This window comes from Protobothrops mucrosquamatus, unplaced genomic scaffold, assembly GCF_001527695.2.
Source record: "Protobothrops mucrosquamatus isolate PMUCROS unplaced genomic scaffold, P.Mucros_1.0 scaffold183, whole genome shotgun sequence".
NCBI classification, from domain to species: domain Eukaryota; kingdom Metazoa; phylum Chordata; class Lepidosauria; order Squamata; family Viperidae; genus Protobothrops; species Protobothrops mucrosquamatus.
The window spans coordinates 733280-801177 of NW_015386542.1; the positions used below are offsets into that span (position 1 = coordinate 733280).

Below are 67898 nucleotides of genomic sequence, written 5' to 3' on the forward strand. Positions count from 1 at the left end.
ATAGGGAGATTAACACTGAAAGCTGATGGGATATTTACAGCTTATTAAGCTTTCTTTTTCCATGTTGCAGTTCTAACTAACAAGTACACTATACCCATAGTTAATTGGTATTAATCAGTATATAAGGCACTTCCACACAGGCTAACAAAACAGCTCTAGTTCTATGTGCCATTGTGCTGGTTGTCTATATTTTGCCGCTAAACGTAATTTATTTCTGACACAATTGGAGGGTATTTTCGATTGCACAAAAGATATCCTTCCATTTGCAGCCTTGACGATTTGTAGCAGTTCTTCCTCATCCTATCACCTCATTCTTGTCTTTTCTTTTCATTTCTAATAAACCACCAAACCACTAAGTAGTGTCTGTACGATTTCCTCCCGAGGTCAGAAAAGGATAAGTTTACTTCCCAATATGCTTAGTGATCTTATTTTATACTTTCAAAAATGGGAAAATATTAAAGGGGCTGAAAATCCTGATTATTGCATCAATAACCCTCCCCACAATAATAATAATAATAATAATAATAATAATAATAATAATAATAATAATAATGACAAACTATTTAATAATTATCCTTGATTATAAAACAATTGTCCACACATGTTACAAAACAAATCTGAGGATTCAGAAATACATTATTAGAAAGCTTTTTTTGGCAAGCGCATTTTTCTTCAACTTTACATATTTCTGCAGCCCCAGCATAATAAAGTTTCTTTTGCTGCTCGAAACTACCTATAAAAATGATATTGAGTATTGGAAAGTTGCCAACTGTACCTCCACTGAGTAGGACATATTGTCATTTGTGGTGTCATTGATTCGAGAGAAGAGATCCTCGCACAGCTTCATAGCATGAGAAAGACAAAAAAAAGTTACAATTCTGTAACAACAGTACTATTTTACATCATTTAAGTTTTCAAATTGTTTGTAAAAATAAATATTTTCCATAAATAATATTTGGGGAAAGGCTCTTAATTAATTGAAAAAAAGTGATCTGGATAAAAATGTAAATTCCAACCAAATCGTGAATTTTTCTTTTTAATAGGGATATACGATATTGCAGAAGGAACTATTCCCAGTGACAACATCTTGCAACTCAAAATTTTCTATTGTTTTATAAGCTACACTTCTGTACAAGCATACAAGTTGTTGAATTCATATGCCAACAGTGACCAACTCAGTGATTTACTCAGAGGTCTCCTTCTATGACAGAACGTTTAGTTGAGACTAAGTAAACCAATTCTATTCGTTCTACTGCTTCCCTTTCTTGAATTTTTAATAATCAGGGATAAATCCTTCTTTTGTTTCCATCTACCATTGTTCAATTCTATTCATGCCACATCTTTCTATTTTCTGAAGATGTCACGGGATTTTATATTTCCACCCCTTTCTTGATTGTCACTTGTTAACAGAACTGCTTCATACGCTTCCTGTCCCAAACATTATTTTCTTGGATCTGTTTCTTACTTTGAGCTATTTCCCATTGTCATAATTACCTGGGGAATTATGCCTTGCTGGTCTTTCTCTTGTTTACCCATCATTGTATATGACTTGCCAGCCCCAGTCTGGCCATAGGCAAAAATGCAGACATTATAACCTTCAAAAGCATGTTGCAGCATCTCCTCTCCAATGTCCAGATACACTTGCTTTTGAGAAGCATAGTTTATGTCTTCAGGCTGCTCAGAAAAAAGAAAAACAGAGATCACTGAGGGGAACTGGAAACGATTTGAGAGAAGACAAAGGAAAGAGGGGAAAAATCTTTTCTCCCTCTGCACAATATAGTCAATTTGAAGCCCCCAAATGTTCTAGTTCAATCCTCACAAACCTTGATCACTGGCCATTCTGACTGGGACAGATGACTGTTGCTATCCAAACACTTGGAGGGCAATAATACCTCTCCTTGATAGGAACTATTCTAAATTCATTATATACTTAACTTGCAACCACTTGTCTAACAATATTTAAAATGGCCCTGGAAAAAGTGTCTTACAAACTGTCCTCAAAAGACCATAGCATCAACTCTGCAGTCATGTGGTCACAATTCAAGTGGTTGGAAATCGGCTCACATTTATGCCTGTTGCAGCATCTTGATCACAATATGCTACTTTCCCAGCTGGCTTCAGACAAGCAAAATCAATTAGGGAAACTGGATTTGCTTAACAACCAAGTGATTTGCTTAATGACTGAAGTGGTTTGTTTAATGACTGTGGTAAAAATGGTCATAAAATTGGGTACAATCGCATGATGATTTGCTTAATGACCACATTGCTTAGCGACCAAAATTCCAGTCCCAATTGTGGTTGTAAGTCTAGGAATATATACATGCATACTTTTTTCCTAATATTTTTTGGGAAAAATAACTTTCATAATTACCAATAATTTAAAGTGGGTCTCCCTAAGAAAAAGGAAAAGTTGTGTGCATATCTGTTTGTATGAGGGATGCTGTCCCGGTCCTGTCCCTTAAATATTGTCATTTGACAGGATCTCTATCTCTACCCTTTTAGCCTTCGGGGTCTATGAAGTCCTGGCTCTTCCCCCAAGCACTAGGCTAGGATGAAGGTTGAGCTGTGAGGATGACAGTCTGTGCCAGAAGTAAAGGGCACTCTTGTTTTTAGCAATATTTTAATAAAATTGTGAGCTGCTTATTCATATGAGATAGATAGCAATATAAATCCTGTCAGTAAATAAATAAAAAATAAAATAAAATTACTATTAATAATTGGTCGTAGTAGGAATGCTGTGATGGACTTCATGTTAAAGCTTAATTGTTTTACTCCATATGCCTATAAAATAGCTTGTGTTTTCAGCCACCTTCTAATTTATCCAGTATACTATCTTTGGAGGATGGAAAAAGTACTTGCCATATTGGAAGGTACCAATTTTTTAAAAATGTTATTGCTTCTTCTATCTACACTTTTAAATGTGTTGTTCTGTAGATCACAAAAGAATCCAGTTACAGATAATCTTCATTTAATTACCACAACTGAAACCAGAACATCAGTAGTTGAGCAAAGTGGTTGTTAAGCAAGATGGCATGTGACTGCCTACATGACTGCTTTACTCAACAACTGCAATCCTGGCATTCCCAATTGTAGTCATTAAGGAATCATGGAGGTCATTAACAGCAATAGCACTCAGACTGATATACTGCTTCATAGTGCTTTACAGCCCTGTCTGAGGGGTTTACAGAGTCAGCATATTGCAATCTGAGTCTTCACCGAGTCTTCACTGTGGAAGGATGGAAGGCTGACTCAATCTTGAGCCATTCAGGATTAAAACTCCTGGTTATAGGCAGAGTTAGGCTGCAATACTGCATTCTAACCATTCCACCACCACAGCTCCTCAAGCAGACACAGTCCCAGGTAAGGAGTGTGGGGTGCCTCGGTGGGAAGGAAAACCATGAGAGGCTCAGCTCAGGAGCTGAAAATTCTCTCTTCTGAGATCCAAGCAGGATTCTCATCCCCTGAGGAAGAGATCCTTATACACAACCTGCTCAAGTCCTCGCAGGGCCTCCCACATCTGCCTGAAACATCCTACATTCCTCACCTTACTGTGTTGCCTTTCTGCTCAGGAGCTGAAAATCCTGCTTGGATTTCAGCTCTCTCTCATCTTTAGGAGCTGCCTGAAAGAGCTGCCTGCTGAAGGATATCAGCTCTGCTGTAAGCAGAAAGGAACTTCTTCCACAGGGTGCAGAAATGGAGCATAAATCATCGGGATTTAAACTCCACTTTTGCCCCCCATGGGAGAATGTCAACTTCCCTCTCCACACAGAAGGGAATGCCTTTGGCAGGATTCAGGAACAGAGCTCAAATCTCCAGGCTATAGGTAAGGAGCTTTGCTTCTGGAATACTTTCTAGTCCTTTTACCAGCAATGTCACCATCTGTATATATTTTTGCAATGTGAACACAACCTGCAATACATATGCTCTTGGTCACATTAGAAAGAGGAAGTTTAAAAATGAGTAGTTGCTAACTTTTTAAGCTGCTGCCAACTGCCTCTCCTGTAGGGATACATTTTTCTAGCCAATCTGAGGTCCCATGTTAACAGAATGACCCAACAAAGTTCAATTCACATTTACATATTTTTTCCAAGATTCAGTTTAATTGGAAAGATTTTTTTTAAAAAATCTAAGTTTTAGTTTTTGAAGCCTACACAAAGGAATCCCACAGCCAACCCCCCTCCTTTGTGCCCTAATATCTACTTACAGTTGTATGAGACCAGTAGGAATAGTCGAAGCTGAAACTTTTGGGTGTCTCTTTGGGTTGCTTTGGATTAATGATAGCTAGGAAGAAGCAGAGTAGAAACATTATACAAGGAATTAGTAAACATCATTTCTAGATTCAATAAAGAGAAGTATCCAAGTTCATAAAACTATCCAATCCATGAATTTGAGAAACACTTTTTACCTGTACTTCCTAGAAAGTTAACACTCCAGGTGCCCTCAAGAAAAGTTCAGGTTCATCACGAAGAATTGTTTAGTAATCTGTGAACTGGCTAGGTGCATCATGACTTGGCATTGCAAAATCAAGTTACAAATATGCAAACAAAACATTTAAGTACAACAATTTTGCATATCTACAAATTTCTTTAAGATAAATCTCTTCTCTCTTAGACAGACCAGTCAAAAAATGGTGCTCTAAGTTTCCTAACAAATGTCAGATATTATATTCATGAAGTAATGGGAGAAAAAGTAACAAGTTTTTACTAAAAAAAATGCAAAATAAATACCTTTAAATATTTTTATTCTCAAACCTTTCCTTCAGTAAGTTTTCTCCCGAAAGGAAAAATCTAAGTAGCTGTCATTATAAATATATTACTTCCCTGCAGACATACACAAAATTTACCACAGTGAATACAATTTATGCATACAATTTAAATAGCAAATAATCTAATATGAATCTTTATTATATCAAAAGTTAGGTACGTGTACAAAGTCAATAGACTGAAGCAGAAATATGTAACTGAATATAAATTGATTCTCTATATTGGTCTACAAGGTCAAATATCATTATGGTAACCATGCCAAATGAGGAAGGGTTTATCAGCTGCCAACATAAACCATTTATGTTGGATTAAAACATTTTCAAGTAGCATATTCAACTACAGGTGATCTTGTAATACAATAAATCTAACAATTATTAGATTAATTATATTCTAATGAAAGGTCACAAGATCATTGTTTAATTTGTTGATATATCTGGGATAATTTCTTCCACACTTTTACTGAAAAAGTAATAGGAAAAAAAAAAAGGCACTAGAAAAATGGAGACATAATAACATTTAACTGGCTTTTCCATATCAGAGATCACAAGTGGCCAAATATCCCATCCATTTTTTATCATCTGCTGGAATGTCTCATAATGTACACATCTGTGATTGGCTAGCTATCTGTGAAACCTATTCCATAGAAGACAAAGACAAGGTATAATAAGTGCCTTACTCCTTTAATAATTCCTCCCTTTTTTCTTGGAAAGTCATTTATGTGAGGCTCCAATGCCTTTTTTGGTAACAGAAGTAGGGAACAGGTGGCCCTGTGGGCATTGCTGAATTAATAAGGGAGGACTGCCAGCTTCCTATCCCTATGTTGTATCATTTCAAAAAAATATTTCAGTTACTTAATTGAAATGAAGAATACTTACTAACTTACTAACTTAAATCGATATTACTTGTGTTCAGTTCTTTTGATTGATGGGGAGAAAACAGCTCTCAAGTCAGAATGAATGAAAGTAACTTTTAGATGTGTTGGTTTATTACCTCTAGGATTTGGTACTACAAGACAAGTGTTTAATTATCTACTGCAATTTTTTGTAGGGATGCTGATTATCTGTGAGGTGCCTTTGTAATGTTACAAAAGATGCTAGAATACAACTCAGATCAGCCAATGCAAGCCCTATCAACACCCCAGCGACATATGATCTTTTTTTTCTCCCTAAGAGAACATTTCATTTGAAAACATATGGAAAAGTAACACCAAGACTTCCACATCAGGAATCTAAGACAGAACTGAAGTTCTTGGGAACATGCAGCCATGGTGCTTTTTTGTGACTTTTGGAGAGCTGATTCTCACTTACTCATGGGAAAAACTGGGAATCAGATCTGACCATCACAGCAAAAGGCAGATGGATAGCTTGGCCTCCCACTTAAAGAAAAGGGGACATCTAGCATTTTGCATACTGCGGACACAAGGAGGTGCGACAAATGAATCCTGAATTCATCCTATATAGGAGCTGCTTTTGATACACTGCAATCAGTGGAATTATTTCATAAAGTCGTCTTAGTTCTTCAAATTCATTATTAGACGTTCTTGAATTACTGTGGGCTTGTTATTTTTTCCAATCTAGCCTACCTAGGAGAAATCTATCAGTTCTAAATCTACCCAATGGCACAGTTTCTTGATATTTTGAAATGAGGAATGATAAATTGGTTCTAAAATGAGCCTAGAACATAGACATGCATATCAATCGCAATATTCCTTTTTGGATTAAGCAGCATTTTGCAAAGTGTAGAAAAACAGTAATAAGCAATAGTTCTTCATAAATTTGGGGTATATAATACTTAAGTAATTTACCTGAATAAACTGTGGCTTTACTGAGATGGTGGTCATCTTACAATGTTGGAAAAATCAATTTGATATATACATATTGGTGGCTACAGCTAAAAGGAGGTAGGAAAAGGCAGATGCCAGAAATTTTGGTGGGGGAGGGGGGTACAGGCAGCTGGATATGTTGCACTTGAAGCAAGGACAGTAGCAGTTGTAGCAGCAGCCAATTTGACTATAAGCGAGATATATCTAACTAACCTGCTCCCCTCTTCCTCATTTTTCCCAGAGTTTTTCTTTCAATAACATCTTTAACTACTACTTGCCACTGCTAATACTCATGGCTTTTTCCTTGGGATAGAACCCCAAACATTTCTGCTTGAAACCTGCATGTTTCAGTTTGAACATTTCTCAATGAAAATCAACTACTCTGTGCAGATGGTTTATGCACAAAGTGTTTCACATATCCCAAAAAGCAAAACCTAGAAGAAAATAAACTGAATGCTTAGTAAACAATTGAACATAGATCAAGGGATAAGAAAAAATGTATGACATACCCTTAGTTATTTAATGTATTTGTTAAGTCTATAAGAATATTTGTGGAAAGTGAATGAACTTCTGCAGAAAACGTATTTAGGGGAAAAAACAAAGGCATTTCCCAAACTGTTTTCCAAAAAACATGATTCCTCTTGCCCCAAATTCTGCTAATGGCCACTTTGCATTATCTGGTAATGGCCACTTTGCATTATCCTCTTGCCCCAAATTCTGCTAATGGCCACTTTGCACCCCAAAATGTTAAAGATAACTCCAGTCTATGGCAAGGTGTACTCTCATTGCCAGCAGAATAAGGTTACAGCCAACAGTTTATTTGCATGCATAAGGTTCCAGATTCAATCATTATATCTCCTATTAATATTCTTGACATAGAGGAGTTGGGAATCCGAGTTATGAACGGGTCAGTGCAACCATCTTAGTGCAGAGGTCTAAATCAACCGATTTTCAGTTCTGATACTGTTTCTAGCAGTTTGATTTCAGAAGTAATGGTAATGAGGACTGAGAGGCATTCAAGCACTAAACGTTTGTCTCCTGGTGAACCATAAGCATACTTTAAAATTCTGCACACATTTCTCTTCTGATGTCAAGAATGTTACTATGGCAATCTAAGAACTGAGACTGACTTGGCTTTGTCAATCTCTCTTAATTGTTACTGCATTTTAAACAGAAGAGGCACGAAATATGGAATAATGGTAAGCCTAAAAAAAGAAGCAACTCTATAATTTTATACATCATTTGGATGACCTTTCAGAATAAAATGGTGTGGAGTCAAGAATTACAATTTAATAGGAAGGTGATGCGTCATTCAAATTAGAAATTCTCTTCATTATGTAGACTCAGTTGCACCAATGACAAGTTCATTTTCAAAGAAGAAAAAGAAAAGGACAAAGGCGCACACACACCCCTCCATAGGTGATACAGAGGGAAGCATGTAAGGATAGCAAGATTAAGAGTAAAAAGGGCAATGTTGTTTTAAAATTCAGGACATAGAAGCATGTTCAACTGGATTATAAGCAATCTAATGCTAAAAATGTAAGTAGCACCATCTCTTCCCCCATTCATGTCCACATTTGCCCAACATCATCTCCAGACAGGGCTAGATAAATCTTTTTCCCCATCTTATTTTTTTCTGGGCTAAAAGAAACTTAACAAAACTAACTAATTCATTTACCAATCCATCCAGAGTATACATACACACAAACAATAAAGTATGAATCTGATACTTAGAAATAAAACACAGTTTTTCATGCCCTTGACTCACCTAGGAACTCGATAAATACAAACAAGCTAACAGTAACTATGATCAGACTCCATAATGTTATGTGGGAATGACCTTCAGAGATAAAGGGAAGAGATGCTGCCTAGAGAGAGAAGGTGAGAGAATTGTAATTTCTGACTTGGAAGATTCTGTTAATGTAGTCTTACAATAAAGTAGAATTAGCTCCTCTTGTCATGTTCCTGTCTGGTCTACTCAGGAAACTGACAGACTCTTACTCCTTATTCATACTTGGAATCATTTTCATACCACTGAAAAGTTCACATAACTAATAAAAATATTATGCACGGTTATATGCTTCATGTCAGCCTGCTCCAACCTTGTTTCCCTCTTGGTACTTGCTGGAATTGGAGATGTCAGAAAAACACAATTTTAATTTCAAGAGATAATTTAGGAAGGCAGTAGTCTTCCCATCACATCTAAAATTCACTAGATTGGGGAAATCTCCAGTAATAAAGGGTTTTCAGTATTTTCTTAATTATAACTTGAAGTTATTGGTGTACCTTTACAGGTTTTGCTGTGGTTTGAGGCAAAATATGTGTGGGAATTCTGAGAAATAAAGCATAAAGCTTTATCTGAACTATGGTTTGAGACTAACTTTGGGGTGAATTTATTCATTCAACAAACTTTCACCATGGCAAACAAGCATATCACATGGAGAAAGACATACATACACACAAAAATGACTATTTAGCATCCCATATCACCAGTGGTATACATTGTGATCTGAAGGGCCAGGAACAAAACTCTCCATCTGGGAAGGAGCCAAATGCACGAGTGAATTTAAAAAGGTAGCAATTTGCTTTGTATTTGTCTTCCACCAAATCAGAGACTCCAAGGATATGACTCCAGAAGCAATGACAAGATCCTCAAACTGACATTCAATTGTTTTAAAAAATTGATAGAATTAATATTGGGGAAAAATGATTATTTCAACAAGGATGCCCATAGAATGTACCTGATATATCAATTCAAAGTGGTATTCAAGGTGAAAAAAGAAAACATTCCTTGTATTTTTTTAAAACCTTTTTGTAACTTTAAAAACTAATCAAAAGAAATAACTGCTAAGGTTGTTCACATGAAGCAATTGTCTTTCTGCTGCAAGAGGCAAAAGAACCCCCAAACTCACACAACTTTTGCTTTTGGTTACCCTTGAAGAAATGAGTTTTTGTTTCTTCCCCTACTTCAGATAAAGCAGGCACGAGCTTTCCTGCACATTTGCTCAACCATATCCTCTTCTTTCAGCTCATCTTCCTTCCTTCCTTCCTTCCTTCCTTCCTTCCTTCCTTCCTTCCTTCCTTCCTCCCTCCCTCCCTCCCTCCCTCCCTCAGGTTTGCCACAAATGACTATTTGTCATGATTCATTTTATTTTATATCTGCCTGGCGTAAAATGGCCTCCCTCACATATGGTGCATTGCTGGAGAATGAACTGTGTTTATAACACTAAATTGTAAAGGCCAGAGGAAATGAATAAAACAGCCCTCTGTCCTGAATTAATGATAAGCCTTTCTGAAAAACCAGCAGTTGCTAAAGAAACTGCCAAGGGGAATCAAAATGGTGAGCATGGCCACCAAAGCAAAGGTACTGCAAAGGTCCTGCTCTTAAAAATGTATGGAGCTATCAAGTTATTTGAAATGTTGAAATCATATATTATAAATGTTCAAAATGTTGAAATCATATGACAGAGAAGGAATCCATAGCCTTATGTAGTCCTTGGTTGTACCAATGTTTAAAAAGTGTTAGCCTTTAAATATCTAATGACAGTTTCAAGGGTAAAATCTTTGCTGTGCTTGTAGTTAATGGCGCAGACTCATAGGGCAAGTGACCACTTTGGGCAGGGAAAGATGTTCCTTCTTTTAATCCCCAAGCACTCTCCTTCATCACCTTTCAGTTTTTCCTCATCAATCTTACTTTCCTCTGACACTTGGTGTTAGAGGCCGGGCAGCAGCCTCCTAGTGGAAATTTGGGAACTTATAAAATCTCATAGCAAGGTTCCAAAGAGCACAGATGTGATGATTCCACTGGACACTTCCCCAGAAACTCTTCAGATGTCAGCTCAGGAGAAGATGACCAGTTCCTGGCACATCAGGAGGGGAATTGGTCAATGGCTCCAAGTAGCAATCTGAGAGTGATTTGGCTGAAGCACAGCTACAGCAGGACAGCCCTAAGGTGTCAGATGGGGAAAGCATGCAGCTGCAGCTGGTCAAGGAGGAGGAGGAGGAACTGTCTTCTGCACCTGATCCAAGAACACATAGGGCAGAGAAAAGGCAGGAGCAGTGAAGGTCAGCCAGATTACTCATGAGGATAAGGCCTTGCCCTTCTTGATGGGCTGCACTGGAAGTGGCTATCTCGCCTTGTGTGTTCTGGTCGTTGTGATTCCTGCCTCACTTTGGATTGACAGACACCATGCCTTGACTTGGATTGTGCTTTGTGAACTCTGGACTTTTCTTGCCTCATAAACCCTCTTGTATGGTGGATTTAATTTTGCCTAATGAGTTTATTTTTATTGGGAAACTTTCAAATGCCTTGTGGACTCATTAGCCATTGCTCTGTGGACTAGCAGTGGTCTGCTTGTGGCTGGACTTAATTGGAATAGTTCCAGGTTTTTGGTGAAGGGAATTGCTGCGGAATATTAATAAACCCATTAAACAGTGGTGGGAGTCAGCCAGTTCATACCAGTTCAGCAGAACCTGTAGCTAATTTTTTGTTGCCCAGACCCAGAACTGACTTCCAGAAGCGGCATCCACACAGAAAACCGGTTGTTCACATATTTGAATACCACCACTGCCATTAAATCATGTGTGGGGGGGCAGCACAGCAGATGAACTTCACAAGAATAGTCCCTAGTCTGCAGGCCACTCTTTTAATTTTTCAAAAAACTTTAATTTTATGACAAAAAATGTCATAAAATCATGTCAGTCACATGGGTGCCTCAAATTATGACCATCATGACATACGATGGAAGTTCTGGACTCCATTACATTTGTAAGTCAAGGACTATCAGCATTGAACAGTTGATATACAGATATTCCTCAATGTACAACCATAATTCACAATTACAGTCATAAGTCATGCCAGTCATTAAGTAGGTCGCCACATGACTATGCCCAATTTTATTACCTTTTCTGCAACACTTTAAGCAAATGTGGTGGCCGTAAAGCAAACATGACTGACATTAAGTGAATACAGCAATCATTAAGTCAATCCATTGCCTGCAATGACATTATTTGCTGGAAACCGGAACTAAACAACCGTTTCTGGAAACAATGCCATAAACCATGGTCACATGACCCTAGGATGCTGCAAACAGTCTTAAATGTGGGCCAGTTGCCAAGCACCCAAAATGTGATCATATGACTGTGGAGGTATCACCACTAGAAGTCAATGATTACTTGTAGTGATCCATTTCTTTCCTTTTGCTTGAGTATCTCTAAAGAAACCCTTCTTACTATTCAAGGCATCCTTCATAACCTAGCTCATTCTGAATCGTAGCTTTCCTAACATCTTCCCTGCAATTTTACGCTCTCCATATGGACCTGTCCTTTGGTCTTCAGTCTTAACAAAGCATTTTGAGTAGCCACATTGATTTCTACTTCTGTCTTCTATTTTTTTTTTCTTATTGGAATTACTTGCAGTTGAATTTTTTCCCTTTTTTTCAGAACTCCCAAGCACCTAAGTTTTTTCCCCTCTCACTCCCATGGAAATCTATCTGAGTTTTAAAAATTCTGATTTTCTGAATTCAACCATTGTTTGCCTTAAAACCAAGAGCTTCAGGATTATATTATCTCTTCCTACAATATTCCTGCTACTTCCACTGACTAATTCTTCCTTACAGATTAGTATTAGGTTAGGAGTAGCTGATCATTTTGTCCTTTCCTCCAACCTCTGAAAGAAAAGTTAGGAATTTTCTGGAAAGGTCATATTTGGCAGAGTTTGCCCTCCAACACAAGTTGGGCTAATTATTCATGCCTCTTTGAGATACTGAAATTTGCTTTTAAAAAGATAATCCACATCTGTTGTTGGATGAACATCAGCAGATAAATAAATAAAAACAGCACTCTCTTTATTTCTCTATCACAGATGTTCTCTGTACCATAGCCAAGCTCATTTACTTGAATATCTGAACAGGAATGAATATATTATTCTTCCTATTCTATTGATCCTTTGAACAAATTGCCAAACTGCATCTTTCAACTGCTATATTCCAATCATGGAACTGATCCCATTAATCTCTATTATGTATCTATTAAATCACATTCGTCTTTCTTTACCAAAAGTTCAAGCCCATTTTATTATTCACATTCTAAACATAACTATACAAACAACAAAGGCTATAACTTTATGAACCAATGTTCTTTCTGATTTTTCACTGTAAACAAGACTGGGAGTCGTGGAGTGCACTCCTAAGATGTCTCCAAAGCATACATGTGCAACACACGTATGTCTCCAGCTCACCCGCCACCGTACAAAAGAAAGAATTGTACACTCCCTCAGATGTGTCAACAAAGGTAAATGCAGCCTTAAGATACATCACAATCTACAGCGGGGAGAGCCATACTTACGTCGTTTTGATTGCAACCATAAGATACATCAGAGTCTACAGGGAGGAGAGCTGCAGTGTCGGTGTCGTCTTTGGAAAAGCGAGACTAACAATACAACAAGGCCACAACGTACCAAGGTTAGAACTCTGTGGTACCATATTGACAGCAAAACTCACCAAGCTGACAACAAAAATGATAGGCCTTGAGCTACAGTCCACCACCTTCTACACAGACAGCAAGGTGATGTCAAGCTACATCTGCAAACAAAGCAGACACTTCTACGTCTATGTAGGCAATAGAGTAGAAACATGTCTAAGCCCTGAACAATGGCAACATGTGCCAACAGATAAGAACCTTGTGGACCAAGTTAAGTGGCCCACCCTTGCGACACAGTTGACAGAATTGATCTGGCTAAGTTCTTGGCTTGTCCAGACAGCCTGATGCCACAAAGACCAAAACACTATATGCTTCTAGCTCCAGATCAACATGCCAAGAAGTTGATGTGAAGGAATTATTGATTTTTTACTGTTCTGAAACCTGAATCAAGATGCTTTTGTAATTCAAGAACAGACAGATGACAGATAAAGATGATTGTAAAACAGACATTTATTCAGGAATACTGCTGAACTCACGTTTCTTGTAGTTTCTTCTTGATATTGCATATCTGTTCATCTTTATAGGTAAAAAATCAATAATTCCTTCATATCAACTTCTAACGTGGGTTAAGATTGTGTATGTCCTCCGGTGAACTCATGCTTATCACAAAGACATTCCAAACTGGCACGTAGCCAGGATATCCTGTGACCTGTTAACATGGGATTTACTGAATAGCTAAACTACATTACCCATAAGCCATTTCTTAAGGAGACAGCGCTTAACTCAATAAAAGCCAAACATTCTAACATACAGACCCAGCTAACTGGCTGATCCAGAACAAGGCTCATAACAACAACATTTTGCAGAACAAGCTTATCTATGAGCCCAGCTCATATGACAACACCTACCCAATCTTGGCTGAATCTGAAAAAAATTAAGCAGGATGGTCTACAAGACTAGAAAGTCTGCCTCCTGCCCAACCTTAAACACACCAGTTCATCCTTGCTTAACTAGCTAGGCATAAAGAATACAGGGCTATCATCTTCTCCAGTAAAAATTAAATAGGTATCTTTTTTCTTAATGAACACAAGCCTATTTTATGCAAATCCATTTTATGCAAATCTCTCTCCTATTTTGATTTATTTAGGGGACACACATTTCCCCTTTTTCAGAGATGAAAAATGGCCACTTTGGGGAAAGAGAAAATAAATAACATATTTCAGGTTTTGTTTTAGAAACCACATCAAAAGATAATAGCAACCACAGATGCTGCAGTAGTAACACATTCTTCAGTTACAAAATATTGTGATCTAATACACCCTGGAGACTTCCAGGGGAGGTATGGCAAACTGAAGATTACTCTGCAAAAGCAGAACCAACAGCCACAGCAAAAACCAAGAAACCTTGGAACCTCTCTGGTTAAGGAGAGGTTGGGAGATTGCCCATATGTGCAAATAATTACAGTATAAGCTTAGCCGTAAGCACATAAAGAATCTGAAACAAACAGCAAAAAGCCAAATAAGGTTTTGATCTTAGAAAGTTATAAATGGACCAAGGGTCCAGATAAATTTGGAGTATTTTATAATAAGATTTTGAAATTAATTACAGAGAACAAACACTTCTTGTGCGAAATGGATCTCTTTTGGTTTTTGGAAGACAAAATAGAGATAAGTAATTTCATGATTTTAAAACTCGACACACGAAGGTGCTAAAGATTTTAGGCAGAGCCTAAAAAATTCTTGACTTCTTGACCAAATATTGCTGCATACTTCTAACTTTGAAAGGAAACTTTTAGATCTGCATATCACCAAACTAAGAAAAAATTATTCTTTAGTAAGAGGAGCTCCAAAAGCTGCAATAGTCAGCTCAACAGCAGTCAAAGAGAGAAAAGCATAGAAGCTGTTTTTTCATCACATTCAACTGCACGCTGAAAAGATCTTGCTTTGGGGGAAGAATGTTAATGATCTCCTGGAAATAATACACAGCTTTTTTTTCTCTCCCTGCATAATACTGCCTTGCCTGACTCTTAACAGAAAAAAAAATAATGCAAACAAAACTGAAGGTGGCTTATTAAAAGGAAAGGGAGAATTACCTTGGTCATCCCAAACACCTCTCAAAAGAGAATGACTACTCAGTTGAATAAAAAAATATAGTGGTGGGAACCAGCTTTTTGTGGCAGAAGCAAGAGGTTGAGAAATGGGGATGCAGAAGTATTGACTCTCTTTTTTTTTCTACAACCAACAGTATTTACTATTTTTTCCCAGGGAAAAAATAAACAGCATGCATTTTATTTATTCATTCATTCATTCAAATTTATTAACTGTATAATTCCAATGGATTCTGGGCAGCATACAAAACTGGACAATTCAATAAAACCAAATAAAGCATTAGATTATATTAAAGCAGTCTTATAAACAACACAAATAAGACAAAGCAGAGGTCCCAGATATACAATAATACATCAACCCGAGGCCTAGGATCAAAGGCAGCTTTTAAGAGCTTTCCAGAACCCGAAAACAGAGTGCCCTTATGTCAGGAGAGGAGATCCTGTTCCAGAGGGTGAAAGATAGCCATTCGGTTTTGTCAGGATTGAGTCAAAGTCTGTTGCACCCCATCCTGAACAGCCTCCATCCCATTCTGAATGAGTCAACAGTTTCATCTGTGCAGCTCGACGTTGAGATATAGAGCTGGATATGATCAGTATACTGATGACACTGGATCTCAAATTAGCAGATGACCATGCCCAAAATTTCATATAAATGTTAAACAGAATAGAACATAGAGCCCTAGGACACTCCTCGTGTGAAGGGTCATGGAGGCATTCTGTCCTCTGAATCCACACCAAGTGCAACCAATTGCTGAGGAAGGATGTGAACCATTAGAGCAAGTGCCTCTTCATCCTAACCCCCACAACCCCTACACCCCCCACAACCAGTTTAGAAGGATACTACGGTCAACAACATCAAAAGCTGCTGAGAGATCATCAACAATCAGAACCAGCACTATTTCCATAAGGTACCCAGTCTGAAACTGATCCAGATAATACATTTATTCCAAGATTCTCTGTAGTTGTTGTCCAACCAAGGGGATATATTAACTCTGATCACCAAATAGTATAGTGGGCACTTCAGAAGAATCTACGAACTAGGCTCAACCTCTATGTTTGAGCAAATACATACTTGTCTTTCATATAGAAGTTTGACATATTGACCAGCTGTCACTTTAGCAGGAAGAACACCTGCAGTATATGAGCTAGGGAGAAGACTTTTCTATGTGGGACACACAGAATCTTACAGAAGTCATTTGGAAATATCTAAGGGCAGAGAGCAATTCATCTGTAAGGGAAATGGGAAAGTTTGGCTCTGCCTATCTGAATGTCTAAATCCCATACCAATCCTATATTCTCTGCTAAAGTTCTACCAAGGATTGTATAGACCAAAGCAAATAGAGTTGGTATTGACACTGTATCCTGTCTCAGCTCTGGAATGATCATTTCTAGGCTGATCATTTCTAACCATATAGATAATTTTTGACAGTGTTTGGTGAACATCATATTTACTTGTTTGTTTCCTGATTATACTACCAGCTTTTGTATTTTCTCTGCTTTCATATCCCTATTGCAAGACAGATATACCCTTCATTCTCCCTCCATCACTGTTAGGAGTTATTTCCCAGGTTCCTAATATTGCTTATATATTTATTTTAACAATATAAAATCTGCATGCATTCTAATGATACCCATGTCTACACAATTTATAATAATAAAAACGTTGGCAACTTCCATAGCAGAAGCACACTACTGCATAAATATGTTTAATAGTCCTCTCTAGTCAGTATTAGATACAGACTAACACTATTTCTTTATAAATCTATGCATAGAGTGGCCAGGCAATGATCTAGAGATTTCTATTGTCCCTTAAAAACTGCCAGATAAGTAGACAAATGAATCCAGAATTTCTTCAATTGTTTATTTCCCTGTTTTCTGTCAGCCTCCACTCCTACCTGTTATATAATACACCTAAAAGTCCAGTCCCTACAGCAGCTGGGAGAAGAGAGAGGGAAAGGAGAAGAGGCAAGAAGCCATAGCTATTTGTATATCTTGTGATTGGAACTTGATCATAAGACCTAGACATTCAGTCAAAAGAAACCATCATGGCCATAAATAGGATTTAGGAGTACACCATTATAACCGCTGGCACATTAGGACAGAAAGGAAAATAGCATTAAGAGTTACCTAACATTTGAATAAAGGAGTAGTGGCAGAATCAAAAGCTCAGCAAGTGCTATGGCCCACAATTACTTACTAAGAAACAGGGATCCAGAATAAAAGAAATTAGAGAATTTTGAAAGTTATCTGGAGACGGGGCTACAGTAGGTTCCCAAATAGCAATCTTAGTCTATCTTATATGAAGTCTGGGCACTGTAAGGGTAAAAATGTGAGCAATCTGCTCTTAGTGTCCTTTTACTCCTTTTACTCCCAATTTAGTAAAATACGGTAAAATAACTGAGCAGCTGAAATTCAGCTGGGCAAGGAGAAAATCTGTTTTTCACCAAGACAAATACCTTAGTCACTTACTATGTACGTGTAGAGTTGTTACTAGGAGCAGTTTATGATGCAGGCTGCTGGCAGATTAATCATACACAGCTTTGCGTTTGCAGTGCTGACACTCCCTAGTGTTGCTTCTACCATTGTAAGGATGTACTTCTTCCTGTACCCATCCTTCTCTTCCAATTATGCTCCGCAGCCATGGTGGACGATTCCTGTTCAATAACTGCCTGTTCTAAACTACCATATATAAGTTTATATAATGAAAGGGGACCTTCATTAAGCCAAAACTGAAACACTGCAGAGTCATTTTTTAAGATGCCTCATTGATGGATGCAAGACAAGATTTCAATACGTACTGTAGATCCTCAAGGACCAATCACCTATGTTTTTAATAGTAGATTTGGAATACCACCGCAATAGCTTGATTGCCTACAGAATACATACTTCATCCCTTCTGTAAATACCCCCAAAAGAGGTTTTTTTTTAAAAAAGTCTCTGTTCTCAGATGAACCAGCTCATATTTCCTTGCTGCCTCTCTTCTACCTAAGACTTATGCAGACAGAACTGCAAGCCCATAAAGTACAAAATGGAGGGGCTTTCATACCCAGCTAGAGGGATTAAGGACTATTTTCCCCTGCTCTAGATGCCTTTCTCCTGCAGGGGGGAAATGGTTTTGCTGTCTACAGACTATGGGGTTAGCATGCAGATGCCAGGAACAATGCTGTTAGATTGTCTTTAAAATGGATTATTTTAAGAGGTTTACTGAGAAATCAAGAATCCCACAGCTCTTCTGCCCTGTCCTACTTCTTTTATATCTAGTGGGGAGAGGAAGAATTTTTGGGGAAACAAGTGTTATCACCAAACAATGAACTAAATGCTCTCCAGAGTTAAGCTTGCTACGTTTATTTAGAGGACCAGATGATGAGCTTTACAATCAGGAATTGATTATTTAATTACAGTAGTCAAATTAATAGTTGTGCAACATTGGAAAACTACATAACGTAAAAATTGAGTTATGGATTAATAAGGCTGCTTTGTCATATTAGAAAAAAATCATAGAAAAAGTTAAAGTACCAAGACTTCAGAAGCAGGAGCCACAATTATATCAAATTCAGATGGATTTTATGGTTTACCTTAATAGCAATTGATTATTTAGTGTCAATATTAATGCCAATGTTGATGTTTAATTAACTGATTAATGTAGAGGCTGGGGAAAAACTCTAAATGACCTTGCAACATTATGCTAGCCAAATGGAAAATGTCCAGCTCAAAGGAGAAGGGTTCATCTTCAACAACCTCCCAATCACTGTCCAAGAGATAGGAGCTTCTACCGCATCTCTCTCTTCAAATGTTGCAGACCTGATCATTCTGTTCTACTTAGAAAATAAAATTATTCAAAATTATGCCTTAGCATTGCATAATGTTACAGTTAAAACTTTCTCCACATGAAGCAAAAAAAGACTTCAGCTTCTTATTAAGCTTTAATCCAACTTCCTGCCTTTATTCGGAAATGATATCATGGAAACAAACATATCAAAATAGTTACATATATTCCCACAGGACAATGCTTGGTACAATTTTATGAAAGATTAAATTATTCTATCTGTATAGTAAATTACAAAACCTCATTGACTAAGCTCTTTCACATCCCCTCTTTGATTAATATCAATCACACACGGAAGAGGCTCAAATGCAATTTGAAGTATCTAGTGGAAAATGATGGAGAAGTTACTCACTTGTGGTGTTTCCTGTCATTTGTATGATGCATTTGGAATCCTTACTCATTTCTCGGGAATTGAAGGGACGCACCCGCACTGCCACTTTTACTGAGGCTCCTGCCATCCTGGTGAGCTGCAGATTTTTATTCTCTTGCTAGGATTTTTCTTCTCAAAATGTCCTAGGAAGGAATTAAAAAGGTGTTAAGAAAGTATATCTCTTGAAGCTCAACCTGTCCTCAAGCATGATGATTTATTGTAGTGTTCGGATTGTTCTTATGATTGTTCTATCTTTCTTACTGTAGACTAGTATGTAAGCTATTCAAAGTTCTTCTTGATTAAAGCAAAACACAAGCCTATTAAGTGTGGTAGGAAACTTACCCCAATAAAGCCAATTGGAAAGAATTCTGAACAATGAGTAATTCCAAAGGATTGCAACAAGTCATTGGTACTTACAGAAATAAAGATAATTATATGAAAACTTTACCCAGATAGGCATGCATAAGGGGCTGCCTACTCAAAATAAAGATTATATTTCTACTACTTTCAAAAACAACCACCAGTTAATTTTAATTTTTTTAATTCCCTATTTCAAATTAATGTTGCATAATCAGGAGAAAAGGGACTGATTTGCACAATGCATTAAACCATAATATGGTTTGTATAATTTTGGTTAAGTGTATTTATTTATTTTTACTTATTTATTTGTATCCCAAGTTTATTATTTTTACAAACAACCCAAGGTGGTGAACATATCCAACATTACCTTCCTCCTCCTATTTTCCCCACAACAACAGCCTGGGCTGAGAGAGAGTGACTGGTCCAAAAATACCCAGTGTTGCGTGAATATAGCCAATGGTGGTTTACTCAATAAACTATGGCCAATACCCTCATTGAAATTTAAAAACTTAATGAAATCACTAACAAGATTTTTTTTGCCTGCCAATTAGTAATAAATTGTCTTCAAATATCTGCCTATCCTGAAATGTTTCCAGAATCTCTGCAAAATTGTATGTGTGGGAGGGTCCCCTGTTTGTGTAAAAGTTTTCATATATTGAGTATATGAGAGATTCATATATTTATACCTTCCCTGGTGCCCTCCAAATACGTTGTGAGTGCAGTTGCTAGAATTGTTAGCCAATCTAATGCTTTTCTGATGATGGATTTGAATTCTGAGTTGCAGTCTCAATATAAGTGGAGAACATTAGAATTTCCTAAAGAATGAGAATTAATAAAATCTTCTCCCAAAGATACTAATGCACTTTTGTAATGTATGGGATACATTACATTATGTTCTGGCAGTTGAAAAGCAAAATGGCCATAACAAAACTGATGAAACATATTCCAACATGTTAATTTAGTAAGGAATATTTAACAAGAGTCTCTATGGTACTAGTTACTTTGCAGATGCCCCATGACCCAGTTTTCTAGAGAGAACCTCTTTATTTTTTGACTAGCCATGGACCGGCAACTGGAGAGAGGGTTGGGGGTGGGAGACAATAAATGACAGGCTGAGCAGCTTTAAGGGCCTCCAAAAAAGTTGATCTGGCAGCTGCTTAAACAAAGCACAAAGGTTATTGACAAAGATGTCACTGGAAAACAGCAGACTTTGCTTTACAGCCTCTGATGCTGTACACACAAGAAGGCAGAAAGTGGTTTCTGTCATGTATTTTTAGTTTGAGGAACAGCAGCTATGTGGGTATTCTCTTTCTGCTCATCTTTCTGATACTTATTTAGTTTTTTAAAATGTAAAATTGAATTCTTCCTAACGTTGGCCAGGGAGATGTCATAACATTCCAGAATTATATAAGACTGCTCAAAAGGAAGATCTCAACATACAGTAGGTCTTCTTCCCCCTTATTTTTTGATGCCTTTTACAAAAGCTGGCATAAAATCAAAGAAAGCCTACCTTCCTTGCATTATCCGAATAACTGAGCTAAGCCTCCAAGGCCCACCTCCAGCCTTGTTTTAAATATGAATAATTAAATGAGCTAAGCGAAGCACTCAGTTAGCCACATCCAGCATCTTCTGTGGAAGCTAGGAAGTATAAGAGGAGAAAAAAAGGAAGACTCCATAGGGAACAACCAGGATACTTGTGCTGCAAAATCAATTGCTGCTTCCAGGCAGACCTTTTAATGCTAATGGATCATTACCAGATACTGTCATCATCCTTCAGTCACCATGCCACATTGTATCATCTTTTCAACCATTTTTTTTTCTTTAGAAGATTGATATGTTTAGTCATGAGGACTGGGAACAGAAGTGCAGATCTCTGAAGATTCAGGAATCCACAGCACTTTGTTTCCACCATTTGGGAAGGTTGACTTAGTTCATGTTTTTTTAAACTCCTGTCCATTCACCAATCCTTCCTGAACACCCATTTGTGTCAATATTTTTTAGAACATTAATGTCTGTATTTCAGATTTCCCATATACAGAAACTCCATTTGAAACGAGTTCACATATTCCGTTACAACTTCTTACTGTTTAAATCACAGTGCAAGAAAAATTTCCTCTGTATATACAGATCTGCAAATGAACATTATTTATAAAGCATTATAAATCGGCAACTTTACATTTATTTGTGCATTAATGCCACATAGTTGTCATCATAAATCCTATGCTTGCCAATTTCATTGTGAACAGTAGCAGCTTTCGTTAAAAAAAAATGGTACTTTGGTATTATAATAGACAACTCAGCAAGGTGAAAAGAACCCTATATATTTCTAGCATTTCTAGCATTCTAGAATATAAAATACATTTTTTCACAAGAACACATACATGCTTAAAATTATTACTGGGATCTGAACAGAGAGGGAAAATAATACCCCCATCACAAAATTCCCACTGATTGGGGGATTAATGCACTTAACAGAAACTGCATGGAACTTGTACTGCTATTCAGCATTCAGCCAAATTAGGACAAGAAAGAATGTAATATAAAATAACATTACACTCAAGACACAGCTGTCATGCTTCTCTTGGCTGACAAGGCAAAGCATTGCAATAATATATTACCTACAGTATGTCATGAACATTCAGAAAAGTAGATTTATTGTGGCAAAGCAATGAAGCCATTACAAAAGAATTACAGCTACTGCAAGTATTTATAACACTTGGTGTCCCAATTTGCTCCACTTATTTCTCCTGTGCTTAAAAGCCCATAAACAAATCTCTTTTAGGCAGGAGATACAATTTCCATCTGTTCTTTATTTTGGCAAAAACCTGATTTAGTATCAGATTGTTCATTTTTGACTGTAGAAGGACTTTCATATCATCCAGCATATGTATCTACTACTATAAACTATATGAGCCATCCTAAATTCATATGAAATCTACATTCCAATAAAGTACAAAAGTGAGATATTTTCTTTAAAAAGGCCTTTTGCTACAAAAGGCCTTTCATTCCTTTAGTAACTTAGAAAAAGTTATCTTTTCAACTATTTTGGAGAAATCATAATTGTCTACGATTTAGTTGCTTGTATATTGTTCCTGATCCATAGAATCATAAGAGTTGAAGATTTTCTAGGATATCTAATCAAACCCTATCTATTGCTGGAACTAAATGTAGGATATATCTCCAACATTTTGCTCAAAACATGGGGAAATTTAAGCAAAAGGCATTTGCCCCCAGCTTCTTCCTTTCTGAGATGATGAAGTTTTATTTCTTTGGGGAAATGTAGGCAAATCTCCAGGATGAGGGAGTCAAGGAAGAAATGGATTTTGGAATAGAAAAGAGCAAAGATTAAATCAGCCCCAGATTAAAGTTTGGAACTTCCAGAACAAAATATAAATTGAAATATGAAAAGTGCATTGAAATTTGATCCAAAAGGTCTGAGTAAAAAATAAAGAACATCTACAGTACATACAACTGCACTAAATTTAATCTTTATTTTATTCATGCTGCAATTATTTTTATGTCTGCCTAATTTAAAAATACTGCATTTTTCTGTCAATGTAAATCATATGTTCAAACAATTTGTTCTTTTATCTTCGTAGCTAGCAGATCAGTATCATCTTGTGATTTGTGATTTTTACTTTTATATGGTCCATTGGATCCTTTCCTTGATTCTTTAATTTCCAGTTGCTAGATCTTCAAATTAGAACAGCATAGTAATTGAGATTTTTAACACAGATGACCTACATTCTGATATTTAAAGCTAGAAGGAGTCTTTCTAGTTTTGTCTTTTTAATAAACTTTTATTTTGTGTATACCATGTAAATTTGTTCAGGAAGAGAAAGATTGATAGGTGAGTTTGCCTGAAAAGAGATAGAAAGATTAGGGCAAACTGAAAAGGATTGGGAGAAGGGCAATAGTGATAATTAGGAACGATGTACTAGTCCCATGAAGAGAGACTTGGGGAGCTGACATTGTTCAGCCATGGGAACTGGCTGGGAGGGGGGGGGATATGATAACCACCTCCGTATCCCTGAAATGTTGTTTCCAAAGTCGTATTTCAGATGATTCTCCTCTGCAAATGCCATCCACACCTTTTAATTTTTTTTCTTAAAAAGTATTCTAACACTTAGAAGGAGTATTTGGGGAAGGAGTTAAAAAAGATGTTGAGACTCTAGAAAGAGTACAGAGAAGAGCAACAAAGATGATTAGGGGACTGGAGGCTAAAACATATAAGGAACGGTTGCTGGAATTGGGTATGTCTAGTTTAATGAAGAGAAGGACGAGGGGGGACATGATAGCAGTGTTCCAATATCTTAGGGGCTGCCACAAAGAAGAGGGAGTCAAGCTATTCTCCAAGGCGCCTGAAGGCAGGACAAGAAGCAACGGGTGGAAACTAACCAAAGAGAGAAGCAACCTAGAACTAAGGAGAAACTTCCTGACAGTTAGAACAATTAACCCGTGGAACAACCTGCCTCCAGAAGCGGTGAATGCGCCAACACTGAAAGTTTTTAAGAAGAAACTGGACAGCCATTTGTCCGAAATGGTATAGGGTTTCCTGCCTGAGCAGGAGGTTGGACTAGATGACCTCCGAGATCCCTTCCAACTTTATTATTATTATTATTATTATTATTATTATTATTATTATTATTATTATTATTATTATTATTATTATTATTATTATTATTACAATATTTTGAGTACCTTCAATTTGCTTACAAAACAAATACTGAAACGGGAATTATTTTGGGGCAAGATGCTCCCATTATTGGATGTAATGAATTAATGTGGAAAATGAGTTGGGGTTGATGTCAATTTTTACACAATGTTAAACTGTTGCCCTCCAGAGGTTGTTGAATTCCAACTCCAACTCCTAGTTGGCATGGCCCTATAATAAAGGATGATGGGAGAAAGAGTTCAGCAGCATATCTAAATAGACAATTTCTGCAGAGAATTTGTGTTAACTCATCCTTTGTGTTCTGAGCTACATCACTTTCGAAGTTGCTGCCCAATGAAGACAGATATGTATCACTGGACAGGGCATAGTAACATTATTCTACTTGTTAAGCAGAAAATAAAAAACAGGATAAAAACATAACCAGACCAAAAGCAGACAAGTTAAAAGAATAATTAACATAATTATATCCATTCTTTTCTGTCTAACTATATTGCCCAATCAGCAAAGCTATCACTTCAGCAAAAAGTTTTTAGCGTGAGTGAAACTTTGTAAACCTTTTTGAACTGCCAGGAAGATCCCAGATTTGTGTGTGTGACTTAGAGCCAGAGCCATAACTGAAGAAGAAGGAAGGGCTGGCTCCTTTCTGGATTTTCTGTCCTCCCCCCCCAAGTCTTTCTTATTGTTGTTGCTTTACAGTACAGTAGCTCTCCTGTTTTGTTTACAGAGATAATAGGTAAAGAAAAGAGATAGCATCCTATATACAGTAAATGCTCACTAAGAAATCAATTTGCAACTATAGAGGAAATATGATACTGTAATATGACTAATATTTGGCTGCATAATTCAGTTGTTTTTATTTTACTCCATTCAACATTGCTACTTATTTATTTCTTAGCCTATACCTGACTCGGGAATTCTGGGAGTTGAAGTCCATGAGTCATAAAAGAGCCGAGGTTGCCTACCCCTGGACCAAGTTACTATGGTTAAGTGAAGTAAATGTTACAAATGTCGGCTAGCTTTTCCCAGTTGGGTGTCCTCCAGGAGTGCCAATCACAACTCCCATCAAATATAGCTGACCAGGAATGCTAAAAACTGTAGCAAATCTGGAAATTTCCCATAGGGAAAAAAACTAATCTAAATCAAACTCAAAAGGCAACATTATTTAAAATGAAGAAATACTTTAAGTCTTGAACTAACCAAAGCAGATTCTAACTTAATATAGACAACATGATGCACTGGAATATTTATTTCTTTATTTCTATTTATTTATATATTCCTATGGCCATTCATTTCACTATGGCAGCTAAAAACAGTTAAAAGCACAACATTAAAAATAAAATAAACAACTGACAAGAAAGGTTAAAAACAAAACAAAAACAAATGAGCCACGATTAACAGAATGATCTCACATAGTCTAAATGACAATCTGACCCCCAAGCCTGGGGACATAGCCCTGCCTTCAAAGTTTGTGAAAGGCTTTCAGGGTCAGGGTCAATCTGCTCAAGGGGAGGGGGAATGTGTGATGTTCACAGCGTAGGCATAATGACAGAAAAGGCTCTCTTCCTGGTCCCAGCAGATAACATTCCTATTCTGTTGAATTTAATAGATAGAAATAATTAGGGAGAAGTGATTCTAGAAATAACCCAGTTCAATGCCATGAAGGGCTTTATAAGTAACCACCACCACTTTGAATTGCATCCAAGCATCCACTACTCAAAAGGAACCTTGCCACAATATTTTAAACCAGCAGCTGCAGCTCTGGATGATCTTCAAGGACAAACCCGACATGCAGCGCATTGGGAGATGACTAAGACATGAGTGACCATGAAAAGAGCTTCTTTATCCAAGAAAGGACACAACTGGCACAAAATATGAAGCTGTGCAGAAAGTCATCCTAGCTATATCTGCCATCTGTTTGTTGCACACCCCCAAACTGCGCATCAATTTTGATTGGAATAGTGCCCAATCTGCACCCCATTCCAGAAAAGACTACAGAAAGTTCCTAGAACCACACAGCCACTTCACGAATCTCTGGAGAGAAAAACCAATCCGGTTCTAAAACCCAGAGCCAATCAGTTTTGCTATATTAAGCTGAAGCCAGTTCTTCCCCATCCAAAACCCACAACCTCTAGACACTAAGATAACCTCCACATCCTAGGGTAGAGATGTAAAAGCTGGGTATCATCGGCAAAGAGGCAAATGACTTCACTCAGAGGTTTCATGTAGATTTTAAACAGGTGCTGAGCCCTGAGGCACCTGAAAAGCAGAGGCTGCAGGCTAGACCTTTTTCTCTATCATCAATGCAGATTGGAACTGGCCTTGGTAGAATGAAGAGAACCAACACAACACAGTGTTGCCCACTCTTAATCCCAAAGCTTGTCCAGAAGAATATCATGATTGCTGCTGAGAGGTCAAACAGAGCCAAGATGGATGTACTGTACCTTGCACATCTCACTTCCACCAGAGAGCACCCACAAGTTTAATCAATGCTATTTCAGTCCCATATTCAGGTCTAAAATCCGACTGAAAGAGGTCCAGATAATCCACTTCTTTCTTTCAGCATTCTCTGAAAATGCTTCATGACCACCTTCTCTGGAGATGTAAATGATCCACCTACTCTGGAAAGTAGTTGATAACTGTCAGCATGAGTGGCTCTACCAATGGCTTCTTGAGGAGGGGGAGCACCATCACTTCCTTAATTGATTGTGGGACCACCTCCTCTCTCAAAGAATTATTAACCACCACCAGGAGTCACAGAGGTTTAATATACAGGTGGCCAAGCTTACAATTCTGAGAATTCAATTTACAGGACTAACAGGTTTAAACTCCTCCCAGATAGCCAAGCTCAGAGCCTCAGAATCCTCCAGAGGACCTACTCAAGGCTACAGTCCAGCTTGGAATAAATCCAAGCAATTTTATCTAACAGATGACTAGCATATTCTTCATAGAAAACTTGCAGATGAACCTCCAAATCAGCCCTCTCCAGGAGGGCCCATATTAACTGAACAAGGCTACCAGACAATTATCTATGAACACAGTAAGTGTGGGAAAATATGGACATTTCACTGCCCTTACTGTCATGGCATGCTAGGCATTTCTTCTCCCATTTCATCTCCTTCTGTTCCTCTGTAAACCAAGGAAATCTTCCAGGAAGAAGGCAGCTGTATAGGCACTATCCATCCAAGGTCTCCAGTGCCTCCCCATTCCAGGCAGCAAGCAAGACTTTGTCTGGACTGTGAACCAGACCTTTACAAACAACCCCCTCTAGAGCCAATTGGGGCCTATAGTCACCTATTATTTTTTTATTATTATTATTAATTTAATTTATATCCCGCCCTTCTCCTAGGGTTGACTATGGGCCTAATTAAATAGGTCCAGCCTCCATATGATGAAGAGGAGCCCCAGGAAAATGCAGGGAAACCAGAGAATAAACTAACTATGATAATAGTTCCCTCAATTCCAGATCACAGCGCCACTGCCTCAACAGAAAAAACAATCTGGCATATGATTTTTGTCATGCGTCAGGTCCTCAGTGACCTGGATGAGCTCCATGGCTGTCATAGTGGCCATGAACTCTTAAGCTATCTCAGACTCATGTCATCAGAGAAAGCAGGTTAAAATCCCCTAGTACTACAAGCCTGGGAAACTCCACCACTAGCCTAGCCACAGAATCCAGGAGCTTCACCAGAGAGGTTGTTTTGCAGCATGGAGACTAGTTTAATAGCTACTATCCCACCTAATACTTATGGATATTATTAATTTGAATGACTCAGATGGCATTCCAATTTGCCAATAACTGAATGATGTTTCCAACTATTTTGAGCAGATGGTATTTCCAGTCTAATTAAAATCTCAGGAGGAAATATCATAATTTATTTTGATCATTTCTTCCACTGCCCAATTATTTTTAGTCTCTATGCTTTTGTTTCCTCTCATACATTCTTAACATGTGGATGTTTTTTATACACATATGGTTGCATTGTTATTCCCCTTATCTTAATGATATCCTTTTAAATATTTAAAAATTGAAATATTTGTTTTCCTTCTCCTTTGAAATATTGCCAGTTTGTTTGCTCGGCATACAAAATGTTATCAGAAACTTGACATAACATTCTAGGTGAGACAAATCTTTGCTAACCCTGTACAGCTCATTCCTTTGTTTAACATAGCACCTGCCTTTTTTGCAGCCAATTCACTCTATTGATTAATTCAGATTATAATTTGTATTTTACCCAGATCATTTTTATGCCATTAAGAATTAAAAGTAGGGGAAGCAGCCTTAGCTTAACAGCAGACTACATGCTTTACATACAGTGCTTTTTTTCTAAAAAAAAAAAAAAAAGGTGCTGGAACTCACACACATCATACAACCCCGCCTTGCCTACCCTATAAGGTTCCATCCCAAAAAGGTGCCGGAACTCCATTCTGGGCGTTCTATGAGAAAAAAAGCCCTGTTTACATATATAATATCTGAAGCTAGTTTTCAGGCATTTCCGGGAAGATCTAATACTAGTCAAACTATCTAATGTTAGCTTAGGTGGACCAACAATATGACTCAGAACAAGGCACTGCTTTACATTTCCACTGCTTCTCTAATATGAACTGTATATTATATTGTAGAGAGACAATATCTATGAATATAATTTAAATATTTGCAAGGTAAGAACAGAGTTTTTGACTTTCTACAATGAGGTCAAAAGCTAATATAATAAAAAGGAAATATAATACAGTTATAGGCCTAAGACCTGGAACTGCTGCCATGCATACTACTTTTCTTGTTAGAATGCAGTTAGCTGAAGTTAACTAGTTGTATTTAACCCCAACCTAATAGTTTCTCAATAATTCTAGTCCTGCTCACCTGAAAAGCATGTACGACTCAGAATGTGTAAACCACTAATCTTAGCCTAATTGGGGACATCAAGAGACACATTAAAAAAAATCCAGGGCTCAGTGTTGGAAGGGTGAAAACATACCTACAAACGATATGATTATATATAAAATTCTTGAATGCGCGGAAATGAATAAACTTACGCTAGAATTAAAAGACAAGGAGGCAACAGAATTTTATGAAATATGGAACAAATGTTATGATTGGCTAGAACAAAGAAAGAAAAAGACATGATTACTGATGTAAATAAATTGTAAATAATATATATGAGATGTATAACACAGTTTTGTTAAGGAAAAAAATGTATTTTTTCAGTTTTATTTTTGTTGTAAAAAAGAAAAAAGAAAAACTAAAAAAAAAATAATCCAGGAATTAACTGCTGTCAACTAGAACTACGAGGGCAATTCGGAAATAAACATCTGTTTGGTTATCAATGACAGACACTCGCAGATACAGAACTTTTATTATACATGTTAGAAAACTACAAAACTAGAAAATTACATTACTTTTTGACATAATCACCATTCAAATTGAGGCACTTGTCATACATAATGTCTTACAAGGTTTGAAATTCCTTAATAGTAGTCACTCGGCGCCAAATCTGGGCTATGGGGGAGTGATCAAAAACATCCTAACCGAACTGCTTCAAAAGTTCTTGGGTGTGTCTAGTGGTGTGCAGACGAGCATTATCGTGAACCAACACCACACCAGAAGTGCCATAGAAAATCCCACCAAATGTGAAGATGCCAAAGGAGTACTGCTAGTGAAGTTCATGGAGCATGGTTTGACCATCAATTCGACGTCTACTGTGAAACATTATGAAAACTCAGACGAGCCATCCATAACAAGCGTCGGGGCATGCTGACTTCCGGTGTGGTGGTGGTTCACGAAAATGCTCACTCACACACCACTAGACGCACCCAAGAACTTTTGAAGCAGTTCTGTTGGGATGTTTTCGATCACCCCCCCCCCATAGCCCAGATTTGGTGCTGAGCGAATTTCAAACCTTGTAAGACATTATGATAATTTGAATTGCGATTATGTCAAAAAGTAATGTAATGTTGTAGTTTTCTAATATGCATAATAAAAGTTCTGTATCTGCGAGTGTCTGTCATTGATAACCAAATGGAGGTTTATTTCCAAATTGCCCTTGTATATCTCTAAATTTCTGTTTTAAATTTGATTGATTACTTTATTTGAATTTCTGATAATTAAAACCCTCCTGAATTAATTTCTTTGCATTATGTCTTAGACTGGCAGCTTCGTTAATAATAAGATAAAATATTGCACAGCTAGAATGTAACCTTGTCAAATGGCTATTGTGGATGAACTCTCACTTGCATCTTTTAGAAGACTCAGAGTTTGTGCTGAAAAATGAATATGATCACTATTTCAGTGGCATTAAAAGGTGAAGTAAAACAAAAATTGAGACAAAAAGAGCAATTATAGAATTTTATTCTACATAGTGATTAGCTATTGCTCACTATACTGCATGAAGCTTACAATCCTAAATTGACCTTCCTTTTTCCTTATGGTGAAAAAAGCAGTCATTAATTAACCAAAAGGTACCAAAAGCACTTACAGCAGATTCACAATGCTGAAGATACTGTTGGCAAATGTCTGCCCAGTTCTGGAACTATAGCATGCACATATTAGTTTAGAAAATTATTATATTTAGTTCTACCTGTACTTCTATCTAACTATTTATATCTCAGGAGTACAAAGCATTCCCCTTCTTCATATTGCCAAACCCAATTGTACTATACTTCAAGGAGGGAAAAAACATGTGTTACTTAAGAGCTAGTACACTAGTACAAATCAATATATTCAGCCATATTTCTGCAATCAAGCTGTTCCTAAAATGGCCTTGTGTCACTTTTTATGAGACCTTGTAACACCCCCTACATTTGTCCTTCCAGAAATATCACCTCTGTATGTATCTTATGCCTAGAAGATTCCAAAATTATTGTGAAAGATGCAACATTTTTTCTTGAAAGCAAGATTTCCATTTTCTCATCAACTTTTCCACTCTCTGGAACTATCAGACAAAGGATGTATTATCCTACAATGTATAAATTAGGTGATGTATCTAATCATAATACAAGTGCTAATAGTTTAAATTTATTCCCTTTTGCTTCCAAATTCAACCAACTTACATCATTGTGTGTGTGTATTGTTTACATGTAAGCTTCTTAAAAATTAGTTTCAATGCCACCAGATATTTTTCTTTAAGAGAGAAGACGAGCATAGTTTTCATGTTGCATACAATAAATACTCATGAGTAAGGTACAATAGGACCCTGAAGTACTGTAATATCAGCATATAATCCAATGTTGATTCTGTTGCTACAGCAGTGCAGGCTCTAATTCATGTAAAATGGCTGACATGATATATCAGCCGGTCCTTCGCTCACACCAGACCTTTTTTTTTAAAAAGGTTCTGAAGACTTTTTCCCTTTCTCAGCTGTGTCAGATGACACAGCACTCACTTTTAGTCAACTACTTTTAGAACTGCTCCAACATAATCTTATAATATAGCATCTTTAATTGGTTTACATGTCTTACCGTTTTCCTCTAAAATGTCTTGGAATATTTTTGTAGAAAATAGTATTATAAATAACTGGCCTTTCGATAAACAGATATGAATGAAACCAATCTGTTATCTACAGGGCAGACATTTTGAATGTTCACCCCCCCACACACATCCTTTTTCAAATAAAAAGTGTGCTTAGGTCCAGCCCTGGAATTAAGTTAATTATGGCGATTATTGCAGCTCAGATATGCATTTCATGGACTGGCAGGTTTTTGCTCAGTCCTCATGACTCTGCATTCTCTTTATGGCCTTAAGTCACAGCCACTGGTGCAGGACATGTGGGGTGGGGTGGTATTTATTACCAATGTTTTCCCAGGCTGCATGTATTTCAGACGCTCACCTAACAAATAATCTGCTACTAAGAGTAAGAGTATCTCCGAAGAGCAAAAGCCTAGGACCTGCCCAAAGAGAAAGGGTGTCTCCCTCTTTCTGATGGATCAAGAAGAATGACGAATGATGAAAGAGCACAGGAGGCTGGACTATACCAAAGGCCTTATACTGGGTGTTTTACTTCTCCTCCCCCCCCCAAAAAAAGCTCAAGCCAAGGAGATCAACCTTGGCATCTGATTACTACATGGTCCACAAACAATTTCTTTTGCTAAGAGCAAGTACCCCACCATTTTCCATTTTCTTTTTTCTGCTACCCTTATTGGCCATGACATCACTCATACACACACATGGACGCTCAAGCCCAATGCTCTGCTTCTAATTGGGGAAAAAATTAAAAATACCCGGGATTGTGTTGCCTTTTAATTCCTCCTGGAAACAGTGGCTAGGTGCAGAGCTTGGTGACTAGACAAGCACACACACACACCACTGTTTCTCGACCTCAAGTGAATTCAAAAAGGCATCGCCGGGAACGCGCTCCATTCCATTGTCTTCCCTTGAAACCCAGCCAGCGGCGAGGAAGAGCGATGCGCAACTAGACGCGGCATTCACTGCAGAATGCCCAAGATCCGTGGCTCCGGGGCCGCCCCCACCCACGCGGATCTGATCCCCCCTAGGAGCCAGCACTGCGAAAGAGGAGGGCGGTAGCTCAGGAATCCTACGGGACAATGGAAGGGCTGCGGCTTACCTCAAAGGCTTTCTGCAATCCGTTCTCGACGGGGCGAGGCTGGGGCTGGCACTACCATTGGCAAAGCTCCGGCTGTGGTTCCCACCGGCTAGCAGAGCGGAGGGGCGTCTCGCGGTCTTCTCTGGCTTGTGGTACTGATGCTGCGCTCTCTGGGGATGCGCGATTCCTGCAGGTTCACTGAGCGCCCCGCCCACTTAGCCCTGCCCGCCGTTTGATTGGCTGAACCACCAGAACAGCCTGTTGACCGCAACCACTAGGAGGAGGAGCTTGGCTTGGGTTAGGGCGGCCCCCTTGCTGCAGAACTGCGTCGTGTTGTCCCAGGGGAGAGCCTTGCAAAGTGAGGAGGGAAGGGGAAGAGACCCTTTTCTCCGCCCTCGGTAGGATACAAATGTACCCTACTACCCAAAGGATTCGGGAAATCTGTTCAAAGGCCATCCCATCTTCCCTGCTCTTATTTTCTCTCCATAGAACCAGAAGGTACCTGAGTCATTCCCAGCTCTTGCCTTGTCTATGCAAAGACCACACCGAAATGTTTGTGATGCTTGAACATTCAAAACATATCCCACATCACCCTTAAACACGCACAGGCTGCATCTTGTCATAATTGTCTATTATAGTCGTTTTTGGAGGCCATCAAATTGTTGTACTGAATCTTCAAGAAATCTACTTATTCTGAATGCAGCCTTGAATTTTATACGTTGTATATGTTCAGTTCTGTACAATTTATTTCTGAAGGTAGAATTCAAGGCAGGAGGGGTAAATTCTTGTTTATATATCTCTTTCTCAAAAAGAAAATTTGGCAAAACCACTCAGGGCTAATTATCTCTCTATCTAACAATGTCACGTCCATCTTGACAAAAAAGCAATTCATTGAAGAAAAACAGTAATCTCAAAATCAGCAATCTACATTTTTCTCCGGAAGAAATGGCTCCAAAGTTCTAGACTAAGTTAAAATAGGGCTGAGAAATTTAACATTCAGGCATCGTATTGTTTAATTATTCCAACAAAATATGATATATGAACACCAAAATTATGTATGTGACACAGCTTTCAGTTATCCTGAGTTATATGAACCCAGACAGTAAGTAGCAATCTTTCCCCCACACAGCAGAAAAAAATGATGAAGAAGCCCTTCTGGGCAAGAAATTCCTGGAACTTTCTAGTCTGCCCCATCTCTGAGTTTGACTCTTTTGGGTTGAGAAAAACAGGGTAAGCTGCAAGGGCAGTGGCTGTTTCCATCCTTTGCTGGCATTACCACAACATGCTTAAATGAATTAGTCCCATTTTTACTGATACATAGAAAACTGATGGCAGAAAAAGACCAATTGATCCATCGAGTCTACCCTTTGAGTTTATTTGTTTTTTGTTTTCTTTTTAATTTATTTATTATTTTTAATTGTTATTTTTGTTTTTATTTTTCTTGGGTGATGGATATGTGTTTATCCCAAGCATATTTAAACTCAGTTACTGATGATTGACCCATTACCTCTGCTGGAAGTTGGATCCAAGACTTCACTACTCTTTCTGTGAAATAATACTTTCTACATTACATTATCCTTCTTTCAGTTTGAGATTATGTCCTGTGTTCTTGATTTTTGCTTAATATTGAAAATGCTGCCTTCTAGAATTCTATTAATGCCATTAATATATTTAAAGGTTTCAGTCTTGTCCCCCCTTTCTCTTTCTTTTCTAGGCTGTACATATTCAGTTCCTCCAATCTCTCATGATATGTTTTGTCCCTCAGACCTTGTACCATTTTTGTTGCCCATCTCTGAACTCACTCAATCTTAGCAATATTATTTTGAAGTGAGGTCTCCAGAACTGAATGCAAATGGATTCCAAATGGAATTTGAAGTCCTAAACAAACAAACTAGGATCTTCTTTTTCCTGCTGGTGGTATCTCTAGTGATGCATCCCAGAATTCTGTTTGCCTTCACAGCTGCCTGGCCACACTGTTTGCTCATTTTGTAGTCATCTGTTTGAGCACACCTAAATCTTTTTCTTCTATTGTTCAGTCCATCATTCTAATTTTAATAATCTAATTCTTTAATTTAATTAGATTAAAAATAATCTACTTTTCTGGCATATAGTACATTGAAACTTGACACTAACCAAATTAGCTACATTCTAGCCCACCCCGTCACCTCATGAAAAGCTGTATTCACAATAACCAGGGTTAGAGAGTTGGGCAAACACAACTGGTTGGTCTTTAACTCATCTGGTCAAGCATTTTTGTGATTGTAGTTCACTTTCCCAGGCATTGGCAAGATCCAGTGGAATCAGTGGACAGTCAAATACAGCTAAATACTATTATGTTATAGGAAAAAGAAGCTATATAACAGTAATTAAATGTACACAACGTGCCTCATGACCTTTGCCTGAGGGCCAGAGCTCTCATAGTCAACCTCAATGCTCCTAGTCTGTCCATGTTGGTCAAGAAACTGAGGTTGGAACTGAACCCTTTTAGTGGGAGTCTTTAATCAATTGTAATTGGTTACTTAGAAAGACTTAAACAGCATAAAGACCCATCATAGACCACCCATCTTGTCCCTTCTCTCATCTGCCCTCTCTGTCCCTGAATGAGGAAGTAGTGAATTTGGGGTCCAGCTAGCACACACCAACCAATGAATAAGGAAGTGAGCAGACAGAGATGGTGTTCTTGCTTTTCTAACAAGCAACAGAATTACTCCTTCTCCTGCTCATTTTTCCAGAGTTACACAGGCTCATACATTTCCCTTAGCCACCATTATTTCTTTGGTTTGGGGCCAGCTTCAAAATTATACTGAGCCACTATAGTTTATAAATCATTATTTACAGCAGGAGTGGCATCATAGCCCCACTTTTGTGACTCCATCCTATATCAAACCCAGGTCTTTTATTTTATATTTTTATTTTGCTTATTTTATTTTTAAAATTTATTGGCCGCCCATCTTACCACAGGGTAACTCTGGATGGCTTACAATATTCATGATGCTAGAAAGCTTCAATGAAACCCAAGGCATATATTTTGCATTTCATTCCTTTCTTAATCTGAAAAATATAAATATCCTCCTTCTTATCAGGGATACCAGTGTGTTTCTGAAAATGCCTCTTCAGAGTCTATAAAAATGTAAATGAAAATCATAAACATTTTTGTTTTATGGTTTAGATCTTCTGATTATTCAAGAAACCTTGGTTAAATCAGTCTTAGTGTGATGTTTCATCCAGCCAATAAGAGAGAACAAAAGTGGAGGTAACTTTCACTTTTCATTTCCTCTTTTCTATGTAGCTCAGCTAAGCCAATTCCTTTGGTTGCACAGTTTAAAGATTCAGAATAAAATGAATAAAGTGGTTATTTCCTTTCTTGGCCAGTGATCTCACCACTGTGTGCCAGGAGCAGACAATGAAGCTAGGCTGGATTTGTGCTGTCTGCAACAGCCACAATGCTCCTCCACCATGTCTCATTTTCTTTTCTTTTTTTATAAAAGCCAGTGTGGGGGAAAAATCTATAAAGCAAGCTTGGGGTCAGCAACACTGCAAATAGATTTGGGAGTGGTTCACCTGCTACCTTTGTGAGATAAGTAGCCACCTCACTTGCTACCTTTGCAATTCGGGGAGGGGAGAAAGGACAAATATTAAAAATGTGACTTCAGTGGTTCTGACTTTTTAGCACCTCAGCTCCTACTGACCACAAGAGGTCCATATAGATAAAGAGGTAGGGATTTATTCTGTGTTCTCTCTTTGTTTCTCCCTCTCTCTCTCTCTCTCTGGTCTTTGTCTATGAGATTGCTAATCTCATGGTTTTCTTTCTGCCTTTGTTTCCAAGGCATGAATGCACAGAGGAGCTTTTATCTGTGCATGTGCATGTGTGTGTGTGTGTGTGTGTGTGTGTGTGTGCATGTGTACACACTCACAGTTGCTGACTCTTCTGTTTCCCTCCTCCCAATGGATTTCCTTAAATAAACCTTTCTGTTAAAGTCATAAAGCTGTTTCACTAATTGTTCCTCACTAGATTTCTATTCTCAAAAACATCCACATATTAAGATACCACAAACATTTTTTTTTCCAACAGTAAGATGGCAACTAAAACCTTGAAAGATCTCAATTTCTCAGAGCTTCTCTAGGACTTATCTTGATCTTTGGAGACATAATCCCTTGGTTTGCAGCTCCCAAACATCTGAACCAAAGGAAATAATTGAGAAATATCATGAATTTAGAAATATTTATTTATAGTATTTAATAATAAAATGCAAAATAATTTGTATGTTAAATCATAAGAATATAATATACTGCAAGCAGCTTCATTATTTCTTGAGACAGAGTTATTACTATCGTGTTTTACAAGTGTCTTTATACCATCAGAACAGCACAGTCAAATATATTGATGGTTTTGTTGATCTGGAACATTATCAGCTTCTTACTGGTTCTGATCCCTATAGCATCAAGAGTGGTGAAGTCTTTTCCAGTTCTCATCTCTTTCTTCTCCTCACATGAATTTGTCTCAATAGCAGTTCACTAATCAGACTTTTTGGTCAAATTTCTAGTTTCTGCACAATCAGTTCTTTCTATTTAGCCATACGATAAAAGCTAAAGAAAACCAGAACACATGTGCAATATGAAACCAAGAGACCGAAAAGACATTTTGGTGAAAGGAAGAGATTAAGAGACATCATTAATAACTCTTTTCCCAAAAACATGTCCACTCTTTCTGTGACAGCTCAGTTCAGGGGCATATTCGAATAACAGAATAACAGAATAACAGAGTTGGAAGGGACCTTGGAGGTCTTCTAGTCCAACCCCCCGCTCAGGCAGGAAACTTTATACCATTTCAGACAAATAGTTATCCAATTTTTTTGTAACAACTTTCAGTGTTGGAGATTTGATGACCTGAGTACATTCTCACAGATCCTGTTAGATAAGATTCCTGTTTGGGAGGAGAGAGAATACTCATTACAGTCTGGATTGAATGCAAAATCAATAACCCAGAGCTATTTGAAAAAGCATTAGCAATTTCTGTTATGTATTTACTGCTATCTATTGGTGATCTGGAATTCTGCAAGCAAGATCTGGTAAGCCCTTTTAAAGTGGCCACCAGCAGGTGTTTACAATGGTTGCAGTATCTCGGGGTCGTGTGATCGCCATTTGCAACCTTCCCAGCCAGCTTCCAACAAGCAAAGTCAATTGGGATTTGCTTAACAACCATCCGACTCACTTAACACCTGCAGTGATTCACTTAACAGTCATGGCAAAAAAAGCTTGTAAAATTGGGCACAATTCACTTAATAATTGCCTTGCTTAACAACAGAAATTCCGGTCTCAATTGTGGTTGTAAGTTGAGGACTAACTGTATGCACACACATGCATATACATGCACCCCTCCCATTTTTTCTCTACTATAGCTGACGTTATGCACATACATAAGGTGCTTTTTTCCCCCAGAGAGTCTCCCAATGCAAGCACAGAAGAAATTTATGGAAAGATAAATTTCAGAAAGGGAGAATCTTTCCAGAACGAGCTTGTGCTCATTGTGCCTGGGGCACTACCAGTCTTTGTATTGCTTTCTTATTATTAGAAGTGCTCTCTGGACTTTCTGTAGCCAAAGCCCATCTTTTTGGAATTTGTCACTTAAAGTACTCTGACCAAAAGCAATCTTCTGGCAATGCAAACATGTTTGTGCCATAAAATTCCTAAAGTGATCCTGCAGTGCCAACTACTGGATATATATCTAGTTGTTGTACAATAAGAGTATTATGTCTTCATATAATGGAAAGTGCATTATTACTTTCAAATTCCACATCAAAAGTAAAAAAGAAAAAGTCTTTTTTTTAGGACTCCAAGTACGGTTGCTGGAATTGGGTATGTCTAGTTTAATGAAGAGAAGGACGAGGGGGGACATGATAGCAGTGTTCCAATATCTCAGGGGCTGCCACAAAGAAGAGGGAGTCAAGCTATTCTCCAAGGCGCCTGAAGGCAGGACGAGAAGCAACGGGTGGAAACTGATCAAGGAGAGAAGCAATCTAGAACTAAGGAGAAACTTCCTGACAGTTAGAACAATTAACCAATGGAACAACCTGCCTCCAGAAGCGGTGAATGCTCCAACACTGGAAGTTTTTAAGAAGAGACTGGACAGCCATTTGTCTGAAATGGTGTAGGGCTCCTGCCTGAGCAGGGGGTTGGACTCGATGACCTCCAAGGTCCCTTCCAACATCATCATCATCATCATCATCATCATCATCATCATCATCATCATCATCATCATCATCATCATCATTATTATTAACACATGCAACACAAACACATGCACACATATATAAAAAACAAGTAGCACTGACAGCTACTGTGCTATAATCATTATTTAATGCATTTAATAAATTTATGCTGGGCCTTTCCTATCCATTCAAGGGTACTGTACTAGAAAAAGAAACTAAAATGGAAACAGTTCTATACAGATCAACATTTAGCTACATTTAAATATATGCTGGGGGGGGATGTCTAATTTGAAACTATGAGTAAAATTGATGGGGTAGGGGGAAAAACTTTGCATATTCATAGTCACTCAGAAGTAGTTCTTCATTTCACTTGTATGTAAGCCAAATACATTTTTTTTCATACCATAACATGAGTGCAGGTTGAGGATCCCACTAGTTTATTGTTCTCACTGTCAGGAAATTTCTCCTTAGTTCTAGGTTGCGTCTTTCCTTGATTAGTTTCCATCCATTGCTTCTTGTCTTGCCTTCTGGTGCTTTGAAATATATATTGATGTCCTCTTCTTTGTGGCAGCTCCTCAAATATTGGAACACTGCTGTCATATCGCTCCTAGTCCTCCTTTTATTTCCAATTGATCTTCTGTATCTAAAATCCTTTGTTTTAAAGTTAATTTAGCTTGAACTGGTTAAATAGGTTCACAAAAAAGCCATAGTAGTTAAATAAAATTCCTAAGCATATGAGATAAGTTCTAAGCCCAATTTAAAAGATCAAAGAGGCCTTGATCCATTTGCAGTTAAGACTCTGAAACTTAACAGGGTGTCCAAAGACTGCTTTCTTTACTGGACTGCCTGAGGACCAAGATGATAATTTTTGCATGGAGGAAAGAAAAAGGACTCAATGGACAGGAGAACCATTGATCTGTGGACACATGTGGATATAAGGATTAAAACTGGCAATGCCAGAATCAAAAGTTTCCAGATTAGAAAGAACTGTATGTAAACATATTTCAGCTGCTTCTCAAGACCATCAAGAGACCTGTCAAGTTTCTATTAACCAGAAATGTCCAGGAAGGGGGCAAAAAAAAAGAAAAGAAAAGAGGATGTCCATAATCAGGAAATTAAAGTTTTCTCCTTTTTCACAGAGATGGTTATATGTAAAAAGAGGCGGGGCTTTGATTGTATGGTTGCAACGACCATGTTGACTATTTTTTATTTCCTCCCATTAACTTAGAAGGGCTAGACGACCTCCAAGATCCCATCCAACTCTGTTATTCTATTAAGACAACAGCATGGATAAATTAGCCAAAAGGAAAGCGATTTTATGAAGGCATAATAATAAGAACTTAGCTAAATCTTATTTCAAACTAGCTGTTTTTGAAAAAGGCAAGGCATTGTTACATTGCTATCTTCTGTAAAATCTTTTAAAAACTAGATTTTAAATATTTTTATTTGGGACTCTTTATCTAATTTCACGCAGAACAAGAGACAGATCAATGGATGCCTGTACAAGAGGTACAGTGGTGGCGAACCTTTGGCACGCGTGGTGCCAGAGGTGGCACTCAGAGCCCTCTCTGTGGGCACGTGCACCGTTGCCCCAGTCCCGCCTCCCCTGCGGCCCCCTCCTCACCAGCAGCCCCCCCCAGGAGAGTCACCCGCAGGCACAGAGCAGCGCAAAGGACATGGCAGCTGGGCAGAGGGCGTGGCCACCATGGCGCTGCAGTGCTGCCTGGGTGATCTGCGGAGGGTGGTGGAGGCGGGTGGCCCTGTGGGTGGGTGGGGTTGGGGCAGGGCAGGGGCAGAGTGGGCAGGGGGCGGAGTGAGCCAGGGCCAGAGGGGCAGAGTGGTTTTTGGGCATTCGGTCTCTAAAAGGTTTGCCATCACTGGCATAGTACATAAGTATAGTTCCATTTTTCTTTACTCCATCAAATAGATTTGCTAGAAGTCATGTATGCATTTCTTATACCCACCCCCATTTATCACATGACAGTGATCATCTCTTTGTTTTCTTCCAAACTTAAATGTTTGCTTAGCTTCGAACTTACTTTGCACTAACAAAGAAGTGCAGAATAAGAATGGAATCAATCAAAGGGCAGTTAATCACAGAGGAGACTGTAAGGAGGCAGCTGGTCTAAGTAGTGAATTGTTTAGAAATCATAGTATTTTTAGAACAGCTTTTTTACGACAAAAAACAAAGGAAGATTTGAGCTGCCCTAGAAATTGTTACAACCTTCCTGGGATATGTATAGAGTTGGGAATATCACCAGACAAGATTAAGGACATTCTAATGTATTAAAATACTTGTATTTGTCTTGCAAGCAATTTGAGTTCTTCCTCACGGCCATATTAACAAACTATCTTCCAGTCCTTGAACTACCCAGAAAATACACTAATCTAAATTACCCTTCATTGACAGATGAGCCCTATTGTACTTATTGTCCTTCAGGCTAGCAAATGATTCTGTCCCTACAGTTTTCATGTGGGATACGTTAAGTGGAAGATTTTGCTTCTCCTCTCCTGGGGAGGGGGGCATAAATAATCTCTTTAGAATACTGTAGGGCAGGGGTAGGCAGGTGCCTGGGACGGAGTGTTTGATACCTTCTAGGATGCCTGACTGACACATTGCAAGCACAGAAGTGCTCCATGCCTGTGACCCTACTTGGGCTATTTTTGAACAAGGCTCTAGGACTCTAGACCCATGTTTAGAAATAATTTGAGTGATATGTGACAGGTGCAGAGAAGGTGCTTGGAAAACATCAGAGTAGCTCCTTCCTGCTTCACCCCATACTCTTCTCCCATGCCTGCAACCTGTCACTCAGTTGTGGAATGTAATGGGACAAAGTAATCAGTAAATGCTGCAAGGGAACAGCAATGCTGCTGACAAGTAGAAATAGCTTATTGAAGTTTAGGCAACATGGCATTATGCCAGCATAGAAATAGAAACAAGAAACAGCCATGCAAAACTCCTTATGATTAAACCTGTAATGCACTCATTGGTAATAGTAGAATATAGCTGGCAGAACCTGGCTCTCTTTGGTAGTTCAAATAATGTTCTAAGGCAACAGGGTCTATCAATATCTTTTAGCACTAAACTCGTACATAGAAATATGACTTTAAAACTGAAACAGCTAAATACAATCTTATTCTGTCTCTGCTGTGGATTGGGAATAAAACAAAGGCAAGAGCATGGAGAAATGTGATTTAAAAATGGCATGCGGGGCATTATAAATAAGGGGTGGTGAGAATGAGCTTTTTGGAGACTCTGAATTGATTCTAATAATGATGGCCACTGGCCCCTTCTATGCTCTTATGACAAGCATGTCACAAGTAGATATAGGAGGGGCGCTTGTTGGAGATGCAACTACAGTAGTAGGAACTCTTTGTGACTTTATCCTGTTGATACCAAAAGGAAAGGAACTCCCTCTTTGCTCCTCTCCTTCTCTCCTTTTAATTTCTCCTTATTAGAAAATTGATACTCATAGGCTCCCTTCATTCTGCTTCTGGATCCAACCCTCTCTTTGTCCTTTCACACTGCAACTCATCCCAAATCTATCCATTGTTGTTCAGACTGGTTTTCAACTTGTGTTTGGCATTTTTCTGATCATCATTGGATAGTCAGATTCCCTTTGAATACACTGACAAAAGATACTTGTGTAAAAAAAACACCAGAGAATTTTGACTAAGGACTAAACTCACCAATCTAGCCATCAATCTAGTCATCTAGTCAAAACTAACTTCTAGCCCAACAAATTCTTACTTTGGAATTTTCCATTATGCTAAACCCCTGGTTTACCTTATCTTGTCTAGCTTCTATAGATGAATTAGAAATATGTGGCCCAGGATTTTGACTTTTCCATTTTTTATTATCCTTACTCCTCCCTTTCTCTCTCTCTTTTTCTTTCACTTTTAGCTGATTCCATACTTGAAATTTCAACTAGGTAGTAAGGTATCTGTGACTCTTATATGTGTCTATCTAGTTTATCTGAATGGAAAATTTGCACCTACAGCAGAAGGAGACCTGATTCTGCCTGAGAGAAAGATGCCCTCAAGAGTTGGTTTACCATACTATACTAGGAAAGAAGATTGTGGAACAAGAATAATTCTGTCAAAATGGACAAATCTAGATGTAACAGCAAAACAAGCTAATTAATTGGTTTGGGAAATATGTAATGAATGAAAAATACAAAAATTCAAGTGAGTAAACACAGTTTGTAATCACAAATCAAAGAAGCAGGAGAGGTTCCTGGTTCTCTTTCCCCTTCCTCAACCATTGAATAAATGAAATGTAATCAACAACTCCAGCTGCTATGACAAGAAAATGAGACAATGGCATAGAAGACAAATTCCTGAATCAGTATCTAACCTGGACAAAACATACCCTTCTTGCTTTCCAGTACTGTAAATGTGATAACAAAGAATATGAAAAATAGAACAACCCAAGTGATTTCCTGACTTGTAATATTTCATCCTGAAGTACTACGTGTCTGAATGACCAGAAATAGTATAATTCACATTTTATACAAACAAGATTTTATTTATATGGCTACCCACTTGGCAACCAACTCTAGAGAACTAGTAAGTTAAACACGTTAGAAAACACATTAGCCATAACAAAGCTAAATATAAACATATACAGCACCAGAGGTTCACTTGTCCTTCTCTTGAATTATCCTGTGTGAATTGTCTGCAGCGAGTTGTCCTGCAATGAGTTGGCCACGGCGAGTTGTCCCATGATGAGTTAGCTGCACCAAGTCGACCAGGGCGAGTTGGCCATGTCAAGATGGACGGGTTGAGTCAGTCTCAGTGAGATGGCCATAATGAGTTGTCCCATTTCAATTATGTCTATCCACACAGTGTCCTTGTGCGGAAGATGACAATGTAGAATTAAAGAGTTGAAAGAGGCCATCAGGAATAACCCCTAGATTAACGTGACCACAATTTAGGAAGGTGTTGCCAGAAACTAGTGTTTACTTCCAGTTTCCAGCACATAGCAAACAATGGGTTTGCTTAACAACCATCACAAAAAAGGTCATAAAGTTGGGTCCAGTCACATCATAATCTAATTTATAACAGTCATGACTTAAGACGGGTGTCAAACTGCCGGCCCACAGGCCGGATGCATCATAGAGAAACCACGCCCACCCCATTGCCATCAATGGCAAAAAAGTTGTGATACATCACGTCACATGACATTACGAGTTTGACACCCCTCACTTAAGACCATGATTGCCAGAATCAACTATGGTTGTAAATCGAGGACTATACATGCAACATTTTCTGTTTTATCTCAAGCAGAAAAATGCCTTAGGCTAGTCCTTCTGAGGCCAGAAAAAGCAAACAAGGAAAGCTATTTGTTAATCTTTTATTAAACCTGAACTTTCTGCTTCTGGCAAACTATTAACAGAAGATCCCTTAAGGGACGCCAAAAGGAAAAAAAAATATTAAAAATTCCATAGGTTTTATTTTGGGTTCAGGGATTTAAACCATAGTCAGAAACAGAATGATCCAGTAGCTGTGAAGGAAGCAATGTCTAAGTAGGGTAGACAAATAAGTGCTTTGCTATGTTACCCAAAGAACCACAAAAAATATCAGAAGCAGAAATATGTTTGCATGATATTTAACTTTCCAGATATTAACAGGTGCAGAATTCTCAGGCCAGAGAAGCCTAAACAGAGCTGGCTGGAGAAAACAGAAGGGCAAGAAGCAGGTTATCAGTTTGTTGCTGTTTCTTAACTGAATTTACTATATATATTAACAGGAATCTGAAGAACACTGACAGAACAAAAGAGACTCAATAGTGAGGTACTGGAAGATTTTTCAGAAGACTAGAGAAAGGGGAGTGTTGCAACATTTATCTAAGTTTTGTTTATTTTGCTTGACTCTAACAACCCTTCTATTTAAGGTCAGCGATGGGCAGTTTTTTCCTAGTACAGCAGGCAATAGGTTGGTGTCGTGTTCGGCTGCCGGTTGTTGTGACTCAGAGATTGTGTACCATGTCTTCTCAAAGACATTGGATGTCTCCCCCTGCATCTCTACTACAGCCACTATCTGTCCCAGACAGGTTATTACTAGGACCCGGGCCTTCCAATTCTTCTCCACGGGTCTTATTTGCAAATAGCCGACAACTCATAGGACATCTACACAAAGAGTTGATTCAGGTAAGGACTGCACTTCCAACTTCTCCTAAGATCAGCAGGAATCCTCCATCAATTTCCACTCCCTGCTTTGTATCCTGAGATACCACACTGACAGATGTTTATTTACTTAATATTAAATTGATTTGTAATCTAATAAAGCTCACATGCTCTTAATTCCATTTTATTTATAGTATTAATTAAGCCAAAAACAAAAAAACCAACTAATGGCAAATGAAAAGCTGGAGTTTTTAAAATGAAATGTTTGATATTTAATTTTTCAGAGCTTTATTGAGAACATTCCATAGGCTTTTGTTTAATTTTGATATTCTAAGTAACAGTTTATAAATCTTCAAGGAAAACAGCTCTTTAAATCGATTCAACAGTTGCTGTTGAGATCTTCATTCTTCCATATGTCAGTGGAAAAAAAATACCCTTTTCAGTTCTATTGCCTGGAAAGGGTTAGTTTGTTCAAGGCAGTGCTCTCAGGCTTAATAGCAAGCATGCACAGTTCAGGTTAGAAATTTATAATCTCTCAGATAATCTGGATATGAGATTTTATGGATCACGCATTGTCGATATGTTTCGTATTGAAGTGTCCTGAAAACCCATGTAATCCTAAATCCTCAGACACCTTCTTCCATACCATAATTGCAACTTTGATTGAATTCTAACATTTGTCATTTACCCCTCATAGTAAAACAGAATTACTGCTTATTATAAAAAGAGAACAACCAGTAGACTATTTGATGAAAAGAAATACAGAGTGAAGAATAAGACTTAACATCTGGTTGCATCATTATACTGTACCTCAGCTTTTCTAGCTTCATTTTCTCTGGCCTCATCCTGGAACTTAGCTGCTGGATGGCCCAAGACTGGAGAAATTGATCAGCACAATTTCAGAATTCTTTCAACTTCTTTGTTCTGCACTATGTCTGATCTGATCAATGATCAGAAATCTGATCAATGATCATAAAAATTACAAAAACCTGTATCAGTAAAACAAGACTTAATCATGTTTGCATCATTGTTCATATCACTTTCATTGCAGCTACATAGGAGCACAAGCCCTAACCTTAAGGGAATATTTTAGGTTTTAAAGCAGCTGAACATAAAAACTATCTGTTCTGTCAGGATATAGGTGGAAGGGGAGAAAATATAACTTTTACCAAAATTCCTAGGTAACACAGTATAATTGTTGTAAGCCATCCAGAGTTGTGTTTTAAAATGGGAGGCCATATAAATCTTAGAGAGAAAATAGGCTGTATTGGTTCAATTTTCCCCAGATTCACACAGCACTAGAATGGAGAAAGTTGATGAAGGATTATTAATTTCAGAGACATTTTGACCACAGTTCTATTTCTTCTAGCTATTGGCTTTTTTCTTAAAACAAAGTATGTCTAAAACAAATAACTTTTAGTTGATAGAACAACATTAGTTAGTTTCTCCTATACATGTTACTCTCAGATGTAAATACATTAAACTACGATATCCCTGAGGGGGAAAAGTCTATTACTTCTTCTTTTTCTCAGATAATGGATGATATCAAGGTGGGAATCCAGTATATATTCCAGACACAGAATCCTCTCACACTGGCTATCAGTGGCACAGGCCACTGTGCAATGGAAGCCGCCTTCCTGAATTTGGTGGAACAGGGAGACAAAGTCTTAGTAGCGGTGAATGGATTTTGGGGAGAACGAGCAACTGACATCGCAAGCAGACTTGGTATGAACTTGGGAGCCTCTTGTTATATATTTAATAGCCAGCTTCTTTACTGCTAGATGCAAACTGACATTTCTTTCCTTTTCTACTGAACCATGTCACTTACTCTCACTGAAATGCCAACTGGCTGCATTTTACAGAACAACCATTATAGCAATTTAATCTTAAATCCCCTTTGACTTTGAGCATACTTCTAGTCACAGCCATCCTATGAAAAACCCTTCTGTGTCTCTGATGTGTACCATGATGTCAATTTATGTTTTTACAATTTCACTACACCCAACAAGTAGTTGCTGCATTTGTCCCATATAAATCATTCTGAGGGAAACATAAAAGATATGCATGAAGCTAAGCATTTCTTCATTAAAAGGCATGATTGTTATAAATAATTTATTCATTATTTTATTAATTTGTTAAAATCATTTATTTTTTATTTTTTGATTATTTTAATGGACTAGGTCAGGCATGTCAAACTGCTGGCCCGCAGGCCGGGTGGGTCACACAGAAACAGTGCCCACCCCATTGCTGGCAATGGGGAAAAAGGCGTGGTATGTTGCTCAACGTCATGTGACATCACGAGTTTGACGTACCTGGACTAGGTAATAACTTATTCAGTAAACCATGGTTAAAACAAATCATGGCTTACTATGTATGTATGGGCCCAAACAATTTCAGAATAATTAATAAGAGATTTATTGTGGCACAAAAATCCATAGACTAAAACAGTTTTCCTTAGTTTTGTCTTGTAGATACACTGGGCTACATCTGCTTTATAGTTGGGAAAAACTGGGATTAAAGATTATAGGGTGGCACACATGAAGCACAAACAGCAATACTGTATATAAAACAAAAACCAATCTCACAGAATTATCCAAGTATAATGAAATATAATTTACATTACACTTGGATAAGCCATAACACTTTCCAGGAGTACAAAGAATGAGAATTTTAATAACTTCATAATACCAGTAATAGGTATATTATTACATGGTTTTCTTGTAATGTATTAACCTAACTAGGTCCTAGTTCTCCTTTTGGAATAATCTGGATTTGGCAGGGTAAGGGTCAAACTGTCCAAAAGGCCATTCTTGTAGTTACCAGCTGCATGAACAACTTAAATGAGCTATTTAAAAAGTCCAGAACACAAACAAACCCGTATGTTGATGCAAAAGATAGGCTTAAATCATATTGTCCTTGTGGAGGTCCAGATCCATAGCCAATGCCAGTAGCTTCAAGAAAAACGTCCATTACCTTGAACTGGATCATTTCTTCTGATGAAGATCCACAAATGTAATAATCTGAACTAGCATCGTAGCAGAGGGCAAACAGTTAAATCCCTCCCCTATTCCATGCTAGGATCTTGATCAGTGATACCATTTGTTAAAATTCTTTAATACAATTATTTTTTTTAATCAAATTTTATTATTTTTAACAGAATTCAATAATAATCATTCAACAAAAATGTGTCATCTGAGTATCTTATTCACTAATACAAATTAAGTTCCTAATCCCTAAATATTTTCTCTAACCGTTGATAAAATAGGTTCCACATTTGAAAATATTATGTTTCTTCTTTTTCTTTCAACCTTAAAGTAAGTTTGTCCATTTCCGCACAGTCTAGTATTTTTTTATTATTTCTTCTTCTGGTGGTATTTCATCGTTCTTCCAATATTCTGCAAATATAATTCTTGCCGCTGTTATCACATGTAGAATCAAATATGTACTTTGCTTATCAAGTTTTTCTGGCATTATACCTAGTAAAAAAAATTCAGGTTTATAGTCTATGTGTTTCCCTAACATTTTTTCTAACCAAGTGTGATTATTGTCCAGTATTGCTGCTGATCAGCATACTTAACTCTGAAACAAAATGAAATAATAGTCTATTTTGGAAAAACTACATTACTGATTCAATCCTCTAATTGTGTGATTCAGCCTTTATGTGTAAGAACTTGAATTGGGTTAAAATTCCTGATGGAATAACATTAAGATTACTGTAAGACTCTTTGCCTTTTCTTAATTTAGAAAAAAGTCCTTTTGCTTTTTAAATAATCAGTGAGACATTTTAATAATTAATTCCCCCCCAACCCACGTATAATGATAGCATATGTTGGAAGGTCCCATGGAATCTAGCTGGACTTTGACAGGTCAGTGCTATGTGTTCAAGTTAATATATGACCCATAGCAAACAGTGACTCTAAAATAGTTGGTTGTGCTCTCCTACTGAGATGTGAAGTGACTATAGTCTCCTTGTTACTCAGGAATGCTAATCCAATCCAAATCCTTAATCTCAAAGGCTGAATCACACAATTAGTAGATTGAACCAGTAATACAATCTGGCTAGTCCAAATCACTGTAGCACAAGTTTGCAAGGTTTGGCGAGAAATATTTTGTGTTCATTTGTCACATTAGCATGCACATCTGAAGCTCACTGTTTAAGAAAAGGATTTTTACTTAAGAAAACCCAACCTCATTAACTTTGAATTTCTAAAGGGATATTAAGTAGACAATTTCTTTTATTTCAGTTCATAATAAAGTGAATTCCCATGAAATGAAGGGATTGTCAATACTTTATGTGATATCAAACACATATTTGTTTACTTTTTTCTGAGCGTTAATATTTTTCTGAAATTTTAAGAGCTGCTTCTTTCTTTGCTTTTAATTCCATATTATTATTATGCTTAAGAAACATATTATTTACTCCCTATAGGAGCTGAAGTACATCAATTGGTAAAGGCTCCTGGAGAATATTTTACTTTAGAAGAAATAGAAAGGGTGAGTTGTGGGCAAGTATCAAAAGTATATTTGGATGTACCAGGGACAACCCATAGAAATTCATCTTCCTACTTACTAGAAACATGCTATTGACTTGTTTTTGCTTTGCATGATTTTTTTTCTTTTTCTCTTGATGTGCCACTTAGGGCTTGATGCAGCATGCTCCCTTTTTATTTTTCATCACACATGGAGAATCTTCCACTGGAGTAGTTCAGCCACTGGATGGCCTGGGAGATCTCTGTCACAGGTCAGTGAAGGAAGAAAAGACAACACCATTGGTTTTAGAACTATAGCTGAAGAGGGACCTGGGAAGTACTGAAAATCTATTGCATATGTTTGTCATTCAATACAAAAGTATTTCAGCTAAATGCTTGGCTTTAACAATAAAATAAAAACAGAAATCATATTACAAATTAGACTACAGGGGAGTATAATAGTGACACTTATTGATTGGCTTGTAGGCTACTTCAAGGTAGCTTACATGTTAGAGAGTAAAATAGCAAAATTGTAGTAGTAAAAAAAGATGAGCCAAAGAAACAATAATACACACAGCACACAGTGCATATATTAATGTGCGGAAAAGATAATGCAACCATACACCAAATGAGATCATGATCGGATTTTTTTATGACTAGCAATTGTGCTTTTTAAAATTCAGCTTCTAAAACTGTTGGTCATAAAAACTGTACAATGATAATTTATGTTGTTATTGAATTTCAGTGAAGTGGTCTAAGGAGGAAAGGTGGCTTGTATGGGCACATCTGACATTTAAGATGTCCTTACTGTATATATAGTGCATCCCTATGCACTATATATGATTAATGAAGAATAACTCTGTTATTTGAGAAGCATAATAATAAAGTATCAGAAATACAGGGGTTTTGGGGTCCTTGGTGCTCTCTGAGGTTGGTTTTTTTCTTAAAGACATTTCATTACCAAACATCCAGGTAAACAAAATGACAAATGGACAAAATTTCACTTTTACAAGATTGTCTCAAATATATAGAAATAAGAACAGTTTTACTTTTAGCTACAAAATCTACAACAAACAGGCAGGCTATGATGAGGAAAGACAGATTCGGAGAATGCTTCGTTTTTCTCCTCCGTTTATTTTTTGTTACAAAATGCAACTGTTTGTTCAATTAGAAGTATACTTCTCAAAGTTGCTCAATTGTATAGAGGAAGAATATGGAAGTCTTGTACCTTTTCTTCTATGAGTAATAAAATAATCCTGGGAAAGTAATTTTCAGTCAACCCCTCCCCCCAGCCAACATTGCTCATGAGACAAGAGTTAACAGCTTTCCAATATTTAAGTACAAAGCACATCCAAAGGAAATCTGTTAAACATATAATTTAAATTCTACCAATCTTTATTAAAAGTCAGTGATAGTTACTTGATAGATCACCAATATGGCTCCTGCAGCATCACCAGCTGGCTACTATCAATCCAAATATTTAAAAATTAATGTTTTAATTTTTTTCAATTAAAATGGCTGAAATTCTACCAGATCTGAGTTTTCAAACTTTCATTTTTAAAAACATTGAAAACAATTCATTTTTTAAAACTGAAATCTGCAACATCATGTAAAATCGTATGATATTGATCGCTTTCTAGAAAAATAGTTGATCCTTGATACATTCTTTCATTGTTTTAGATATAATTGCTTGCTACTGGTAGATGCTGTGGCATCATTAGGTGGCACTCCAATACTTATGGACCAGCAAGGTGAGCAAGATACAGCAATCTGTCCTGGTAGCATGAACATTTGTTCCTATTCCATAGCATTAATTTCTGGATTTTTTCCCAATGTAGAACTGAATTTTACTTCAGAATTATTTGACCAATCCTTTTTAGTTAAATTTCATACTAGAAGATAAGTGTGAATTTGCTCAGAATATACTTTGGGCATGAACTCTTTTAATTGCAGAGTAACAATAGCAGAAAGAATTTAAAAAGAAATATTACAGGAGACAATTCTACTTTAAATTATAGCCATGGTATATGAAAAATCCCTGAAGATCCCCAAACTGTTTCCAAAGCTCTTCCATTTCCTAACCAGTCCTCTGCTCCTAATTGGGGAGCCACTGCCTAATAAGGCAAATAACCCCATTTCATGAGAAAGATGCCCACTTCATGAGGAAGTCCCACTGTTACCATGTGGTCCATAAGGCACTTTCCTGCAGCCACTGATATGTAGTTATTAAAGTATTGGACTAAAACAAGGAAGATCCAGAGACAAGTCTACCGTTAGCTATTGAATAGCTTCTGGCCAGTCAATCCCCCTCCTACCAGTGGTGGGATTCAAATATGTGAACAACCGGTTCTGTGTGGATGCGGGTTCTGGAAGTCCATTCTGGGCCTGGGCAACAAAAAATTAGCTACTGGTTCTGCCGAAGTGGTGCGAACTGGCTGAATCCCACCACTGCCTCCTACCAATTTGCTTCAAAGGGATCAAATGAAGAGATATCCCCCTGTAAGTCCCCTTAAACTCTTAGGCAGGATATAAATCTAAGAAAAATGTTGCCCTTGGACCAAAATACAGATTCTCCTCAGGCATACCTTGCAGAGAGTGATAAGTAAATCTAAAACTAATTAAATCTGAAGCTAATGTTTAGGTAACCCAAAGAGGTTCGTTCACTGGGAATGAAGGAAACAGATGGTTAAAGATCATGCTAGTTGATTCATAGAAATGACAACTGACAATACTACAGGGTTATCAGGTTGATGAAAACATAATTACATGAACCAATAAGGGCCCCTCCTAAAGAGTCTAGAGGGTTATATTCTTTTTTAAATTTGCTCCTAGACCTTGGCATTTGTGGGAAAGATGTTGATAGCTAAACCGGTTTGTGCAGTAATGCATGCCACATAATACCTTATATAAAATGAACGCCGCATTCCAACAAATCAACTTCACATTGAATTCTAAAATTAGCTAGTCTCACAAAATGCTGGTAGAGACAGAAGAAAGTAGAAAGCAAAAACCCAAGGGTTTTTTTATGGTAAATTTATTTCCTGCATTAATAACAGTGATTCAAATGAAGAAGCTCCTAACAAATTTTCTTATTAAATGCACAGGTATTGACATTCTGTATTCTGGCTCCCAGAAAGTTTTAAGTGCACCACCTGGTGCTTCTCCCATTTCTTTCAGCAACAGAGCCAGGTAAGGAGATTTGCCTATGAAACATATGATTTTCAAGTAGTCTATCTTTCTGGGACAAGACATACACTGAGTAAGAGAAATAAGAACATATTTATTTCATTATATCCACTGAGCACAAAGATATATTAGAAACACAATTGCCAGAACTGAACATATCTGGAAGGCAGCACCATGTAGATAGCTAGAGAAAACTTCCTCAGAGCTTTATACAAAAATAAAAGATAATCAGCAGCTTCCACAGCTATATGTCCAACCTATTCTACAGGCATGATGCTACAACAGAGAATCTTATTGCAACATGGTGACACAGAACCTATTGTGAAAAAAGAGCTAGTTTGGGGTAGTGGCTTAAGACAGCGGCCCCAACCTTTGGGGCCTGATGGCCTGGCTGGGGGAGAGAGGGTAACTGGGCCGGCACACGCATGCAGCCCTTACGCAAGGAGCAGGCCAGCACACACATGTGAATGCCCGCTGGCCTGCCCCCCCCCACAAGTTGAGTTGTTCATGTGTGCGCGTGCATTCCAGCCAACCACTTACGTGGCCCAATTCCAAATAGGCCATGGCCCAATAGTGGGCTGCAACCAGGGGTTGGGGACCCCTGGTTTAAAGCATCAGGGTAGAAACCAGGAGACCTTGAGTCTCACCGCTGCAGGAAGGCGGCAATGGCAAATCCATTGGTCTTAGCATCTAAATCTCAGAGTCCAAACATCATGCCTTTTTGTAAACCTTAAGCAAGCATTTTACCAATTAATAAAGCACCTCAGTACACAAAACAGTGTATCTGAAAATCTCAGGAGGTATAGTAGGAACATTCTATTTGATTGCATAGATTCTGTTTCCAAGACTGTCACAGATTTTAGCAGTTGCAGGCAGGTTTACAATTTTTGACTTTAACCTGCAGGGTTGTTTCCACTGAGTAATAATACTATGTTTCAAACTGTCCTTGGAAAATGTATTGTCCAAGCTCAGAATGCATACAAGTACACACATAACATAGATGCAGAGCAAGGTATATTCATTTTAAAATATTCATACAGCTTTTGCTTCCTGAATTAGCAGCAGTACCAAGGACCTACCCAAGAATTTATTTGTATCCCACCTTTCTTATTTTTATAAATACATCCAACACACCTTTCTCCTTCTATTTTCCCCACAACAATCCTGGGAGGAGGGTTGGGCTGAGAAACACAGCGACGGTCCCAAAGTCACCCAGCTGGCTTTCATGACTAAGGCAGGACTTGAACTCATAACCTCCTGGTTTCTAGCCTGGTGATTTAAAAACTAGACTAAACTGGCTCTCCTGCATGATATGAATGTTAAGAACTGGAATATACTGTATTATGTTAAATTGCTGGCAGTGGTACAATTACTGCATTTTCTCAGGAAACTTTCAGGTCCAAATGTTACAACCTTCTCCCCCACCGCCCCTCCCCCCATGTTTGACATGCAACTTTCAGACATATATTAAGTGCTGAACATAGCAAGAGCATTTACTAAAAACTCCCTTTTTACAATCCTGTAATCCCTTAATTCGGTGTACAGTAGGGGCAACTGGATGAAGCTGAGTATTTACTGGCCGATACCTTTCCTGACCCCACAGGGTGTTCACAGATGATTTTTTTTCTTTGTGCCCTAGATGACAAACATATGCTGCTACCTAGGATTGAATGCTCAACCTTCCAAGTGGAAGGCGAGCATCTTCACCACTAGGCCACCACGGCACTCAGCACAGACCATATACTATGAACCATTTAAAAATAAATAAATGATAGACAATGGCTCCACTTTGAGGGTGAATTTCCTGAAGCGCTAATCAAAAATTTTCATCTTGCCAGAAAGAAGATTCATACTAGGAAAACAAAACCAATTTCCTTTTACCTGGATGTGGAAGAGCTATCTACATACTGGGGCTGCGATGGTAATCCAAGAAAGTGAGCATTTATATAGCTCTTCTACTTTGCTCTTGAGAAAATGGCTTTCTTGTTTCCTGGAACTGGTCTGGGAACTCATCTGTTATGTTGCCAAATGAGAAAATGTTAAATAATACCAGCATTTTGATTACAGGTAGTCCTTGACTTACAACAGTTTGTTTAATGACTGTTCAAAGTTCAACGGCACTGAAAAAAGTGATGACCATTTTTCACAGGACCTTTGCAGCGTTCCCATGATCATATGATCAAAATTCAGATGCTTGGCAACTGGTTTATATTTATGATTATGTCCCAAGCTCATGAGATCACCTTTTGTGATCTTCTGACAAGCAAAGTCAATGGGGAAGCCAGATTCATTTAACAACCAGGTTACTAACTTATCAGCTGCAGTGATTCACTTAACAACTGATGCAAGAAAGACTGTAAAATGGGGCAAAACACACTTAACAAATATCCTGCTTAACAACAGAAATTTTGGGCTCAACTGTGGTCGTAAATCAAGGACTACCTGTCTATCGTGAGAATGCAGGAAATGATTTTATAGAGCTAAATAATCAAAAGCTTTGATCTCTCAGTCCTGCCTTTCTTCACATTTTCAAAGCAGTCTCCCTTGTTTTGCCTTGAAAATGTGCAAGTTGCATGACTCAGCTTCACATTTTTAATTCTTAAATTATGATTCTTGGAGTCTTCCTTTGGCTATGAAAGCTCTTTAGTTGAATTTTAGTTAAACAACCCAACCTACCTCAGAGGCCAATTGCTATGGGAAAAGAGGAAGGAAGAGTGTTATGTGAATGATCTCAAGATTCTGAAGGAGAGGCAGAATATAAATCTAATGAAAAAAATCACCAACAAACAAAGAAATATCTGTTTAACTGTGACTTTATATATTTAATTGACTTAAAATTGTTCTACTTTCATTCCTAGTCTTGTTTTAAAATTAAAACTGGCAACAGAAAAGATTATAGCTGGAATCTCTTCATTTGTTTCTGTATAAGCTGCTAGATGTATTATATGCTGTTTTTTACAGGTATCATCATACTGCACCTATCAGCACATTCTTCTGCTTGCGAGAAGCTTTGGCAATTTTCGCAGAAAAGGTCAGTTGCTGCAGGCACTCTATAATATTGAAAATAGTATTTTTTTAAAAAGAAAATGTTACTATTTTATACACACACACATTGGTGTATACATCTGTAACATACTGTGGGAAGTCAGAGCCCCAGAGAAGGAAATATTAAAAGGGCAGAAATATATATTTCCTCAAAAGTATTTTAAAAAAGCAGAAACCAACTTTGGCTCCAAATCTCTCTGCCCCAAGCAAGACCTAACCCATACAAATGCAGATGTAAAACCATTAGAAAGTTGAAGCCAGAGCAATCAAGAAGACAAAGAGAAAATCTGNACAGATATCAAGGCCTAGAAAAACACTCAGAAATAGCCTCAAAGTTCATGCCACAGGAACAGGAAACTATTCCAAACAGGGCTAGAGGGGGTATAAAAAACCTTCTACCCATGTGCTCACTCTCTTTCTTCTCCTCTGCTCCTTCTTGCAAGGACCATCTTTCTTCTGCAATAAACTGTAACCTTCTTCCCAAAGCAGTAGCCATGTTTGCTTATTTATTCCCGGCTTGGATGAACCAGGATGAAGACTTACTTCTAACAATACTTAATCCTACTTAAGCGGGCAGTTCAAGCTGGTGGTCATTCCCCAGGGTTTGGTCATCTCCTTTATATTATTTAATATCTATATGAAACTGCTGGGATAGGTTATCAATTGGTTCAGAATGAAGTATCATAAATATGCAGATACCAGTTCACATCACCACCCTGGGTTGAACTGCAGTGACTCTAGAAATCTTGAACTGGCACCCCGAGGCTATATATCTGATTGTGGTAAAATAAAGTCCTTGCAGTGCAGCACTGAGTTATATTAGGCAAAGTGTTGCCAAAATAGAATCTATCTCTTTTGTGAACATTTAGGGTCAGTTAAGGTTCATCGGGGCAGGGGTGGAAATGCTGCAAATGTTTGGAAGCTGTTATTTCTGCCAAATTTTTACTAAGTACTTACTGAATGGCTACTTTGAGTCTGTAAACAATGGTACGTGAATATTATGTATTCAAATATATGGAAAGATGTTGTGCTTAACTTTGTACCATAGAGGCTGTATTACCTATAGTTCACTTATAGAATTTGACCAGAGGTGCTTGCATTTTTTTACATACAAATGTGTTAGCAAGGTTACTGTTTCCCCAGTCACAACATGTGGTCATGAAACAAAATGGCTATCTTTGAATTCTGGTAGCACAGGCTGCATAAAGAATGACTTCAATCAATACTGGATGAAATCAATTCAGATTGACATCAGTAATACAGTTAAAACTTAAATATTCTGGACATAGGCAAAAGAATGAATCATGAAGACAAATTCCTAAGGCTGGGAAAAAATTTAAGGCAGTTAAATAAGAGCCAATAGAAGACAAAGTGGCTAGAACGATCTATGATCACTTATAACGTAAGGAACAAATTTCTGGGAGACAGTCCAGGCAAAATTATGTCCATCACATCCTTAAGATTGGAAACTTAACTGAACAACAAAATGCATAACATAAATATATTTTTAGGTTTTTTATTTTTTTTTTGTATATAGGAAAATAAATATTTTCATTTTCTACAGGGACTAGAGACATCCTGGAAGCTTCATAAAGAAAACAGCCTCTATCTCTGTGCAGGACTGCAGAAGTTAGGTCTCAAACCCTTTGTGAAAGAACCAGTAAGAATGAAATTAATCACAAATGTAGCATATGGATCAAACTAATTACTCATTATGAAGTTTTATACGTGGAAGACTGTTTAGGGTAAATTTAGATAACTGAGAAAGTAGATAATAAATTGATTGCTACGAAGACAAAATCAAAAATGGAAATCAGAATTAAATCCTTGCCTCGAATACTGTTTCTACCCATACTTGTTTACATAGCAGACTAGAAAAAAACCCTACATTTTTCCAGACTTTAAGCCAGAGAAAAGAGATCATACTGGAGGTATGAATACTTATTCCACTTTCACATCTTGAAAATAATTTTTTGTATGGTGGCAAAACCTGATCCAAAAGTGTATAAATATATGCACGCTATTTTCTGAATTTACCCATTCATTAATATAGAATTGGTTACTTTTGCTAAGAGGCTTCTCAAAAGTGAGCGTGGGAAACAGACATAAAGCCAGAACTAAAGAATAAATTTCCTTTTAATACTATTGCTACAATTTCCTTCAAATTCTGGAGATAAAGTATTATTCAAATACCCAAACCACCTGAATGGCTGTTTTGCTTTCTTTCTTTTCTAAGGATGCAAGACTTCCAACAGTCAACACTATCTTTGTGCCCGAGGGATATGATTGGAAGGAAATAACTGAATATATTATGAAAAATCATGAGATTGAGGTGTCTGGAGGCCTGGGTCCTTTAGCAGGCAAGGTAAATACAGGGTCATGGAGAGAAAATAGTGAATCAGATGTGGTTGCCTGGTTCCTGAAGAATAATACTTTATAAAGGTTGCATTAAACAGATTGAACTATTAATTACAAATGATATAGCCCAAAGATTTAACATTAATGGTATGGCAAAGGCTGTAAGTTCATCTTGTCTGTGAAAAAACGGCATGTTCTTTAGAATATAGCAATCTTTCTGATGTTGAGATTTTCTCTATAAACAATGAAGAAGCTTAAAGCATATTACCTCAAACCATTTCTGTGATTTAAGAGTCTCAAAGATTATCAAATAATAAAGTATCTAATAATCTGTAGCCTGTATGAAACAGCATGTTAGTACCTGAATTTAGTACGAGAGAAATTATTATACATATATAATAAAAATTATAAATATTATTCTAGTGTACAGGTAAAATTAAGGGAAGAGGTGGCTGGAGTTTTCCAGACAGTCACAAAACACTTACTTAAATGTTTTTTTATCATCAGGTTCTTCGCATTGGACTGATGGGCTATAACTCCACTAAACCCAACGTTGACAGAGTCCTCCAAGCCATGGGAGAGGCCCTCCAGCACTGTCTCAAGAACAAACTCTGAGTTCCTTCTTTTCACTTTCTCATTCTTCAATCTGCTTTGTGTAGAGGCAGCCAACCAACTGTTCTCTTCTACAGTTCATTTGTCAAGAGAGCAGAGTTAATGAACCAAGGTACTGGAGAAGCTTTCTACACAAGTTTCTTAATTGCATAATTCAAAAATACATATGTAGCTACAGGTTACATTTTACACAAGGATAAAAATCTGTTTTCATTTCAATTAATTTTTACTCACTAATGTAATCAAATTATATTCAAATTACTAAATGGGATTTGGCTTGTTGTCATTCCTTTTGCATCTCTGCACTGAATGTATAGTCTTGTGCAAAGTGGCTAATGTTTACATCATAGACACTTTGAATAGCATGCAGGTGTATCTATACCAATTTTTATTTTTCCTATTATAGCTTCCTGTTTTTGATTGTGATACTGACTCTTCTAAACTTGAGTAAATTATTATTGGAAATTGTTGTACATGCAATACTGAGATACACCTCTTTCAGCTATAAGTTATAAGTATGGAAAGCCACCATTGTGACCGAATGAGTGACACCAATGGAGTTAACTTGGAAAGATAACTTGGAAATCATCTGCCCAGCCAGACTCTCTTGTTATTCAGAAAGCAGACTAAGTTTGAATCACTCAGTGGTTCATTCCCCATATCACCTCCTGCTTCTAGAAATTTTGCAATGATAGAACAGTTTCTAAACAACTATATGGCATTTGTCATAATATTTTAAAAAATATTTTAAACTGTATCTGAATATTCAAAAGTAAAAAGAACCTGGGAATAAGAATTATGATAAACATCATCCAGCAAACTTACATTAGATAACATTCCATATAAGTTACAACAAAATGCTGCCAAAGAAAGAATGTTTTTCATTTATTAAATATGTAGTTTTATTACTCTCCAGTACCAACTTAAACATTTTCATTTTTTAAAAAGTCCAAAAAACTTTGAAAGAATAGAAGGGCATAGTTTCCCTTGAAATCCTGGTGATTACATGTTCTTACTGAAATTGAAATTTTATTTATAACCAGTGACCAGCAAATTAACTACAATTAAAACAATCTGTACATAGAAGCATGTTCAAAATACAGTAAGAGCGATAAAATCACCAAATGGATGTGCCAGTTAAAATTTGCAAAAAAAAAAAAAAGAGAGAGAGACTAAGCAAAATGAAATAAAGACACGCCTAAAGACTTCTTAGTGACAGCATTACAAGATTTGAGCTTTGTTATGGCAATAATTGCTGATAAAAACATGGCATTCTGTTCATAATCTCAGGCTTCTGGTCTGGGAACAGAAAATATGCCATGTTCCCTCATGGAAAACATGATCTCTACTAAAGAATAGTACAGACACAATAGCATGTAAGTTGCATAGAAGGGACAGTGAAGAAATATATACAACCTCATTCTGATCACAGGGCCAATTTCTCCCAATGAATGAAATTTTATAAAATCTGGGATCCTATATTGCCCTGAAGTGAGCCAAGGAAAAGGCTCTGTAGTGTGCTAAGTAGGCTACATTGAACAGGGTGTTCACAGGTCAAAAAGGTTTCCAAGGAGGAACTCACTCCTGTAGATTGTAGCGCTTAAGTCTGTCTGGTATGTGATGCTGAAGATTCTTTGATGAATCTTGGCTTTTACTTTCTCTAGGTGTAGAAATAGCAAAAAGCAGATACAAAATTGCAGTAACACTGGTGACCTAAGATACTTACCATCCATCTTGATGCACAGTCTTCAAGGAGAATTCGTGGGGCTAATGGGTCGTGGGAAAAAAGTTTGTAGTCATATTGCTGTTGGGTTTTTTTGCAACAGTTTGTCATACTGCCATGCTTTCTTCTGGGATATTCTTTTCAAATTCTCATCCTAGAATTTTATGCATGGTCTCCAACAATGCATAGCATTTTTTTAAGGCTAACCAAGGCTGATTAGTGTTGCTACACTAATAACATCTCTATTGCAGTCAAGAAAATCAAATTGACAAACAAAAGTCAAAAACCAACTTCAATCTGAAGTTTCACCTTACTTTAAAGATGCATTTATTAGGGCTAAAGAGTGGCAGTACTTTTTAGGGTGTTATCGATAAGATAAACACATCAATTCCCATGGTACCTATACTTTCCTTTATTTACTGTAACAGTTCTTATATTTTCTGACATGCACCAGAAAATAATTGCACATGCCACAAACAATAACAGCTTGATTGTACTATCTTGAATTCTTCAAAAAAGAAAAGAAAAGAAAAGAAATGTGCAAAATGGTGTAGACATGTTCTGTGTACCTATCTTGGAGTGATTTGTGCTCACATTGAAACATGCGTGTTTGGGCCAGAATGGAACAAGACTGTTTTTATTCCGCTGAAACACAACTGTTCAACTCAGTATTTGGAAGAGAAAAATGAGAAAAAAACCAAGAACATTAGCCATGGCTGAGGGAGGCAGGGAAGGGAAGTAATGGGAAGTTTTGGGAGGTAAACGCTGGTGGGCTATGTCATGCTAGGAACACCTGAGGAGAGAGAAGGCAATTGTTATATCCATCAGTATTGTCCTACTTGCTCGGGTTTCCTGCTAGTTTTGATTCAGCTGAAATCTGGGACAAAAATGATTAAAAAAATTATGTAGAATGTAGAACACACACTGAGAATAGAGTACGTATTAAACAGCACAAAACAATATAGAAATAAAAGAAAATACAAAAATTTAATTGACTACTGTTGAAAATATCAAGATGACTTTAATTTAATTCAAGTTAGGTTCTATTCTCTTTGCAAAATATTTCAAAGGGAAGTTAACTTGATCGTACATAAATGTAGCCAAAGACAGTATTCCTGAAATGTCTTGAATCCCAAGGAAGAGGAAATAGAGATGGACTGAAGTATCTTTTCTTTTTGTTTCTTTATCCTCCTTGGGAAATTAAATGCTGGTTTCATTAAGAGCAAATCAACAGTTTTACATTTTTAAGACTGATGTCCCCTTTCCCACCGTAGTCAAAAGGCTGAACATCTGTAATATTTTCCCACTTAACAGGAATTAAAAAACCTAATTATGAGCAATATATGGCAATTTTCAACTTATATTACAAGAATGTAATTTAATATTATTGTCCCAGAAAGACATAATCTTATGCGTCATTATATGGCTATGTATGACTGTTAAATTATTCAGAATTAGCCAGAAGCAAGTATACCAGCATCTGAACTGATTAAGAAAGGCACTGCTGCATTGATTAATATTCCTAGACTCCATCATATTTGTTCTAAACTAAATTAATCAAGAAAACCATATACAAAGCAGAATAACTCAATCACTGTTTAGCCTCAATTATAAATGGCATTCTGATTTTGCCTTTTGCCTCTTCCATTTCCAAGTCTTAACTTCATAGCTTTTAAATTTTTAATTCTTGCAATTTGTCTTGTTTTCAACTAAATAGACTAGAATATTTTGGGCTCATATCCAGCTTCTTCAAAATAAATCATTTATCTATCTGCTTTCTAAAGCATTTGGGGTACGGCTTATTCATGTAAGTACAATATCACAAAGAAGACACAAACAACAGGGAAGGGATTACTGAAGTAAGAGTTAAGGATAGAAAAGATAAAGTGTAGAAAACAGAACAGACAGAGTACGATGAACTTTACTACGTTAAACAAAAGCTGGTGCAGAATAAAGAAGAACATTTACCCTATGTATATTAAATTTTTAAATCAACCCTGAAAATAAGAGGCAAATGCTCAGAAACTTAAATTCATTCATTACTGAGCCATTCTCAACAAAAGAATTAAGAGAAAACATTTTAAAAAGTTATTATTCTTATTTTGACAAGTCATAAGGCGGGCTTGGTACAAGTTCATTTATCATATTCTTTAAAAGAGAATATTAGAATTAGAAAATGAACCTTATTTTTGTTAGAACAGTCAGCTTCCTAAAAGGATGTAGCTGAATGTGCACAGATCCATGCCTACAATATAACCTTTGAATGAAGACTTAAAAATATATATAAATAGGGCCAAGCAATTTTAAATAATATTATCCGATAAAAGGACATTTGTTTTTTTATTTACAGTGTTTGTACATATTTATAGCAACATCAAAAATATTCACAATGCAAAGTGCAAAATGTCACTTCGTTATCACTTACCATCTTAATATTTCATCCATTCACCTTGCCCACCCCCATTATCCAGATTGTCTTAGCATAGTTTATATCTTCCTTCCATATACATAGCCACTCTAAAAGAAATCTTCAAATGTATAGCTGAAAATTTGCATATCCCAGCTATATTCAACACAGGTTTAAGCATATCTATATCTCAAAATCAAAGGATATGCATATGTGTAAATGGAGTCATTCCACAGAATTGGAAGTGCCTGTGTAATAATAATAATTCAGAGTGCAAAAGCAGTGGTCAAGATAAAGAAGCACTCCCTAGCCTTTCTCACAGGGAATGGATTCAGATAATGCTGTCAAGAAAGTGATTTTTCTCAGTATTATTAAGGCTACAACCAATTGATGACTTGAGGCTTTACTTCTAAAATATTAACTAGCAGGAGAGCGCATTATGCATACCTGCAGAAGTCTGAACCCAATAAGCTTGTAGCAATAACAGTGAGAAATAATTTCACCTATTACATTCCCTGAATTGCTATGACTTGCCTTTCAGAGTAAAAGAAAACATGAAAACCATATATAAAAACTCTAGCTTTATTTTTGCAGTCTCCCTCCAGCTTATTAACAGTTCCAGCCGAGGCACAAGCTCTAAAAGTTGCTTTGATATAATGCAAAGTGTCTAGGCAGCAGAATATTTATTAACTATAAATAAATGTTTGGGATGACTGAAACTAGTGAGTGAAATGAGACACTCAATTTCTGACTGGCGCTCTTGTCCCTTGACACCAATACCTGTGGGCTTAAGACCACAGGAAACTTACTTGGTAAACAACAAGGTATGAGGCAGAGATTACAAAATGATATAAAAAACTCATCTTAACATTGTTCTTCTCTGCTGCAGGAATAACCTATTCCTCTACCATGTATATGTGATAAAAATGTATTTTTAAAATATTTAAGGTCTGATTTACATCCAGATTTTTTATGGGGATGCCTACAATTTTTCTAAGAGCGTACTTCCAACCAGCAGTCAATTCTTTTACTTAAATCAATTCACTCTTACGATTTCACGTTATGTAAAAGTAACACAGTTTATAATAAATATAAGTTTCCAAAGCAGCATTGTATCTGCATGGGGAAGTCTAGTTTTGTTGCTGGAAAATTCCAGTAGGTATAATTTCCACAATTCCAATTTTGGTATCATTTATGTGTACTGAAAAAAAATCCATTTGGGGATCTTGGAATTCTGCTTTCTTTAATCCAAGGAGCTGTCACTAGTAACAAGTGGCAGTAAGAGGCAAGCATAAATCACATTGCATCTGTTACCTGTCATATACGTATCTTTTTGTTTCAAAAGAGGAAATACAGGTACATTAAGCTGAGGTTTAACAAATGCATATATTTTACTTAAAAACATTCATCTGATCAAAATAAACTTCATGGGACAAAACTGTTATTAAATAACATTTCAATTCAAATTGTATATAATTTTTTAAAGTTTTCATACAGCAAACAATGGTTCACCCTTGAAAATCTGTAGAAAAAAATCACACACACATACACACACGGAGGGGGGAAAAAAGAAAAAGAAAAAGCTCTGAGGTATCACACCCACCCAGACACAGCCTTACATCAGCTGTGGTATAAGCAGAATATTGTAGGCCCAAAGAAAAAAGACTACTGATTGTTCGAGTAGAAGTCAGGTAGTTCAGACAAAAATATCCCAGAACAGGTATCTGAATAGAGGAACTACCTCAATAAAGTCCTCAAGTGCATTGGAGACCTGATCACTTAAACTGCTCCTGCCAAGCAGCTCCCTGCACCTGAGACAAATGCAGCCCAAGGTGCCTTGTGCAAAAGGTAAGGAAATTAGGTGCAGCTATTTCCCATTATTCCTTACTATATAGCTTTGAAAATTATATGAAAGTTCAACTTCTCTTTCATCACGCAAGGTACTGCTGGAGTGCTGTTTTCGCCCTGCAATGAAAAGCATTTTTTAATTTTAGAGGATATACATAAATGGGGATTTCAGAAATGCTACCATGCAAGGAATAAACTATAGCACATTGAAAACTGGATACATGAAGTTCAGTAACTGAACATCGCAAAACAAATCTGCTTGCAATTTTACTACAAGGTTCTTTGTACTTAGAATCAGCCTATTCCTTTTCTATTTATAATTTCTCAAGCAGCTTTCACGTAAGAGTGCATGCATTTTACAACTTTTGAGAACCCTAAAACAGGTATCTATCTTGGATTGAACCTGACTGAAATGAGCAGCATGTGAAAATACAAAGATATTTCAGTCAGATATAATAATTGGGGAGGGGAAATATTAAATGAGATATCTCTACAAATGTAAACTTTTGCTTGCCCTTTAAGTGAAGTACTGCCATGCTCTCTACATGGGGCTGCCCTTGAGGAGCATCCAAAAGCTGCAGCTCATTTAAAATGCACTTATGCAGTCAGTTATAAACACCCCTCAATATACACACATCACACCTCTCCTCCATGAGCTGCATTTGCTATCAATATGTTTCTGGATACAATTCAAAATGCTGCTATAAAGCCATTCGTGCCATGGGGCATTTATTAGGATATTTGCAGAAGTGCCTTTCTCCAATCATACCATCAATCTGGCAGAAAAGACATTGTATGAGGCCCTTCAATTAAGATGCGCCATCTTGTGGGACCCAAAAAGTTAGCCTTTTTGTTCTGCTCATTGGAACACCTTTGCCCCAGATATTAGATTGCCCTAACCTTGCCAACCTGAAAGTCCTGAGGCACAAAGGTCAGGTTGTCAATATGAGCCTGTGAAATAGGTTTTTTTTTTGTTATCTAATTAGTTTTTTTATCTTGGCAATTGGTTCATTATGTTCTGGGATATTATTGTTGCCTTTGTTTAAACTTTAGTTATCCAGAATCATGCATAACATAAACAAATCAAGCATAGGAGATTTCTCACACAAACACTAAGCCACCCTAAAAAATTGGGACAATTGCAGGGGAGAAAAAAAAACACAGAATGCAAGGAGAAACAGAACTCATATACAACTCAAATCAATATACAGAAAATCTAATAACAAAGTGATCAAATTCATTTCAATTTGATTTTGGAATTTGTTTACTTACTTTTCACAAAGATTTGGATCTGACGACTGACTCAGTTTATGTAGAATATCTACTATTCCAATATCTCTGAGTTTATCCTGGCGATCTTGGGAACCTAATATAAAATAATTGCATGTTGGTAACTGATGCATTTTATGTCTCTTGCCCAGACTGTTAAATAGTGGCAAGGCAAATACACAATGCAATGTAAAAGCCTGCAGAAACACCTGAAATGAATATGGGTAGATTTCAGATACGTCTTTCTCACTTTGCCAGGTCTTGGTCACCCATACCAGCTCTGCTTTTTTTTCTACACAAGTTGTGAAGGATCACAGTCTTATTACAAACAGACCGGGCATTCAAGAATTTCCATAAAAAGCTTCTAATTTACATTCAACAGAGAGATAGGTTCATATTATTCAGGATAAGTTGAATCTTTTCCTACTTTTTAGATTAAAGAAATAAAAGCTTTTTCATGTGGTTGAAACTTGTTCATTACATGAGAACGGTTTAGTCAAAATTTCTTGAAAAAATGTTAACTGCATAAAATATCTGAATAAAATCTGAATATCTGAATAAAAAGTTCCTGGAGCTTTACTCAATTTCATTTTTTAAGTTGACTTTCAACTATATCTTCTGGGGGAAAAAACCCTTATTCTATAAATTTTTAAGGAAGTACTCTTTTCAAATATTCTTCAATTTTTTCTGGGTTATATTCCTATTTGTTATATAATTTCATATAAAAATTAACATTGCAGACTCATATCATTCATTGGAGATATTTAGTTCTGTTCCAAATAGAAGTAATAATTGTTTTGTTTGATTCCTTCCATAATTGCTAAATTAATAATTTGGCTGATTTCCTGCCCTTTTCAGGAAATTTAATATTTTTATGTACTAAAGTTCAATTTTCATAAATTCAATTGGGGGAAATATAGAATTTTATCAATTGGAGCATAAAATGAACCAATGGTTTACATTTCTAAATTCAGTCTAAAATACAGTATTATGAATCAACCTTTCTCACCCTTAATTTGTATTTTTGATTACCATAGTATGCTTTTTCACATTTATGGCTATTCCATTTTTTGATCTGCCCAAAGTCATGAATGGACAAAAATGTCTAACTATTCAACTTTTATGCACTAGAAATTGCTCTTTTCATTTTTTTCCAGGTAATTCCTTTTCACTCAAAGGGAATCATATAGCAAATTCACTTCACCTGTCTTTTAATGTAGTGATTTTCCCTGGATGGAAAAAATGCATTCCATATGTTCAACTGTTAAATACAATTTCATTTTAAAATTAAGCATTTCAGAAGATAAATCCCTTGAGTATATCTTACCTTCTTCTTCATTCCATATAAGATTAGATACACAAAACATGGCAGCCAGTTGAAGTTTAGCATTTGAGTGGCTCTAAGCAGACAAAAAATATTTAGACAGAAATATTTTAAGTTAGTAAAATCAAATCCCTTTTGAAGTTGACTCTTTGACTTCACAGAACCATGTAATGTTATTGGCAAAAGTATGGATCTAGTTTACTATTGCTTTCTTTTGTTACCCTGGCAAATCTAGTTAATACTTGGAAAAGAAGCTACAGCCTTGATTATAAAAACAAAACCAACAACAAGCACATTCTGGCAGACATCAATAGCAAACCAGTTCCATATTGTTGCCAAGAGACATATGTCAGGAACTCAAGTGAAAATTTACATTTCTTTCTTAACCTTTATGTAATCTAGGTTTCTTGCCTCCAAATTATTACCCACAATAATGAAATATA

At 37.1% G+C, this 67898-nt stretch overlaps 3 protein-coding genes across 7 annotated transcripts in view; 1 reads left to right on the top strand and 2 right to left on the bottom strand.

Annotated features, from left to right (window-relative positions):
- The window catches only part of LOC107285531 (kinesin-like protein KIF1A), an 82748-nt gene extending 63352 nt beyond the window's left edge, over positions 1-19396 (bottom strand). For all 5 annotated transcript variants that reach the window (XM_015813731.1, XM_029283696.1, XM_029283695.1 and 2 more), the window contains exons 1-4: positions 19291-19396; positions 4205-4281; positions 1495-1674; positions 776-841 (exon numbers count right to left, since the gene is read on the bottom strand). In XM_015813731.1, coding sequence (XP_015669217.1) covers positions 776-841; positions 1495-1674; positions 4205-4281; positions 19291-19396 — 429 coding nt within the window. The remainder of the gene's footprint in view (positions 1-775; positions 842-1494; positions 1675-4204; positions 4282-19290) is intronic.
- Positions 19397-45073: 25677 nt separating this feature from the next.
- AGXT (alanine--glyoxylate and serine--pyruvate aminotransferase) lies at positions 45074-60696 on the top strand. The gene is made up of 11 exons (XM_015813725.1): positions 45074-45238; positions 46747-46939; positions 49644-49708; positions 49855-49955; positions 51364-51434; positions 52788-52872; positions 54708-54803; positions 55831-55900; positions 57479-57574; positions 58151-58279; positions 58780-60696. Exons 1-11 carry the CDS (start codon positions 45074-45076, stop codon positions 58885-58887), a joined length of 1179 nt encoding a protein of 392 aa, XP_015669211.1. The 3' UTR covers positions 58888-60696.
- Positions 60697-62923: 2227 nt separating this feature from the next.
- ARMC8 (armadillo repeat containing 8) overlaps positions 62924-67898 on the bottom strand; it is a gene marked incomplete in the record, with an annotated part of 39933 nt that continues 34958 nt past the window's right edge. The window contains 3 exon segments of the mRNA XM_015813726.1: positions 62924-64979; positions 66135-66228; positions 67459-67531. Of these exon segments, the coding sequence (XP_015669212.1) occupies positions 64946-64979; positions 66135-66228; positions 67459-67531 (201 nt within the window).

Excerpts from the sequence above, each read along its gene's own strand:
- AGXT (XM_015813725.1), top strand. The coding sequence starts at position 45,074 with ATGTCTTCTCAAAGACATTGGATGTCTCCCCCTGCATCTCTACTACAG. Across the intron at positions 49,956-51,363 it reads CTGGGAGATCTCTGTCACAG|ATATAATTGCTTGCTACTGG; the intron begins GTCAGTGAAGGA and ends TCATTGTTTTAG. Across the intron at positions 55,901-57,478 it reads TGGCAATTTTCGCAGAAAAG|GGACTAGAGACATCCTGGAA; the intron begins GTCAGTTGCTGC and ends CATTTTCTACAG.